Source organism: Triplophysa rosa, linkage group LG8 (assembly GCF_024868665.1).
Source record: "Triplophysa rosa linkage group LG8, Trosa_1v2, whole genome shotgun sequence".
NCBI lineage: Eukaryota > Metazoa > Chordata > Actinopteri > Cypriniformes > Nemacheilidae > Triplophysa > Triplophysa rosa.
Window position 1 is genome coordinate 19,340,207 of NC_079897.1, and position 64,589 is coordinate 19,404,795.

General features: G+C 38.6%; 1 protein-coding gene across 2 annotated transcripts; it reads left to right on the forward strand.

The window, feature by feature from the left end:
* The first annotated feature begins 995 nt into the window (after positions 1-995).
* On the forward strand, positions 996-48,581 carry efna3b (ephrin-A3b). 2 transcript variants are annotated; one of them, XM_057341159.1, is made up of 5 exons: positions 996-1,685; positions 40,312-40,598; positions 40,791-40,856; positions 41,930-42,007; positions 45,426-48,581. In XM_057341159.1, the coding sequence occupies exons 1-5, from the start codon at positions 1,579-1,581 to the stop codon at positions 45,545-45,547; spliced, it is 660 nt and encodes a 219-aa protein (XP_057197142.1). In that variant the 5' UTR covers positions 996-1,578; the 3' UTR covers positions 45,548-48,581. The 2 variants fall into 2 exon arrangements, with proteins under 2 accessions (XP_057197142.1, XP_057197143.1); XM_057341160.1 differs by lacking the exon at positions 996-1,685 and adding an exon at positions 21,699-21,806.
* The last annotated feature ends 16,008 nt before the right edge of the window (positions 48,582-64,589 follow it).

The window sequence follows — 64,589 nt, forward strand, 5'->3', positions numbered from 1 at the left end:
AGATCACGAGAGAGTGAGCGAACAAAAGCAGGACAGAAATAGACTTCGAAAGAGTCAATGTAGCTTGACACAATGGGTGTAGAGTAGAGACAGGAGGAGCTAGCAAATGTGGTCGTGGCGGTGGGGAGGGGAGGGGAGGGGGGGGGTGCTGTGCTTTACAAATGGGCAGAGGGGAAAAGACAGGTGAGATATAGTAAAAAATAAAAAGAGGGAAAAGACAAAAAGACAGAGGGATTCCCCAATGACATCTAATCTCTTCCTCTCTTTCTCACTGTCCTCTCTCTTTCTATTCCCTCCTTTTCTCCCAATAAATCATTTTGACTTCTCCTTAACCAACTCATTCCCTGCAGACGGGAGGCAAACTGCAACTATTCCTTTTGCTCTCTTCTTTCGGCATCTCTCTTTTTTTGCTCACCATTTTTCTCAATAACAAAAAAAAGAAAGAATAAAGTATCACCTAGGTAGTCATGATATCAACTCTAAAATAATACAGTGCACTTTTAATTGTGTACTATTTATTTATCAGTGAAGATCGAGTGTTAGGATGAGCAGATCCCACGAGTGATGGACAGAAATGCAAATGAGCCAATCCATCCATTCATCCCTCTTAGAGAATTTCCCATTATTATTCCACATTAGAAAAGAATGGCAGTGTCGGCTGGGAGTGTGAAGCAGGTGGGATAGGACGGAGGATGCACTGCACTCTAACAGACAGTGCTGATAGGTCATTAAAACTGCACCAGGAGCGCTTTGTTTCCTAATTGTTTTGTAATATTTTACGCTAGAATGAAGGTTTTCTAGTCCGTCGTGTGAGCTACAGTCTAGTAAACCTCCCTAAAGCGCTCCAGAGTGAGAGCCGGAGTTGACGGAGACGCGCTTTTGTCCTGGGCAGGAGGCGGAGCTGAAGACTGAACGAGCACAGCCTACCAAACAGTGTATGTGTGTGTGCGAGAGGGAGAGAGAGCGTGAGTGAAAAGCGTGAGTGAGTAGAGAGAGAGAGAGAGAGAGAGAGAGAGAGAGAGCAGTGAATGTGGCCAGAGAGAGCGAATAAAACTCACTCGCGCACTTGTTCGTCACACATTTGTAGTGTGAAGCATCCCGCCGCAGCGCGAAGGATTCTCCGCGTGCGTCCTACCTGACAAGACCCCGCATTAGAAACAAAAGCAAATATAGCTTTGCATTTACCGAGCACGTGAGAGGTTATTTCTGTTGCTCTCCAGCGAGAGCGGGAAGGACACGCTGCACTATCCCTTATTTAAACTCCAAATTTCCGGCTGCCTGCATCTCTCTGATCCATCAGCACCTGAAGAGCTCCGGTCACACATCAGCTGTATCGGACTGTTGGATTTTGGTTGACGCCATGGGGACAGAGGGAGGGGGTCTTCACCATGGATTGTGACTTTTTAAACACTTAAGTCAATACACCGAACGCCTAAATTGAAGAAGTTCATCGCGCTTTAGGCGCTTTACCGTCCCCACCTTCCTCACAAAACGGGATGGTTCCTGATCGCAATTGCCTGGGGTGAGAAGAGAGAGACTGAAGAAAAAAGAGTGGAGGAACGGAGAGATCGAGGGATTATGGCTCACTTCCCGCTCTGTATCTTTATTCTGACGCTCACCTGTACGAACTTTGACCTGGTGAATGCGGCCAGACATGCGGTGCACTGGAACAGTTCAAACATACTGTGAGTTCCTTTTCATTTCCACACCATTAAACACGCAAACAGGCCTTATTTATCGCAAAACAATACAAATATATAGTGATTTGCTGAATTTCCACAGTAGTTCGTTCTTTGTGTTCAAAAGTGTAGAATATATACCAAATTTCAAGTGCAGCTATCTTATATATGGAACAAATTTTAAGGTCCACCACCAAAGAAAGAGTTTCCCTTAAGGGACAGGTGCCTCTTCTGTAGGCCAGGATAGGAGCTTTGAGAGAATGTATTTATTCGAGTTGTTTATGTATCACTTATGTATTAGAAATCAGAGCAGATTAGCAGTTTGTTTTGGTCATACATTTTCAAAAGGACAACAGGAAGTGATAGATTTCCCAGAACCACCCTTTGATTTGGTAAACAATCACAGATGGTGTCAATCTACTGAAGCTTCTTTTTCGCTCCTAAACAGATGCTTGCTGAATATTAGTGCTTTGCAGTTTACACGTGTGTCATGGTACAAATGGTGTTGTTCAGGTGAAGCTTTTGTTTCATTTGCCTCAAGCATCTAGTAGCAAAACTCTATCCGGCATTATTTGCATTACACTTTTAAGTAATTGACGCAAAGTAGCTTTACCAGAATTCCATGCCTGAAGTCCCAATTAAACTGTCAAAATCAACCAAATTATACACGGCATTAAACATTATCTGGTTATTCAAAGTTTGCAGTTTACAGTTTTGTCCTTATAATACCTCTCTCTCCCTTTCTCACTCTCGCTTTCTACCACTTCTCTGTTGTTTCCTCCACTCATCTCCTACATGTTTCTCCCAGGGTGTTTCCCTCTGTCTCCCCACACCTCTCTTTTCGTTCTCCCTCTTTTAGCATCATACATGGAGTTCAGTCTAGTCCCCTGTTTCTTCTCATTCCATCTGCTGTAATTAGCAGCACTTTTTCATATTGACCTCAATATGCCTGCTTTGTGACATCGCTCAATCTCGGCCTCTTTCTCTATTCACATACACCCATTTGGTCCCTCTCACACGCACACACTTCATTTTTCCTTCTTGTTATAATAGTTGGGGTGTTTAGGTCGTAGAACGTGTGTGAAACTCATCTGCTGTGACTGAAAGGTAAATTAGAGCAACGGCGTGGACGTAGATGAGTGTGTGCTGGTGTTTACCTTAGTTATTATCAGACTCGCAGATTCTAAAAATTATAAAATTCACAGTACCGAATGCGGTAGAATACAGATTTGGCCTAAATTATAATCAAATTGAACGCATGGACTGCAGCTGGGGTAAAACCCAAGCATTTTTATATACTGGTACTAAAATGTCCCTTACTTTCCGTTGTGCAGAGGTTATTTGAAGAGTTTGGTTCCAAAATGAGATAACTCAGTTTTTAAAGCGACCCTAACACACGCGGTTTCTGCCAATCTCATATTAATCTTGAGTACCTATAGAGTAGTATTGCATACTTCGTATCTTCGAAAAGTATTTAGTTTGATCAAATTTATAAAAGATAGATACAGCTGTAAGATTATTTCCGAAAGCATACGGCGCGTGCGGGGAGGGGTAGGCTGAACTAAAGCACATTGCCAACAAACACAGACATCAGTTTCACTCACCGCATGCGGTTCATGTCCGGCATCTTTTAGCGCTGGGACGGCTCCATATATCAGTTTCAAACGATCCCCAAATCCAGCGTTGTATCCACCGTTTATATAACATTCATCACACAAATGCAGTGAACAAACAAACACCTGAACTTCGCGAACATATGCTCTCTCTCTCTCTCTCTCTCTCTCCCTCTCTCTCTCTCTCTCTCTCGCTCTCTCTCCTGCACACAAGTGAAAGTGACGTCTGCGCATGCTCCTTCTCCTGCTCTCCTTGCTGCCGCGTGGGCGTGCCGTGTGCTTTTCCGGGAGAATTGTCCAATAAGGGACAAAGAAATATTGTTACGAAACAGTTTTATATGGTCGAAAAAAACTTTCCGAAACCTGTACGATCGCTGGGGGAGTGTATTGAGCACAGAAATACTACGTAATATGTCCAACTCGTTTTTTGACAAGTTGACCATGTTAAGCATGAGAAGACAGCACGTTTAACATTGTAAAGAAGTCAGAATGCATGACACATCGTTGCAACACCCCTTTAAAAATGTTCAAAAATTATGTTTTTTTTTATTGTGGATTCCAATTAATATCAATCAAACTGCAGTTGGTTTGTTTTGATTTAAGCTGTAATAACAAAAAAATACAGCTAACTAACACAATAAAACACAATAAAAACATGATAACATAATAAGAAACATCATTTTTTATTTTTTTCAAAAATCGAGTTATCTCATTTTGGAACCAAACTCTTCATTTGTGATTATAATAAATAATCTGTTTTAAGGCTAAAAGAAAGTGATCCTTTATAATTCCATATTGTGTTTAGTGTTGATTCAGGAGTGTCTTCATGTCTAGCTTGTGCTTTTATTCACAACGGAGTGCAGTGAAATAAAAAGTGCCTCTTCGGCTCAGCCTAAACGTACAGCAAGAGCATCCTAACTGCATTAGCATCGGTAGCAGCACGGGGCGGATATACTACGTGATAAAACCAAATTAAACTGGATTATTTTCATGGCTTAAGTTTATTAAGACAGCAAATGCTGTAACGCTCTAACGCTCCAGCGCACAGCGTGCTCTCTGCTGAGAACTGGAAAGAATTAGGAAATTAACCCAATTGTTTTGCTATGAGCTCAGTTCTGCTTGTGTCTGGGAGATGTGTTTGATGGAAGATTTACTTTGGGAAAAAGAGTGGAGGATATAAGAAAAGTTATATGTGTTTTATGTACCTCCCTTTCTCTCCATTACTACTCTGCAACACTGATGACACCCTGTTACCTCAGCTTGGCCTAGTTACACACCACAGAGAAAGAGAGAGAGAAAACCATTAGAGCTGTGTGGGGTGATATTTAAGCATTGTATTGCTGAATGTCACTCTGTATTCTTTCAGTATACATGCGCTTATTCTCTGGAGTCAGAGCCTAAATGTAGCACAACAGACTAATAGCGAGCCATGGCTGTGGTCAATGTGGCCATAAATAAACTGCTGATTCCGAGCTGAATTCAGGTTTGTACTACAGCCAGACACCGAAGCTGCACAGTCACTCCGTATCTCATCGCCGTGGACCAGACCAAGCGGGTTGCGCTGGTGAGAAATTCTCTGGGTTGTGTTGTGACTCGAGGGTGTGATGCAGTACAACTTAATGTCTTTGTTTCGAGCAGCACGCATTTGGTGTAAACAGTAAGAGAGGGCCCGTCGGCTATGAAGTAAAAACGAAAACAAAGCAACCACACCACTGGTTCCTCATTCATCTTTTGGAGACTTATAGCTGAGAGTGTACCTTTAGCACACACACACACACACACTGACAATTACTGAGTGCGGAGTGGGCAGTGATCCTAACGGCCCTACACTCTCGCTCCAGTGATGCGAGTCCTGGAAAAATAGCGAACCTTCTCAGATGCATAATTGAGAAACGGGGTTGAATAAATACTTACCGGTTTCTTTGCACACACACAAACACCTGCATGCATCTGAATAGGAAAAGATACAATCTCTTCACACATTCTGGGTTAATGCTTATTAAGAAATGTTTTGTGTTCACATGAGGCAAGTAGTTAGTGCAGTGTTTCATATGAGCGCTGTACGTGTGTTTAATGGTGTGTGTCCATGTGGAGATCTGGGGTGCTCTGCTGCTTCACTGTTAGAAAACAATTACAGGGAAGGAGAGACAAATACAGGCTTTAAACTGAGCAGAATGGAATGATTGTTAATTTAATGTCTTTTTTTTTGTTAAAATGTGAAGTGATTTGATAATTAGCAAATTATACAATACCTTCCATATTTTTGAGGGTCATCTATTGGTCAGCGTTAATGCGCAATCTGTTGAGGTTCATCTCTCCCCAACCAAATCGACTGTTGGCATGCCTAGAACATTTAGTTAAAGACTTTTCTTAAAGACTTTTTAAATATTTACATTAACATTAGTCGTTCAGCAGATGCTTTTATCTGAAGCTGCTTACAAATGAGGAACATCGCTAGCTGTTTATTATACAAGTGCCAACAATACAGCGTGCTCCGCAAATGGCAAGTTTCAGAAGTAATGTAGAGTAGTAATAAAATGTAAAAAAAAGGTAGAAAAATAGTCAAATAGAGACCAATTTTTTATATTTGTTTACAGGTGGAGTGCTTTGATTGTGGTTGTACATTAAAGAGAGGGAAAAAATGAAAATTCTGTCATCATTTACTCACCCTCTTGTCATTTCAAACCTGTAGGACTTTCTTTCTTCTGCAAAACACAATAGACGATTTTTCGAAGAAAATCGATAGCTGAACAACAATGGTCGCCCTTGACTCGCATTAGTTTTGTGTCCATACAATAGAAGTTAATGGGTGCCGTTGTGATACAGGTTTGAAATGACAAGAGGGTGAGTAAAAGATGACGGAGTACAAAAACTAAAACGGTAAAAATAGTAAAGTTGAGACAAAAAATCATGATTTGTTTGTAGGTGAAGTGCCTTGTTATGTTTGCGCTTTAGGTTACGTGCGGATGGAGGAGATGAAGGCTCTGATGGTCTCAGCAGATTCGTTTCACCACACGACACTAAACACTAATTGTTTTATGATTTATTTGTTTTATATGAATCCATAAGAAGTGATATTGACAGTATTTATGTTTTGCCAAGGTTCCATTCAATAACAATCCTTACGAATATTGCTGGTGCGGTCTACTGTTGCTATGGTTACATCAATTTACCGCTAGGTGAAAATGCATGTCCTGACAAGTGACAACTTTCTGTTCTGACTTCCCTTGGGGGTTTAATTGGGGGGTTCAGACCCTCTCATAATTCACACCCTGTCAATGACACTGCTCTGCCAGTATCCTTTATTGAGTGGCAAGTCTGAAAAGTGATTCATGGTGTCATGATTCTCAATTTCCCACAGTAAAGTGGAGTTGGATTTCCGGCAAACTGCTAGAATCAGGATCGGGCACCTATTTATTTACACTAGTGTTTGTTAAATACATGCTTGTGAGGTGGGATTTTTTTCTTCTATTAATTACAGTTTGCAGTTATAGTGCAGACTGAAAACACAAATTAAGAAAAAAAAAGTAATATTGCTTTATGCTATTAAAAACGCATTAAACGCAGACATACAAAATATTTCATTACTTTGGGAATAATAATGTGATAGTTTGGATGCTTGGCCCATTAGCAGTGCTTGCGTGCGCAAGAGGAAACACTGGTATATCCAGGTGTTGTGCAGATGGTTTTCAATCGTACAGGTTTAGTTTAGATGGTGTGCTGATTTCACATAGCGTGTGGGTTAAAGTCACTGGGATACGATTCTAAACTTACTATTCCCTTTTGGTTATTATTAATGCATAAACAGTGACTTGATTGGCAGGTGGATGGAAAGACTGAACGGCAAAACTCATAAATCAGATAACCGTCTGAGGTTTGCATATGCAAATTGCTCTGTGCATATTCATGAGTAAACGGAAAGATCTATCTAAGTGACAGAGAAGACCTGGTTCTCGTTCATCAACTTTGCGTTATCAGTGAGTCGACGCGTCACCCGCCCGGTTCGCCCGAGTGTGTTCATGCTTTATGATGTTAGTATCTGTTTGAAGAACAGCAGTCTTAATTAATAACGCCAGTTCAACTGAATCCGATGAATAGGGCGGTTGTGCATAACCACATCCACTTATCACGCAAATCACTTTTGTTTATTTACGCTTCGTCATGGTGAGGGCTTGCGATGAATACAAGAGATGCGACATCAGAGAGCGTTCGGCGCACTTTTCTCTGGGCCACTCATGATCACACCATTGTTTCATGTAATGTTTTTCACACCCTGTCTCACATTTTGTGACCTGCACAGCCCTCTCTTTTCATTTGTCTCCTCTTTTCTCTTTAGTAATTTAATTTCTATTACAGTCCACACCCCTCCATTTATCACCCATCTCCAAACTGTGTGACACTCTCCCAAAGCATCATTGGAGCGCTGAATCCAGCAGTCTCAGCACACTGTAAAACATCCTGCAAATAACTGTCGTGCATTTTGGAATTGGTTTGGTGCAATGTTATGCATTTTATTAGCTTCTTTGACTTGCTCAGCCTTCTATTTAAACCCACGGTTTTTAATCAGGGGTCTATGGGGGTCCCTGAAGGTATTACACAGGTTTAGTGGAGAACAAAAACATATAGAACCCTTGATTTTTAGACTAACATACCTCACAATGTTCATAAAACAAGCCTTTGTATGTTACACACATTTGAGAGCAATTGACTACTGTGTATTTACTTAATGAAGATCGTGCTTGACACCGTGATAAACATTTTTTAAATGTTGGCCCAAGTATCTTAACACTGTTCAGCGGATTGGGCAAACACTTATATTTTGAACAATTATTGACTTATAATGAGTTATTCCCAGCATGCCATACGTTTTAAAATAAACATTCTGTGTTTACGTGTTATTGTTGTTTTAATGTTTGTTTGCTTTATTTATGTGCTGTTGGGTTTATTTTATATTTATTTTGTATATTTTAAATGCTGTTGTTTTTATGGGTATCAAACCTTTAAAACGAACTTTAAAATAGCTGCAGTTTTTAACTCTTGCCTTTATATTGTAATCTCGGATTAAAACAAAAAAATTGCAGGATTACTTTGCCTACTTATATTTACATGTGTTGAAAAAAACACAGACAGCTAAAATGATGAATTATTATTAAAAGCTTACTGATCCGGTAAGGAAACAGTTTTGAACACTAAGTGCTTATGTACTTGCTCAATAACATATTATGTTGTTTATTCTTTACCAAAGTTATAGATTGCAGTTTTAAATATCTTTATTTTGTAACGTTCTCTCCTTTAGAGGTAAGCAGCAGTCTTTGAAAAATGAGCTTGATAGAGAAAAAATCTGTGTTGCTAATTGAACATTTGCTGAACAAGAGATTTCTGTAGTTTCTGCGATAGTAGTTTATTGACTGAAAGAGACAAGTAGCATTTAGTGAACCAACTTCAAACACTGCGCTTCACTTTAAACACATAGAGAGAACCCAAAATATTGTGGCAGCGTGATCCAGAACATTTCAAATTTAATGTTGGTACAAAAAGGTAACCGAACAGCAGCGGTACCCATTGACTTGCCATTGTATGTGTGTCCATAGTAAAAGTGAACAACATGCTTCAAAATATCTTTTTTTGTGTTCTGCGGAAGAAAGAAAGTCATACAGGTATGAAATGACACGAGGGTGAGTAAATGACAGAATTTTCAATTTTGTGTGAACTATTCCTTCAAGGTAAGGAGTACAGTTACAATTATTCAAAGAACTAAAACATTTTGATATCTTGACTTTTTTCTTGAAATATTTTTTCGCTAAGCCAATTTGAAATGCCTTAGATCACGCTGGTTTTCTCAACGTTTCATTGTTTAAAGTGAAGTGCCTCTAGAGGCTTTGTTTCATATTTCTGGGATGATTTTGATATAAATGCAGATGGAAATGATATGTATTTCTGGCCTCTAATTATTCACTTCTAAAGCAGGCCAGATTTGACAGACCTTTCATTACTACGACTCGCGTTGATGAATCGAACAACACGTCTCGCCTCATGCTGCTGTTTTATTATAAATACATGTTTGACACAGAACCAGTCTTCTCTGTGGTCTGCTTTTATATTCATCTGTTTTACTGTCATCTGGCTATAATTCAGTCCTCGTCTGAAAGTTGCTTCTCTCAGTGTAGTAATTTATGCTCATTTCTAATTTGTAACAGCTCAAACTTTCTTAAATATTGCTTTTGTTTTACGTAGCAAGACAATTTTCCCTCATTAAAAAATTGTACCATAAATCACATACATATGCTAATTTCCTCAACAAAGTGTGTGTGTGTGTGTGTGTGTGTGTGCGCGTGTATGCGTGCGTGCTTGTCCTCTGAAGGAGCCAGGGGATGTGATCAGTGTAGATGTGTGTGATTTGAACAGGAAGACCTGTGACTCCTGCTCATTTAACTCCAGCTGGCTGATGGAGGTGAATCGCTCGATAGACGAGTCATCTCATTTTAGTAAATAGAGGAGAAAAAGAGCATTTGAAGTCTCTCTCTCTCTCTCTCTCACACAGATTGAAGTGCCTGGTACTTATGAACACCGTGATTTACAGACACATGACAGCAGGCTGGGGTCTTGCCTTGTGTGTGTTCTGTAAAATGAGTTGGTTTGAAGGCATTCTGCTCTCGTTCCATGTCAACAAAAGACAAAACTGGCTGACGTGATTTATTCTGAACACACACAAGTAGGAGATCGAGTATCAGTAATCCAGAAAGACAAACTCATTTTCGAGGGTAAAAAGCTGAGAATTATAACCAGGTTGATATTCACACTATAACCGTTTGTTATCAGACGCTTCAATAAGAGACGTACAAAGGTTTGTGCATGCAATTATTTATTCACTTAAGAATGTGTTTTTATGATTTAACATGTTTAAGTTTAATATCAGAGATATGATTACAGACATGATGTATCAGGCACTTTAAAAAAAACTTTTGTCAATTAACGTAAAAATGGGCTTTATTTGGTAAAACAAATAAAATTGTCAAATGTATTTGTTGGAATCGATATTATGAAGCTTACATGATGAATGTCAATTCGGGGTCAAATCGGGTAGAAAGCAGCTGCACATTTTTCGTTTTTTACACAGTATTCTCCTGAAGTTAATCACTTAACTTTAGTTTGCTGCCAAGTGCACAACATTAGTTCTCATTTAAGATAATGAAAAATTCCTAGGCCTTTCTCATTCTACAAATTTCCCGTATTCCAATTTTCGATGGAAAATGATGAGCTCTGACTCTTACTTAAGGATGTGTGCGTGTAGAATGGAGGTTTTAATGGGGGTTTTTGGTCATTAAAGTCATCATTAGTCGGGCCAAGAGTGCACCCTGTTCGCCATAATCGTGAACATAATTAGAGAATTACTGGGAGTTGGAGAGTTTGTGTGTATGTGTGTGCGTACATCGTGGATTTTAATGGAGAGATTTTAAATGGACAAGCTAAATTATGACCTTGTATAATGGCCTTTTTTATCAGTCAATGTCAGACTGCGCTTCTGGAACGAGTCTCCTTGCCACACTTGTGAGTGTATGCGTTCTTGTGTACTTGTTTATAATTTGTGTAACTTGCGGCAGGTTTTTCTTTCGAAATCTCATTGCATTTAAATCAATTTATCTCTTACAGCTCTCCCCCCCTCTCTCTCGGGCTGTCTCCCTGTCCATACACATGTAATCTATATGAGAGTCCTACAGAATGTACAAGAGATTTACAGAAATAAACCAGTTTCTGTTAGAGCTGCTGTCAGAAATGTATGTGTGTGTACATAAGTCTTTACTTCTAAATCCTCTTTTCTGTTCGTGGGTGTAGAGAATATCAATGCCCTACTGCAGGTCCATGTGTGTGCAGTTGTTGCAGGCTTATGGTAATAAATGCATTTTCACAGCAGTTAACAGAATTCTGTGTCACATCCCGGGAGAAAGACAGAAAGGAAGGGAGATGTCTAGAGAAGAGGGATTGAGTGGAACACAGGTAGGTATTTATAAAGCGAGAGCAGCAGAGAGGAGAGCGAAAGGGAGAGAATCTTATTCAGAAAGAAAGACTGAACCTCCACCTTGGGTTTACTGACTTACACATGCTCGCACACACACTAATAAAGATAATGCACATACATTCTGCAATAAACTAATGCAAGACAATGCACAACACAGTACCTTTTACACCCCTGGTGACAAAAACAGATTCTGAGACATTTTAAGCTACTGGGTACAGAGTAAAAATTTAATTCAATGAAAAAAGCCAAAAGCATATTTGAGGAAAAAACTCAAATGTAAAAAATGAATCGTGAGCATTTAAGATGTGTGTTTTTTTATTTTTGAATTAACTTGAATAACCAAATTTGTAAAGCTATCTGTTTATTCAGTATTTTGTCAATGGAGTGATTATTCTACAATACTAAAAAAGCAATCAAAACATTGTACAAGTAATTGAACTCCATTACTATATTTAAAAAATATAATAATTTTACGCAGTTGATTTTTTAAAAAGTCCTTTACACCCTTGTGTGTAGCCGACATAAATGCAAGCACAACCACACACATGTATTATCAGCTAGGCTCACACTGTAAAAAAATTAAACAGATAAACAGCAAAGCTATAGAAACGCACACACACTCGCTTCTGTGAAGATAAACTCATTTAAAAGTTCAATATACAGTTTCCTCAGGATTGCAGTTGTCACAGGTCTGAGGAGATACTTCTAACAGCTGTCATGAGTTAAATATAATTGAGAGAGGGAGAGAGCGAGAGAGAGAGCATTCATTAGAGGAGAGGGAGTGGAGAAAGACAGAATGGGGAGATAAAGAATAGATGGGAGAGGAATGAAGACAGAGATGGGTAGAAAGAGAAATGGATAGAGGGATGGCATGTTGTTGCTATGAGATCGGTTCTTATCTGAAGCTCAGAATGACAGCGGGCTGACAACACTCTGCAGAGCTATGACAAGAACTGAGGTTCCTCACACACACAATGATGCACCGAGCAACAAGCTCCCACACGCACGATACGGCTGAAACACATCATTATGCATGTGCTCGCGTACTTTCACTATAAATCACATGCACGTGATATCACGTGCACAATCATGGTTATATACTGTACATGTAATTGTGTGTGTGTGTACACAAACATGCATGCTTATACACACTGGCACAGGACCACTCCCAAGCTTTCATTCACTATACAACTCATATGCATAATTATGCAGACACACACACACTGCTTCTGGAGCCCGGGGTCATTATTTTTGATGTGATGTACAGCAGCTGGAACATGCAGGGGTATTATAGTCTTCCGGTGGGACTGCAGCAGGCCAGCGAGAAGCTGGTGTGCACTGCAATTTACGATACGTGCAGCGCAACAGCTCGGAATAAATAACTTGATCATAACATTTCAGTGTTTTCCTATATTTAATCTACATAATATCCTTCTGCCTTTTCTGCTTTGTTAGATGCATTTGTGAGAGTTTTGTTGGGTGCGAATATCTCACGGCGTGTTGAATGCGGGGGATTATTGTATTGGAATGGGAAAGATAGGGTTCGGACTGTCTGGCCTATTTGAATTTGAATCAAACTTTGGAAGAGTCGAGATGAGAGTGGACAAGGAAAGAAGAGGAGGGTCTGGAGTCAGGACGGGCGAAGAGGGAGAGACAGACCAGACTGCCAATCAATTGTAATTATAATGTGGGTCAATTGTAATTAGATTGAACTCTCATGTGACATTGCCACAGTGATGTACAGCCAACATCACACACCATATGCTTGTCTGCGTGTGTGCCTGTCCGAATGTTTATGAGCGCTCAGTCACTCACATGAAGGTGGTTGGAGACAAAGTAGATTTGAATGCCACTAGCACCGCTGAGTAGTTTGCCCAGTTTTGGGTAGGGCTGTGTATTGGCAAGGGCCTTTCAATACGATACATATCACAATAGATAAGTTACAATACAATATATAGAATACATTTCGATACGATACATAACTGCAATATATTGCAATACTTTTCAAATAAAAAATGTCAAAAGAAAATAGAGCTGAAAATACGTATTTTTTAACATCCCACCAATAGAATCCATCACATACCAGTAGACACCATTATAGTTTCAATTAAAACTAATACAATTTCCATTACAACCATTAAATCTATTAAATTTTCTAATGTGTTTTGGGCAGAGTTCTTTGGTTTTTTTTCAGCAAGGTTGTTTTTGCTGCTCTTCAGTTTGATAGCGTTAATGTCCATTTGTGCATTCTTTAGATTGCATTTTAGGAGACGGAATATTTAATTACTCGCAGTTATTGTTTGACAGCGGAGCACAAGGATAGAGTCACTTTCGCTTTTGCAACCTAATAGTCTTGTGTTACCCGCAGCAACACCCTCATAGTCCGTCAATAAAAAAAAACCTCTGTCTTTGCTCCACATCGCACATGATAATGAACACGTTTCATGCGTACTCTAAACACGCATCATTAAAATCAAAGCGCACCCACGCGTCGGCTCTGGAAGCTGGAGCGCCATGCTCGCTCCCACTTGAGACAATGGGCGTATGTGTACTGTATATGACTTTAAAACGTGATTTTAATAAATGTATCGATACACTATCGTGAACAAAAATATTGAGATAGTTTGCTGTATCAATGTTTTTGCACGGCCCTAGTTTTGGGGTCGGCAGGTTGAAATATTTTACCATGTCAAAAACTGCTTTAGATTTCCCAATGCGGCATTAGAATTAACCACTGGTGTTTGTTTTCTTCATGTACGCTATACTGTATCTCCCTAGTAACAAACTAAAAGTAGCAACAGTACCAATCAAAGCATTTTCAGTAATGTGACAAGGAAGCTGGTTTCAGAAAATCTTATTCTGGGAATAAGATACTTTACCAGCGATGTCACGTTGCACAGTACAGTGCCCTAACTATGCTACATTTGTGTCACATTGTATTGCCCTCATCGACTCACAGCCAAGTGAGCTGAAGCAAAAAGCTCTCTTATATCTAACATTGATATTTTTGGTATTTCTATAGCAAAATATTTAGATAAACACTGCTGTTCATTGTTTTAGATTAATCTCTGTATGTGTAGTCAAGATTTATTAATAGAAAAGCCATAAATTCTTTCAAACTAAAAAGTAAAGTATACCTTTCCAGTCTACTTTATATATCCTTGTCAGAAATGTACTTAAGAGTACACGTAAATATAGTTGACTTATACTGTCAGAAACGTGTATACTTACTGTGTACTCACAAAGTATATTTGGCCTATATTTGTACTTGTATACTTGTAGTCTGTGTTTTTTGATGGAGATATACAGGTAGATATCAAAAAATTTGAATATCATGAAAAAGGTCAATATTTTTTGTCACTCATTTCAGAAAGTGAAACCCATATATTATGTAGATTCATTACACATAGAGTGAAATATATCAAGCCTTTTTTTCTTGAAATAATGATGATTATGGCTTATAGATAATGAAAACCCAAAATTCAGTGTCTCAGAAAATTTGAATATTGTGAAAAAGTTCAATAAAAAAGGATATTTTTATATAGATTTTTTTTTTTTGAGATGTACCTGTACTGTACTTAAAAGCATAATGAAATATTCGAAGCATACTTGGCTTGTAGTTGTGTTCACCATTTTGAAATAATAAACCATGGGCAGTTAAGTTCGCTTAAAGAAAACTTTTAAGTATGCTTGGAGTATAAAAGCTACTACAGTAAACTTGTGGTTTACTGAGAGTACACTTCGAAGTGTACTTTCATAGACTAAAAAATGGGCTACAAGTATTGAACTAGTAAGTTTACTGTTGTAAGTTTGTTGTGGACTCAAAGTGTAGTATTGTTACACTTAAAGGTGTACTTTTATAGACGGTTTCATCGGACGCATGCGGCTGGGCCAAAGTTAACTTCAGGTCTGTTTGGTTATAATATATCATATAAAATTATATTTATTTTATATTAATATTAGCTTGAAATAGTACGCTTAGTACTATAAACTAACCTTACTTAAGTACACTTAATAAAATTAATTTGAAGTATACTTATTTGTGTAAGGGTTGTTTTGGGGCCAGAGAAATACTGCCTAATAAAAAATTCTATAAGAACAGTTATATATTTAAGGCACCATGTAGTTTTTTGTTAGTAGCCTGTTGTGTAGCTAACCACTTGGAAGGGATTTTTAAAATACGTAATTGAACTGCTGTAATGGAGGGGCTCCCCCGACACTGACTGCCCCAGCATCAGAACCAGCCACAATGCCTCGGCGCGTCACCGCCTCTTCTACACACACCTGAGCGCTCACCTGACAAATGAACAGTATTCATTACTAAATTTCCTCATTCATGTGGCTGGTGGAATATGTTTGTTCCAGTCAGATATTTCCAGTATTAATTACCCAGTCCATTTCACAGCTCCAGAAACATATCATAATAAAAGCCCCTCTCAACCATTACCAGTTTCACTTGACTGCCTGCATGATGGCCGTGTGTGTATGTGAGAGAGAGAGTGTGTGTCTTTTAGACAAGTTAACGGAGTGTGGAGCGGCAAGAGCTGTCACTATTAGAGAACTCGGTATGGCTGGGTGGCTGAATGGAGCGTATCGGAGGAGGACTGATTTTTTTGGTTTTGACGTCTGACATAATTATAGCGTACAGCAGCCCGCAGTCAAAGATGCATTAATGTAGGAATGAGGGGTTGGTGGTAGGTGGGCCCAAATCCAGCTTTGTCACTTGTAATTATAGATAATTTTTTCGGAGTCTGGCTGGGCATTGGCGTGTTGTTTTGAAGTTGGAATCAATCAACAGCGTAGTGATGCACCATCGGGATGCAAGTTTACCACTAGTAACTTTGTCATTCGTAATTAGGAGTGAATTTTTAATGTGTTGTTGGGTGTTTGATGCAGATTTTTTCCTCGGCCTGGTAACACCTATCAGATTATCAATAAGAATGCATACCGCTTGATAGCGTTTTAGCAGATGGAATGGTGGAGTGAATGCTGAACCGAGTGAATGCTGAATAGAGTGAAACTGGATGAGCTGAGCAAAAACATCCCTTAAATCAACAGAGAAAGTGCTGGTCACATCGTGCCGCACTGTTCTCTGATTTATATCTGTTCTGGTCAGCATTGCAGCTGTCTTCCATTGGGACAATTAAGACTACACATAGCAGAGCAAAGCTTCTCAAGGCTTTCACAGTACATACCTTAAAGGATAAGTTCAATCAAAAATGAAAGTTCTGCCACACTTGCCCTCATGGAATTCCAAATCCCTGTAACTTTCTAAGTTCTGTGAAACACAAAAGGTGGTGTTTTTTTTATAATAGTGAGGTGGCTGTTTTTAATGCAATTCCAGTGAACTTAAAAAAGGACAGGCTGAAATTTAGGTCATTTTTCACAAAATATCTTCAGCTACAGTCCCTGTAACTGCGAGGAAAAGAGTGAATACTACATTATTTATGGGTTAGAGAGTCGTAAGGGTTCAGAATGGAATGGCATTTAGATAAATAATGAGTAAACAAAAGAGTAAATAATGAAAGATTTTTTTGTGTTGATCTTATTTGATGCTGTTTGACAAATTATTTTACAAAAGACTCAATTTAATTTGATATCTGCAGCACTTTTTCCATTGTGCTATCTATCATGCAAAGCAGCTTTACATTTTATTACATGACAATTATGCAAAAGTATTTTGAACTCTTTCATGCATAGTGGACGGCACTTAAAGGAACAGTTTTCCTCAAAATAAAAATTCTGTCATAATTTACTCACCCTTGAATTGTTCCAAATCTTTATAAATGATTGGCCATGCACCATTGACTACCATAGTAGGAAAAAATACAATGGTAATCAAAAGTGCCCCAGAACTGTTTGCTTTCCTACCTTCTTCAAGGCAGTCAAGGTCTCTTCTGTATGCTTACTGTAAGCATTGGTAAAAATTGGTCAAATAAACACGTCAGCAGTCAGCAGATGATATGAGGCAGGCTTGTTACCCTGTGAAAAGATCCTTAAGTGGTTTTTGTGCTTTCTGTCATCGGCAAACCGCATAACACAAGAGTCTCACAAGGGATTTTTCACCTGTTTGCTATTTATAGCAAGTCCAAGGTCAAAGTATACCAGCTGTGAGCTGTGACTCGAAGCATTTCCCAGCGCATGCTGTCTGCCAGGCTACAGAAGGATACATTGGGTCTAATAACTAGGTAGCAAAGAACTCCTGAAACAACCTCATTACATAAATTTAGACTGAAGGTTCCACCAGATTTGATTGATTTTGCACGCCCGCTTTCGTGTAGTTTTACCAAATTAAGGCTTTGCGTCGTTCATCAAATGCATTTTAGTATTGCTTATTACTTTTTTGAGGCCTTCAAGGTTTACTCTGTAATTTTTTTCTCATTAAAAAACTTTTATCCCTACAGAAACGAATGGTACTTTTGAAAAATATGTGCGCTCACATGAGATGAAGAATCCGGTAATTTGGGGCCTAATAAAATCTGATTTATTTTACACGGAGTGGGCCGGCTCAGGCTGAGATCACATGACTAGGCGAATACTTTATCGAATCACTTTATCTCTGTAACCCCCGAATACAGGGCTCATTTGCTCACAGAATGACTCAGTAGTGGCACCCTTTTAATAAAATTGGTACATGAAAACTTTTGCTTGGTGCTACATATATGTCACGAATCGGGGTGAGAGACACGGAGATACAAGAACAGAGGACCCAAGTGCAGACAGGAGGTAAGGGGTTAACAAGACTTTTTAATAAATAATAAAACACACAAAACAAAAACCCACGAGGGGGAAAACAAGGGTATAATAAGAACAAAGACTAACTACACTAAACAAGACTAAAAATAACATTAACAACATATTACACAGGACTAAGCTACACTTAACAGGACAAGAACTCACCCACACGAAACACGACAGAGTACAATGAACCGACACAAGACAGAGAACACAGGGGCATTAAATAAAGTTACAAATCAAAGGGGAACAGGTGTGGGGCATGAACTAATAAACAACCAGTAACCAGAGATACAAAAGGGCGGGAACACAGAGAGAGTATCGAAGGCCGACAGGGTCAAAATGACTCTCTCCACATAAAACAAGAGGTTCTATCATGGTTCTGCCACTAGGTCAAGAAAAGCAAGACAAGGTGGGGCAGAACCATGACAATATAGGTGTCACTATAAATCAAAGACGACTGTCATATCCATCACATTCAAAAAATGACTAAATGCAGATGTAATACAACACTTTTATTTTTTCAAAACCTTCCTTCCCATTTTATATCTGTGATATCTATGTAAAGATCCACTGGTAACTGCTTGTCAACACACACCTCCGCAATAAATTCTGCGCCTTGAGCCCGGCAAAGATCTAGCCCGGAGCAAAAGTAATGCCACATCCCTTCGGAAGGCTTACAGCCCTCTGAGCGTATTGAAATGCCATGTTCGACAGATCCCTCATTTGTGAAGAAGAAATCGCAGACTAACGGCGCAGAGAAAGATTTACGAATGGGATTTCTCACACTCTAACCTTGTACTACTGGAATTTCAAATGAGATTTTACCACCTGCTAGCGTGCTAGCATATGTGAGGGAATTCACCTGCTGTGTGGGGGCAGGGTTTATCAGCCATTAACCACCTTTCACACAGACACAGTTATTCACGCCACACACTTATCTCCGCTCGCCCACCTGCCTTCCCCTCTGCATCTCTCAGTGAGTCTTAGCTAGCAGATATTTGCTGCACAGCATAGACTCGAAGCTGTGCTAAACCACGCTGCCAAACTCGTATATACATGTCACACTATAATGCTTTATGTGCAGGCTGTGCTATCTCCTGCAGCTCTTCAGATGGTGTCAGATTAGGTGCACATAGCTACGGATATGCTATCCTCAAGATCAGAGGGGTTTATTTATGTTTGTCACAGTGTATTGATATTGTGTCATAATACGCATGCGTCGAAAAAACATTTGGTGGTGTTGGGCTCTAGCCAGTTTCATTACAGTGGTACTGAAGTTTTTATGAGAGTTCAAATAAAGCAGATAATTCTTTATTCTGGATTTACAGTACGCAACTTCCCAGACTTTTCCATGAACTTTCCAGTCATTTAAGATTGCTGGAAATAATTTTAGTGGTCGTTTGTCAGTCTTCTTAATTCTTAAGTGAAGTCACCTCTCTTTTAAATCGAGATGCTCACTAATCCAGACACATTTGAAGATTGAATTTTTGTTTAAACATGATTGCAACCATGTACTGCGCATGTGTAAAACGACACTTCAACATGCGTCATGTCTGTCAGGCCTTTATTTTATTTCACCTCTTTGAAATGTCTTTCTGCTGAGTATTACACAATGAATAGATTTAATTATTCATTATACTCATGTGATGTGAAAATTATTAACTACAATATTAATAATTATTTAATAATTAAGCTAAGCTAAGAAAATTCTTTATTCAGAATTCACTATTGCCACTTCTTTTATTTTACTTTGCAGAAATTTCTGAGGCCTTGAAATGTAAATTGAAAAATGTCTAACTTTTTTGCATGTCTGTGACTGTGGGAACCCTGTTTAATGCTCTATTAAAAATAATCGTTCGAGTCCGATACATATGGGAACCTTATCAAGTTCCAAATAACATTTTATTCAATACTTCATTAGAAAACTATTTATGTACTGGAGCTTCAGTATACCCAGAAACCAAAATTGTAGAATCTGTAGAATCAAAAACGTATAGATTGTTTCAAAGCAACAACATAAAAAAAACTAAACTAAACATGCTAAACTTAACATCCAGTATCCACCTTATTTTTGCCGTAAATGTGGGCGCCGCCATCTTTGAGCTGTTTGTGTTTAGACTTCCGGTGAGCCACTATAGCTAATGGCAGTCGTATTGCGTGTGAGGCGAGTGAGATATTTATTATGGATCCCAAAGGTACACGCTTAATGTGTGCAGTTAGAATTTGCCATAATAGCCGGTACAAATGCAAAAAATGTCTACAAAACATTTGTTTTGACCATAATACACGCACCAGAGCGGAATCTGGATGTCGCGCACCCTATGATCAACATCCATTATTCGTTATTTTAGCCTACTGGATGCCCTTTCTCCTGGACACATTTTTTTTTATTAATAAACGTTCAAAGGCAGGCGTTTATGGGGAGAGTGACACTAAATGTAGAAAAATATGATATTATGTATAAATCAAATTTAACTAAATAAACCGTATGCAAATAGTGGTATAATAATATTAGCAGCAGTTAAAATGTAGCTATAAGCATTTTTATATGTATTTAGCAGTATAAAACTTATTTTTTGTCAAAGCAAACCTTCCTTCCAGAGGATCGCAGCTGCATGACTAACAGTTACAGGACCTTACATTTTCATTAATTTGGTAGACGCTTTTATCCAAAGCACATTTAACATTTTGTCAACACGTAAATTTAAGAAACAACAAATAAATTACATTAGCTAGCAAGTGAAAAGTATGTCTAGCCAGGTTTATTTTGGGTTACCAGTAGAAGTCACTTGGCTGAACTTAAAGTTACACGACCCATTCGACAAATTGTTTATTTAATACAATCATTATACAATGAAATATTAATATAAATTGATAAAAATAAAAGAATATTATATTATTAGCCACTAGCCAGACCGATCAACAAACACAGACCAGAAGTTAACTTCGGGCCAGGTGCGTACATCTGATGAAACCGTATATATAAATATAACCAATTCAATATAACTCATTCAAGAACTCATTCAGTGAGGTCTATTCTATGTAGTAAAATAAGTGTCATTTTTTTGTGCAATTCACGATTGAATAAGCGTTATTTTTAGGGGAATGCGTGTAAGAAACACCCTCTGTTCTTGTATTGTTTGTGTATGTTTGTGTAAGTATATGAGGAACAAGGACTTTGATATTGTCTTACGCCGACTGAGGTATGTAAGGTTTTATATTTAGCCAACATTGCACATGAGTTTCAGAGTGATCGTTTAGTGTAACATTGAGATGTCTACTGTGAGGAATGTGTTGTGATGGCTGACCTTTACGACTTGCAGAAACAAAACACACACACAATTTAAATAAAGCCACGCTTCTGTTCCAAGAAAGATGTTATTGGTAGGTAGATAGGTAAATATCGTCTGTAGCCAGAAAGACAGGAGGGAAGGCATGGAATGCCAGAGGAGAGATGAGTGTTGGATGTCTGAGAGTGTAGTTGACAGCGTGTAGGGGGCTAAAGTAAATCCATGGCTCAGAGGAGCCACGGTGTGAAATAGAACAGCTTACACTCACACTGGGGGACTTCGGGACATCACATTCCTGCTTTCATCCGTCCCTTTCTCTCCCTCTCTCTCAGTTTTGCTCCAGCCAGCCTCTCTCTCTTTTTCTCCGGGGCCATGCTGTGTCTCCTCTGATGCCCCATAAGAAGAGCAGTCACGGTCCATTGAGTTGCGTGGACAGCAATTTGGTTGAGCCGTGCTCAAAGCTCGACCCGTAAGTTTCCTTAGGAATAGTGTGTGTGCGTAGTGAAAAGGTTTTAAGGTTGATGCTGGAATTTCAAACAATTTATTCCAGAGATTTTGTTGTATTTTAATGCTAAATTGCTAAAGCGGTGCGTTTGATACTTCCCGATCTGCCTAAAGAAATCTTTGCGAGGCGGACGTGGCCCCAGGCTAACAGGACCCACCAGCTACGCATTCATATGCATATGTGTGTGTTTGATGCATTTGTCCGTGTGTGTTTGTGAAGTGCGGTCGTATTTTTTCTATGTACGTGTCCGTTTCGGTGGACTGTGCTAGTTTGGTGGATTAGCATGTGAATTTGGCGGATTCTCTCAGCAGCTCGAGTTGGATTCCAACCTTCACTCTGAAATTAATCACAAATCGCTCCCACCGAGAACTTCACAGAGAACCCCACGGTCACAGAGACGGGATAACCCACCATGACTGAAGCTTTGTTTACAAGGCAAAAATTTAATTTACTAAGAGATTTTTCGTCTTTAGTTCCATGGCTTGATCCGTTTTGTCAAAACTGTTCATGTTTCTTTTATCCCAGTTTGCTTTGAAGGATTATTAGAGCATTGCTTGACCTAAAGCTAACATTTACTGCAATTTCCTCAGTGTTTTGACGTTGATCTGGAGTTGTGATTGAATGAAGCCAGAGACAGGGGGAGAGAGAGAGCACGCGCAAAGGTACTTGAGGTTAAGATAAAGGCAAACGGAATTCCATTAAACTTGCAAGGCTTGGATTCACTTCTTTGGTTTATATATTTAGCCACTTAGTGAGTGATCTGATGAGTATTGATTCAGCTGAGTAGAATCATTGCTGCTGGGGCGGACAGCCTGTTCACAAAGCTAATCTTTCCATTTAAATTATACATCTCTTTTAGAGCGCGAGAGGCTATTTCTACCCTCTCCATCTAAGAATTGTGGCCCCTATTTCTATGCATAATAAAAAAAGAGTTGCGACAGAAAAATTGTATTAGGTAATCAAATATTTAGAAAGATGACCTTGAGGTGTGCCTTGAATGTGGCTGCGGTCAATAACGTTCTCTCCCTCCACCTGCCGATCGAGGTGTTGTGTGTGTGCTCACCGACTTAAGTGAGGGTTTTTGCCATTTTTACCGAATGCATTGTAAAAATATAAATATTTAAATCCGACTTTTTAGCGCCTTGAGTTATTTTTCACTCTTCGTTCGCATATGGTTGCTTTCTGCAACTTATGATACACTCCATTGCGAAGCATTCTGGGCATTATTTTTACGCAGCCAAGCCTGTGTTTGGGTTTAATGTTCAATAAATGAGGCATATCCTTGCTTCTAGTTCTCCCTCTCTCTCACCAGTGTTGATTGGCAGTCATTGTGCCGGAGGGTGAAATATGATTCTAATGTGTTTATCTGTAAACCGCGCAGTTCGCGTTATAAAGTACTATTCTCGGTCCGTACGACACGGCTGATTACAGCGGCCTCGCTTCATTTAGCCCTCCAGATATAGAGAAATACGCGGAAGAGCAACAGCTCCATTGCTCTTTTCGGGCCGACGGCAACAAACCGTGTCCGTTCGATCGCTCACTTCGCATAAGCCCAGCGCCGGCTAACTATTTCAGAACGCTTTGACCATTAAGGATGGAGCGCGGCGTCACAATAAAACAATGAAACAATTAAAGTGTGTATACACACGCAGGAATTGCTTTTTAAACAGGTTGCCATGCTTCACCGGACCGGGAGGGTGACTCTAATCCACATGATTGCCGCGAGAATAATCATATTACACGTTAATAGCTCGCACGCGCCATCGCAGAGCATATGCTTGACCAATCAAATTAACAAGTCATCAAAGCAACGATATGAACTTTGAAGTCATTTTCTTTTCTGGTCCGCTAAGTCAGACTCTCTATCTGAGCCACACACACGCGTGCAAATACACAGTGGGACTGAGGGATACACTCCTGGGAGATGGTTGGGATTAGTGCCATCAGTTGCTTGTGGTGTAACACGCACACACACATAAACAGCCTCTCACACATTCATAAGAACCATGCCGCCATGAAAACAGTTCAGGTGTACAGCTATGCAGAACGATGATTTCCCTTGTGTGTGTGTGTGTATTATAAAAGGAATTCTTGTTGGAGTGTTTAAAGCTGGATTTGTGGGTCGCAGAGGTCTAAATGTGCACATCTGTTGAGAATTAGAAATCGAAACCTATTTACAGTTCTTGTGTACGTATACTCAACCTATGTGTCTGACGTGAAATCGAAACCCTTTTTCACTGACAATCTCTTCTCGGCTCCCTGGACTGAAGCCGTACTGAATATGACAAACTCGAACCAGGCAGGAAAGGCCAAGATCAGGAAAGAGGGACGTGTGCAGGGCAGGGTAAAAGAGAGATGGGGGAAGGAAAGATGAAAGGTGGAAAGATGAAAAAAGAGATTGGATATCATGCTCAATGTGTGATTATTCTCTCCATCTCTTTTTACCCCCCCACCACCTCCATGAGTACTGTTCATGATTAGAGTGAAATTGAATTATTACAGGCATAAATTTAACTGGACCCGATGGATGGATGGATGGATGGATGGGGGGATGGATAGATGAGAGGGAGATGGAGAGAGGGATGGATTTCGAGGGAATAAGTTGAGGTTATTGCTTTGGCGATAATGCACTTCGGACTGTCGTCATGACAGTCATATAAATGTGAATTTCAGATTTAATTGAATGGAGAGGTAGGCAGGACAGATATATAGGAGAGATCGTGAGATAGAAAGATGGAAATGCAAAACGAGCTCTCGTATATAAATAGAGTGACCCATAGTATTTGTTTTTTTCTCTCTTCTGTTTGTCTCTCGTGCACATTCTTTCATCTCTGTCTCATCTTGTTTCTAGTTTCTCACCGTTTCTACCTCTCCCTCGCAGAGTCCGCTGTGCTGAGTATTCGTTTTTACAATGAGCGGATTGTATTTATCGGTCTAAACTTTGACCTTTCACAGGTTTTTCCTCCTGTCGTTTTTCATATTTTCTCTCTCACACCAAAGTTCACGCATTTATATTCTTCAACTGCCAGGGCTCAACAATAAGAATATTTCTGCAGGTGCAGATGGGCCCGTAATTCAGATCTTCTCTGGTCCGCTTAAAAACAATACTTTTTTTGCAAATCTACTTAATCAAACATTGAAATATAACATTTATGTAGCTTTATTAAACATTTTCTTTAATTACAAAGAAACATGTGTTTAAAATGTAGGAAAGTCTGGAAATTCATAATTCTAAATTCACTCCTTTTGAAAAGCAAAGGCAAACAGTGATTTATTATTTTCCTCATATTTAGATTCTTACGATTTAAAAAAAGCCTATGTAGATAATGTTACCTGGGTACATTATTAATTCACAGACATGATTATGGCAAACATTTCTTTTGTATGATGGGTGGGTTCAACTCAGGCCTCAACTCAATTTTGTAGTGACTGGTAACATACAACATTTTCAATGTAGATGTAACCAGTCACCACAAAATTTTGAGTTGAGGTCAACTAAATTTTTTTTAATGAACTTATCTTTAATGTATTCCTTCTGATATATGTTTACTAGTATCCCTTTAAAATCGCTTCCATTTAAAACTCATCGAAAACATCCCATCCCACTGTTTGTGTAAATTGTACAATGATAATCTGTATTTTCTTTCTTTCTCTCTATGTATCCTCCCTCTTGTTCTTCTTACGTGCTCTTTGATGTTTGCAATGTTTCTAATGTCTGCTAAAATGAATTCACAACAAGGCCAAATACATTACAGACAAAGTTTACGTTTGCAATAAATGTGAGAAGGAACCACTGACTCAATATTACTGGTTATAAGGCCATCCTTATTGTTGAGCCCTCACTGTGTATCCCCGTAGGATACTTCTCTTTGACCGTAAGTTAATTATAAGCTCATGACATGAGCGAAATTTTCATGCTGAAACAAACATCCTGAGATTTACTGTATATCCATATGCATGCCTTACTGCACTGTAATATGTACCATCAACATCAGCATAAACACACAGGAGAAATTTCCTATTTAAATTTGTCACCTTCATGAATATTTAATTGCATTCTAGAGCATCTCTTAGTTTTCCTCTTGTGAGTATAAATTCAAAGAACTGCACCACTGCATTGGAGCCGGAATGGCTTCGTCTGCATATAACTGTGACTGTAGGATGGAAAGCCAGTGTGCCACGATTCAGGCTTCACTGCTCCTCACTCATTTTTTCTGAGTGGAGAGATAGAGATGGCCCAGCGGTGATGACACTTCCTGCTTCTTGTTGAGCTCATCTAGCACATTACTGTGAAAGCTCCAAGGAACGGATGAGAACCTTGAGTCATAATCACAGAAATGCACACATCATCTTTATGGACCTGCTAATGTTTTGTGAGTTTGTGAGCCTGATGGAATAGAGGCATACACTTTAAAGAGAAGATAATGTCTGCTTGTGCTTACAGTGAAATATTGACCATAAATGATGACGGAATTTATATTTTTGGTTGAACTATCCCTTTAGGTCATGAGGCTTTTACACTTATTAAACCAGGTTTAAAATCCAGGATTAAATTGTATTTGTAACCCCAGATTTCCAATGTACTCAAACTTTTGGACCCAATCAGGGTTTTTCCCTGGCTCAAAATGAGGTGGAGGTGGTGCCACCTTTATCTTGTACACACATGCAGGTGTAGGCCTATACCGTACCTTTAATTGGCTTAACCAAACACTTTACATATTAAAACATACAAATTATTGACAATTATTAAGTTATATAAAACATTACTTTTATTCAACCAAACAGAAATGTTTTCAAACCAAATAAAGCTTTTTATCCTTTTCAACTAACTTTTCAGCCCACAATAGCCAACTAAATTAACCAGTCTTACTAAATTTGCAAAGCTCATTAACATCCTGCGTTCTCTTGTGGTTTACTGAGCTCAAAATGAAATGTGAAATCAAAATTAAAGTTTTTTTCCTTTTTTTAAAAAATAGGTTAGCCTTAAGGACATCAATAAACTGATATGCTATTAAGCGCTGACAAATTTCCCATTTAGAAGATATAGCCGTTCAAAACTGACAGTCTGGCACGTGCGCTCAAACAAATCTAGAAATTCCATGACATTATGCTACACTTCAGCCTCTTGTCAAAGTTCTCGTCCAATCAAATCCGCTTTAGTATCCGAAGAGTCCCGTCCCCTTTACATGAGAGCTGCGGAAGCGGCGCCTCATATCAGCCAGTTGTTCGCACATTTATTATGCCCTACATGGTGAATGACACATAATGCACTAGATGGGAGATAGGGGATGATCCAGACAGTGTAAACATTAACATTAAAGTCTTAATTTCACGTTAGTGTCACGCGAGCATTTGCACGTGAGTGTCTGCTCGCGGAGACACGATAGCATGATAGTCCAGAGACACGATAGCAAAGAGCTGATCATATGCATCGATCATACGCGCTAATCCTCTGAAAAAACAAAACGTATTTGACCCGTTTCAAGTCTACACAGAATGTTGTATGTTAAGGCTCTATGGAAGAGATTGGACATCGCAGCCTTGATGAGTAAAGAAGACAAACGCCAATGTCACTCACCAACGTAAATAACAAGCTTCAAATGACACATCACTGGTATCACTGATCTTCCTATTCTTTTCAATAGACTTTTACACCACTGTGGCTATCACGCTGTTAAATGCAGCTTTGCCAGGCTGACTGTGCCGTAAACGTAACGCTATTGGTTATTGGTAAATGTATTTTAAAAGGGGGAGGGGCCACTCGATATGTCTCGCTCTCTGCATATTTCAGTTGAAATTACATCAACACATCAAATAATGCTGCGCATTCCAAAGTGTTGCACTGGGACTTTAAAACATTATACAATGATGTACGCCACGTTAAAGGTGCAGTTTGTAACAATTTTGCAGTAAAATATCCAAAAACCACTAAGCTAGTGTTATATATTTTGTTCAGCTGAGTACTTACAAAATCTCAAATGTTTCCAACTACTTGTAAATCGAGAGAAAATCGCATTCTAAACAGTGACACGGGGCTGTGCAGTCGCATGTCAATGGCGTCATATCCGCGTTCCCCTTTGTTACCACCATTACTGACGTAGAAACCGCATGACAACAGTGTCGTGGACAAATGCGGAAGTAGTGTCTAGCATCTTGCAAGCCACTGACTTGTTTCGAGCAGTCACTTATTTATGGACCACAATTATTCACAACAATTATAAAACTTTACCTCATCTGCTAACATGATTTCTCGTTCCCATCTGATTGATGGCCATCAGCGGTGGAGTTGAAGACAACAGATCCCATCATTCCACGCTCCTTCACAGCGTCATCAAGATACGGCATTGTTGTTGTTTTGATCGTGCGCCCTCTAGCGGCGTTTTTTTTTACAAACTGCACCTTTAATTTAAGAAACAATATTTACCTGAAAAGCCGTGAAACACAGCTAATACAGTTCCTATTATCTCTTGTACTGCAACTCTTCAGCGCCTCACTGGGCTGATAACGAAACAGCGCTTCCTTTGCGGCGTAATGCAATTACAAATGACAGTCTGTTGACAGAATACACGTAGTGTTTTTTGTGAAGACACCTGACATAATTTTGGCGAGAGACTGAGGCGGCAGAAAATTTGACGGAAGCGGCTGCCTCAAAATTTTCTATGCAGAAAAAACCCTGCCCAATGATACGCACATATAGTACGCCGTTGTATGTAGGTGACAGAGGGGTGGTGAAGAGAAAAGCGAAAGGAATGAAAAATGAAAATAGGAAGATACCCTGACCTTGTTGCAGCTCACCTTCTCCTTTGCTTCACCCATCGAGAGTCCTCGTCTGTTGCAGCAAATGTGTTTATGATAGATTTCAGCGTGGAACTATTTACGACAAAGGAGGTCTGCGCATTTAGAGAGAATCTGTCCTCCAGACACGCTGTAACATTGAGGGCAGTATTCTACCTCGGGAGATAAATGACACTTTAAATGACCACAGGACACACATGCACAGCTGCCCAGAGCGTGCAGATATTCACTTCATCTTTCATTGAAAAGGGACTGAATTGTTAGGGGAGCTATTCTAATTAGAGTTAATTACATCAGTATCTCTCGTCTCTGTGGTAAAGTGAGCAGTCCGTCACGCTGCTCTTAGAGAAACAGGAGACGAGGAGACTGAATGTTTGAAGGGGATTTAGATAATGAGGACTGGGTTTAGTGGTTGAGGTAGGGAATAGAAAATATTAGAATGGTTTGAAACATTGAAAGTCTATGTGATGTCCACATTAATAGTGCGTGATATGATGTCTGAGGTATAGTTTCTAGGTTTGTAACATTTGGACTGGTCTGTCTGGACCATAGACTGTTTAAAACATGGACGCAGTGTCCGTGACATCACCCCTAGGTTTGAGAAGAGCAATTTTGAAGCCCAAAGTGGGTGGAGCCGGCGCGTCACTCCCGGATCATAATAAAAAAGGGCAAAAAGGCGGGACGTGGGTGGAGCTGAGGTGCCTGGTTGATGAAACCACCTGTCACTCAAGTGGCCACGCCTTTGATTATACAGAATCTTAAGGCTGAATATAATTTAAACGGATGAGTAATCAAAAAATTACGCCCCTCACAGTTAGCTAGAACAAAATTAGCTATATAGACCAAAATCATTTTTTGTATCAGGCTAAAAACATGTTTTTCTCTGCTATAAAGTTGGGCATTTTAACATGGGGCCCAGTGAGATTCTGTTCTCTTTTGGAGCCAGTCTATAGCGGCCAGTCAATGAATTGCAGTTGAAGTCACTTCCGTGTTGGTTTCACGAGAGAGACCGGAAGGTTGAGCTCGGTCTGGACACAGGAAGGGAGAGAGAGAGGCATAGAGAGATGAGGGAGCCGAAGGAGATAAGGAGAGAGTTCAATGTGAAATGCATACAAGGGAAACTGATATTTGACATATGGCCAGGGATAGCACAGACACCAGACAATAAAGAGAGAACAAACTGGAGAAAAAAATGTGAAGATTCAATCAACAAAGAAAGAGTTAGAATGTCTGACCTGCTATACCTTTGTTTATTGATTTAATGTTTATCCATATAAATTTATTTAATAAAGCATTATGTCATGAAAGGTTGTGCATTCCAGTGATTTTACGACGACACTGGAGTTCTTAGACACCACCCAATATTTTCTATAACACTGCGGCAACAGGACTATAAACGGCACCAATTTTACATATTAACTATTTATTTCCTATATTTAGTAACAGTGCATTATCCTAGCTATAAAATGTTTGCTGTTATTGTATTTATCTTCTATATAATGTGACCTTGCCTGTGAAAATCAGTCTAAAGTTGATCTAATTATGCGATAATGCACCAAAGTCTGATTTTATCCCTCTAATTTCACCATGATTTTAATCTTTGACATGACCTTACTCAGTCAAAAAAGGTTTTTTTGTTTCATAATGTTATCTGCATTATGTGGGATGATTTTATATAGAAAACAGTAATTGACAAAAAAAGGCTTTAACTGGGATTTCACAGGCAGGGTCACATATATTATGGTTCAGCAAACATTGTAATGATATCTACAATAAGTGTGTTGAGAGTGATTAAGAAAATGTAATTATGAGATGAGTACTTTATACCCGAGGTGTGAAAACAAACTGACGATTTAGTTGGCACACACAGACGTGTTTGTCTCTGTTATAACTCTGTTATACCGCCCTATCTCACTACCTCATCCTCACAAGACGTCAGTTCACAAGACTGTTGCTCTCTCTCTCTCTCTCTCTCTCTCTCTCTCTCTCGTTACCATTTGGAATGTGAACTTATTCAAGTTGTACAGGGAGAGGATGAGATTTTATTTGGTGAATGGACTGGTCTATAAAAGGGACCCTGAAAAGACTCTCTCCCTTGCTCTCTCTCTCTCTTTCTTTCTCTCATGATATTAAATTTTCATCCCCTGTAGCTGAGAGAAAGAGGAAAGCTGGCAGATGACAAAGGGAGGTGAGGAAAATAAATAGAGAGGGGGCACTGTATGTGCATGGGTGCACGCTTTCAATATTTTTATGAATAAGCAATGTTTTTTGGTATTTTAGACTTCATTATCTGCACGAGTCATAAATCATATTCGAGTTACAGATGTAATAAGCTTCTGTTAATAAATGGTCGATTCAGAGAGAAAAAATAATAAAAGGGAAGAACAGAAATGATGGAAAGGAAGTAAAAGAAAACAAGGGAAAACTAAAAAAAAATTAACGGTAAAAGCATTACCTGAATAATACAATACAGATTGATTTTCCATTGCAAAAATATAATGCATTTAAAAACTTTTAGAGTTTTTAAATGATTTTGAACAAAGACAATAGGTTGTTGAACATAGTTCATTTTAAACCTTATTTTGTTTTAAGTGCAAAATAAATACATTTCACAGTCATTATCATAATTGGTAATTCATTATTATTGTTTAAATATAAAAAAAGACGCTTTTTGGACTTTCAAATGCCCATTCCTAAATTAATCGATTGCGAAACCTCACAGGGCATGGGAATTTTTTGGTTGGCCACCTGTCTCTTGGAACCAGCGAGTTGGCTATACTATAGAGATCCTCAGTGGGTCCCCCCATTATAGGTCCCGGGACAATGTTTTCGGGTGTCCCCCCTGCTAGTGAAGACCAAAAAGAGAGAAAGGGAGAAAGAAAGAGAAGGAAACCGAGGTCAAAGAAACAAAGAATCGTGGCTTGTTTGACAAAATGAGCTTCTCGTTGGGGGCAAAATACCATTTAAAATATTTATCAGTAAGACAAACAGATACACACACAAACACATACACATCGCTCCTCATTTTGTTTTGGTGTACACTTTCACATCTATCATGTCAGGAGATGGCAACATTAGACGTGTGGGAGGAGAGAGAGGGCGGAGGGTTAATGGAAAAACACAGACACATTTACAAACTTAGTTCTTCGTGCCATTTCTCAGTCTCGCGTGTCTTTGGGACTCATTCAAGAGATCATGATATACACACTATGACATAGTTAACTAGACCTCACTGCGTGCCGCTCACATCCGCCTCCTGTTTGCTCAGAGCAGTCCATGGATGTGGTACAGACTGAGACCTGACTGTGTAAACAGACCCATTAACCCTCAGTGTGAGTGCGAGTTTAAATGTGGTTTAATGACGATCCTGCGAGTGTGTGCGCGGGCTCGGGTTCAGAGAAAGCGCTTTTAGAGTGAGTACTTGAGACCATTATACTGCTCCAATCTGCTCCGCTCTTAACCGCTGTATTGATTCTCCATAAGGGCCTCCAAACTACCAATATCCAGGGCTGTAAACATGCCACACAATGTGCGCGTACATGTGATGAGGTACTAGGGATCCGTCTGGATCGATGTGAAGGTCAAAGGGTAATGTAACTCAATTAAAGTGTGCAGCCTTGCTGTTTTACTAGAGACTAGAAAATTAAGAGCAGTGGAGCCTCTGAAGTTCAAGATGTCTCTATTAACTCTGTTTACCTTCAATTTGTCAGCTTCCCCCTCCAGCACCAAGAAAACACAGATGCAATGGTCATGTGATTATACTTAATCCTCATTTAAGTCCGGCTTCTTGTCAGTATTCCCAATACAACTGTTTTGAATGTGCACCACAGAGATTAGTCGTCTACGGTCGATCAGAAAACGCTCAGAATGCAACGCACGCTTGTGTTGTGCAACGAACAACATGAAGTCAGCTGTCATATACTGTAAGTGTTTGCATTCATGTAGTTGTTGTATGGCAGAATGTTTCAGGTCTAAGCCTGAAGCCTGATGGACGTGTCCTCGTTCTCCTGTTTACCGAAGCGTCCCGTTTCACCTTGTCCATCTTGGCCAACTTCTGTTCCTGTAGTCCATGTCTTCATTTGCATTTCTCCTCCTCCTCATCCCTTCATTCCTCTCCTTCGCTTCTCTATAAATGTGTTCATCCATCTCTGTCATCTATCATCCATCTCTGCGCACACACGCAGTCAATGCTAATTCCGTTTTAATTCATGACACATGGCCTGCGCTGAAGCCAAAGCTTTTAGAATGGAACCCCCGGCTCAGATCACTGCTTCACACTCTTTGTCCTCTCTCTCTTACTCTCGTCCCTTCGGTCTTTATCATCTAACAGGTTTTGCTGTGTTCCATTTAAAGCTCCAGAGTAGTAGTGCAAGAAACAAATTGCTAATTAAACACAAGAATGAAGTGAAATGTTGTGGCACAAAGGTTGCTTTTTCATAACATTAATATGTTTTATTAATGTCTCCTATAATTCTTCTAAAACTCTTTGGAGAAATAAAAATTGATGAAGCTGTATAATAGAGCTATAAAATAAATGTGGATACCATAGCTCAGATAATGTGATCATGGAGGACTTGTGTGTACAGTTTTGCATATTGTTGAGCTTTGAAAGAGACACATGCGATATTCCTGGGGTCTTTCTCTTGGGTGAAAAATCTGAAGAATCAATGAATTTCAGGAAGAATCCTTATATTTTCGCTGTTGATGTTTAGGAGAAATTAAAGAGATCTACTTTGGGAATTTCTTCCTTATGGGAATTAGAGAGAGAGACAAAATAGAAATGTAGTTTATAATGCTTCCGATTTGAATATATTACAAAAGTCTTACCTCACCTTACCACCAGGTTACAGGGGGCAATAAATGTAATGCATTTATTTACTATAATTTTTTATAGAAAAATATGCAGTTATGAATGTTGAACTGTGCATAAATCCTGTAATGCCATTTATATGAACAGTTCACCAAGAAATGAACATTCTGTCTTCATTTACTCACCCTCAAGTTGTTCCAAATCTGTATAAATTTCTTGGTTCTGATGAACACAGAAAAAAAGATTTATGGAAGAATGCTTCCAACCAAACAGTTCTTGGCCTGCATTGACTACCATAGTAGGAAAAATGGCTTTATACGTTTCTTTGTTCTGTTAAACACAAAATAAGGTATTTTGAAGAATGTTTGAAAGCAAACAGTTCTGGTGACACTTTTGACTCCCATTGTTTGGTTACAAGCATTCTTCCAAATATCTTTCTCTGTGTTCAACCAAACAAAGAAATTCATACAGCTTTGGAACAAGTTGAGGGTGAGTAAAGGATGACAGAATTTTTATATTTGGGTGAACTGTCCCTTTAATGCTTCACACGGATTCAGCAATGCCTTAATATCTCAATCTTTTTTTATTGAAATATAGATTTTCCAGCAATTTGTCTAGCTATAAAATAACCCTAATAATAACATGTAGACCTATAATAATCCACAGGCCATAACTCAGTTGTGCCCACACACACCAAGAAACGAGGCCCAACAGACACGTACATTGTTCCTTTCTTCATAGCTCAGAGGGGAGCTGTGTTCTGTAAACTCACTTGCAGCGAAGAAAGCCAGGGACTGATAAAAGATGCAGAGGAGAGAAAGTGAGGGTCAGTACTGTATGTGTGTTGCTGTTTCATCTGTGTAGAGGTGACTGAGAAGAAAATCGAAAAAGGCTAGACTGAATTGATATATCGTAGGAGATGAAATATTGTGTATTAAAAACCTTCTGCTTAATAAACAAACTCTCCCGGGTTAAGGTAAAACTTTATGTACTATCGACAAGAGCCAGAAAGCAGCAATGTGTATGTTGGTGAGTTCATGTGAATTTACCTGTAGAATTAGTGCAGTTCAAAGGGCAAAACTCACAAAGAGAGCTGTGACATTGACCAACTGCATCGATAGTGAGAGAGCAGAATAAAGTGTGATGTGCAAGGCGAGAAGGAAGACGATAGAGAAAGATCGGTTGGTTTCTAATTGCCTGTGGCAAATGGTCTTTGAAACGATGGGAATTGAGTGAAGGTGTGTGTGATTTACGCTCGCACATACACTGCCAATGTGAGTTGAGCAGTGATGAGATCGGCCTTGAGAACAGGTAACAGCAGCACCTGACCGCACCTCCACCAACACATATCAATTCTTTAGATTTAAGACCAAACCCACACAGCAGTCTCTCTCTCTCTCTCTCTCTCTCTCTCTCTCTCTCTCTCTCTCTCTCTCTCTCTCGGCTAAAGCACACACACAGATGCTAGATTCTGAGAAAGTCTGATTGATTAAAAACCTGTGAACTTGAGGATCAGTGAATTGTAAACATCTGTTTGGCAGCACAGAAAAACATTTGTCAAAACAGTGTATGTCAATGTGGAGTGAACTTGTGCACACTAAATGTGCATGTAAGCTTTTATATTGTGTGTCTGAATTAAATAACATTTAAATCATTTACCACTGAAATGGATGGAAAAAGAAGAGTGAACGAAAAAGATCAAGAGGGACAGAGAATAGTGGAAATAAACGAAATAATTGAGCATGGGGAGCAGTCATACGACTTTCAAGCTATAGGAATGTAAGTAAACAAATTAATCTTACTGCGAGCGCAGGAGAACGCCAATGTTAATCCCAGAATCCATCTCTGAGATTTGTAAAAGCACTTGTGCACCTTTGCGTAAAGGTCCAGTGTGTAATCTTTTAAAGTATCTACAGAAATGCAATATAATGTTACTATACTATAACGTTATAATATAACGAATACTATGTCTTCAGAGTACGGCTGCAACAACTAATCGATAATGAAAATAGTTGTCAACGAATTTCATTATCGATTAGTTGGTCACTTGCGAGCTGGGCAGTTTAAATCAAGCGCTTCGTCTTCCCTTTTAAAATGACCATTTTGGACATGTCTCTCCGTGCAGCATGAGCTGCGCAGTTTTAAAGTCAGACGTGTCTCTCGGTCTCTCATGCGTCTCTCCGTGCAGCGCGAGGTGCGCAGTTTTTAAGTCAGACGTGGTTTGCATGCATCTCTTCAAGCTGCGCAGTTTTAAAGTTTAAAGGGGAGAGGTATATTAAATGACAAAATTAAAGATTATATTAGTAAAACCCAATTTGTGGCGTTTGCACTTTGCAAAGTACACAATAGGCTAAATAAGATGATTTGGGGGTTTGGGAAGTAACGAAGTACATTAACTTGAGTACTGTACTTAAGTATAGTACAGATACTCAAAAAGTGTACTTGAGTATTATTTTTTCTGGATACTTTTTACTGTACTTAACTACATTTGAATGACAAATATCTCACTTTTCATGCTACACATTTTTTTTTTCCTTGGCCGACCGTCCCCTCCCTCCCATGTTTGGGACAGTCTATTGTCGGCTGCTTCTAATATGACACACCTGAATCAACTCATCAGCCTAAGTGTGTTAATTAGGGAGACATCCACAACATTTTGGGAGAAGGCTAATGAGTTCAGTCGTGCATACTTTTCCCATCTCTGATTTAGTTATTATAAGCAAAATATCAAAATAAACGTTTTATCTGATTAATCGATTAATCAAAAAATAATCGTCCAACTAATCGATTATCAAAATAATCGTTAGTTGCAGCCCTACTTCAGAGGTGTATAAAGACCTTACGTAATGAAGCATTAAGTTTTTATTACCTTAGAAGGAGCTATTTCTATTTACATGCCCCTGCATGGAATTTGTCATGTTGTTTCTACAGTAGCCCTAAACGGACAAACTGCTCTACAGAGTGTGTTTCGTAAATACGTTATCTCCTTCGGCAAAGAAGTGAAAACGCGAAGACATCTAAGCCTTGTGTCAGCCACCATAGCGCTTAGAAAGGAAGGGGTGGAGTAAGCCATTGCTTGCAATTCACAACCTCACCACTAGATGCCGCTAAATTTCAAACACCGGACCTTTAAAAGAATAGTTTACCCCAAAATAAAAATTCCGTCATGATTTATTTACAAATATGTTAAAATGTATTCACCTTTATATTTAACATGAGATATGATGACTCAGAGAAGAGAGACAGAAAGAGAGACAGCATCATTTAGATTTCTCAGTTTAAAGAGTGGATCTGCAGGTGTATTTTGTAGAATGCAGTGCTTGTTTGTGTGTTAATGCACACATTGCATGTGTTTTGTCAACTGTTCACAGGACAGATGCTCTCCTTTAATTAAACGGATTGATGGGGTTAATTAGAAGAACAGAACAGCAAGAGAAGAGAAGAGAGACGCTGTTTTTCCTGTGGTGCTGATTCAGCGTTGCTCTCTCTCTCTCTCTCATTACAGATCTGCTCTGTAGGCACAATCATTCTGCACATATGTAACTACCAGGAATGTGAGTCTTACTCAAGTTTTACATGGAGACCATTTAATTAATGTGTCTAAAAAAGAGAAATACTGTTGGGAACATTGGAATATTGGGATTTCACACTATACTTGCGACTTTTGATTAATGAAGTAACCTAAAATGCTTATGTGAGCAGTGAAATGTGAGATTGTATTATTGCTTTCTTGGCTTTTCTTTATGTTTGCTTGTAAAGCTTGGCCTCTGTATCTTTGATAGTGATATTGATCAACGTCTTGATCTTGCTCCAGTGCAGTGTTCCTAAATCCCACGCTGCCCAGCTCAGCGGCTTGTGTCCTGGACATTCAATGCAGTTTACACACATGCACACAGACATACAAGCATGTAGACTAATGAATCTCACAAACACTTTGTATCTATCTGTTCTTTTAAATGCACGTTGGATTCTTTAAGTGATTTGCTTTTGAAAAGGGGTCAGAGGATAAAATGTCCCCCTGTCTGTTTTAAAATGCTCCAAATTCATTTTTTAACGATTTTAAATCACCCACAGTGGTTGACTTTTATCTCTTCGTCGCCTCCTAGTGGACATAAAAACAACTTCAGATTTTTACATCAGTCTTCCTTCCAAGTATCTTCCACCCTCAAGCTTGTTTAGCAGAAGACAAAGAAGAGAGAATGTTTTAGTTTATTTTAGAACTCATTTAGGTTGCTTTATATTGCATTTTATAATTAAAAAACTAGATATAGATATAAATAGGGAAATCTAACTGGCACCTTATTCAAGTGGCATTTTATTCTGTCATTTTTGTAAGGTTAGGTTTAGGGTAGATTATAGTAAATATCATCTTGGTTTGGATAACATTGCTTAAAGAGACAGTTCATCCCCCCCCCAAAAAAAATCTGTCAATATTTATTCACCCTCATGACATTCAAAACGTGTATGTGACTCTTCTTCTGTGGAACACAAAAGAAGACATTTTGAGAAATGTCTTTCGTATCCATACAATGGAAGTCAATAGGGGCCAATGTCGTTTGGGTAGGCACATTATAAGTTAAATTAGGTGTGTGTGTGTGTGTGTGTGTGTGTGTGCGTGCGTGCGTGCGTGTGCGTTGAGGGGCGTCACGTTACGTGATTCCAAGACAAGCAGGCAAACATTTTAGCATCTTTACACACCTTCATTAGCATAAAAGCCACTAGTGAGATTAAGAGGAACAGAGTGAGTCTCGAGTGAGGATCAGAGAGGATTGTGAAGAGGGAGAGGCGTTAAAGCAGCGTTTTTGATCTTCATTTAATAATTGAATAATAATCTCCCAGGAGAAGTGACCTAGAACCGAGAGAGAAATTGATATTCATTTTCACATCTACATAGACACCTACTGGCCGGCCAGTGTTACTACAGCACAGACAAGAGGGTCTCCCTCAGCGTTTCACTCGATCCTCTGTGTTTTGCCTCTCTTTCATTGGCAAGACATTGACAAACGAGCGAAGTGAAGATGGGGTTCGAATTGTGACACTTGGAGTGAAACTTTTCTAGCCGCAGTCTGACATGTCTCGAGAGAGAGAGCCCGCGTCCACTCACCGCAAACCATCCTGGTGTTTTCTATACATTATCCAGCAGACGTTACGCACATTTCTCTCAGACGCTGTGGTGAAATGTTAAGACGCATTGTCATACAGCTGTGCACTGGTGCGATGGAACAATATATTACTGCAGGTCTCAACATAGTCCTCTCTCGGTTTTTTTATCTTCATGCTCACCTTCATTCCCTCTCTCAAGCCCGAGGGAGCTTCCGCTAAATGCAAATGACCGATGCAAGCTTGTACGGTTTCCTCCTGAACCAAACAGCGTAAAGATTCATTGTCAAGTGAAAACTTATTTGTGCTCCCTTAACCTGGAGGATGGAGATGGAAAGAACTGCTTGTGTTTGTGTGAAAATGGTTTGATACACTCCACCTTTGTAATGGTTATACTGTAAGTGTAGATTAAAGAGCAAGTAAGCTTCATTTGGATCTGTGGAATTACTGGATGATTTCCTCTAAGCGTGTAAGTGAGGTCAGAGGGGGTCTTTTTGGAGGAATGGGGAATCACTTGCACAAGACCTTTTGCCATTTTAAATAAGATTTGCTTGACTGGTCTTAAACGTGAGGGCATTTTTATTTGCTCACAGCTTGGCTGTTGAAGAGAGTAAAAGATTGTTCTACTCAATTGTGTCCTGTTCTTTGGTTTCACTGGACATTTATTTAAATGTATGTTACTCACTGTTTGTTTAGTTGACATGAAGCAAAGAATGTTGTCACAGAAGTGTGACATTTAGTACTTAATGTAAACCTATTAAAACAATGAATAGTCATGTTAATTGTTAATTAAAGGATTTAGGAATTAAATGTGTGTGTGTGTGTTAAACGTGTGTGTGTGTGTGTTTTGATTGTAATGTTGTCGTGTACAGAAATCCATTTAATTTCATTTAAATTGTAGAAAAGCTAAAGGTTAAACACATGCAGTAAATATAAAGAACCAGAAATATTCCATTTCATTATACATTACCTATACATTAGATAAAATTATATACATTTCATAGAAATTTCAACCTAAGACTGATGCTGATGCTTGTCTTTGTTATATTTATTTGTTGGAACATAACTGATGTTTTTGCAGGTGTTTATGTATATTAATATGTTTAGATGTGTGTTTGTTTTATATTCAGAAACTTTGACCGAAATGTTTCTAATCATCTTAAAAATCAATGTCAAGGTGTATACTTAAAGGTCTGTAATAACTTATTTTTAAACAAAAAATATATTGATCTATTTGATATATTTATTTAAATATATTTGTGCCAACATATTACTTTCTTTCATTAGAAAATAAAAAAAAGTATTGAAATGCTTTGTTGAATTGTTTAAATATGTTTCATAACTGTTCATTTATATTTGTATTTGTATTATTAAACCAACTGTATTATACACCACTTCGAAAGATGTAAACAAAGCGTATTCAACGCTGGTCCAAAAGAACTTCTGTTTCAGTTTTTTAATCCTACAAATGTTTAAACAAATACAACTAACAGAGCATTTATAACCTAATCAAAATATTTGAGTATTTTATAAAAAATCTAGTATTTTTATGATTTTACCATATATATACGAATTAAAAAATGATTTAACTTTTTTTTTATAATAAAATGTAAAAATGAAACCAGAGGTTCTGTTGGACCAGTGTTTACATCTTGTGAAGGGCTCTATAGAAACATTTTTCCAGATTTCTCCAGAAGTTTTTTTAGAGATCTCTTAGGAGTAACTGGCCATTGCATTTGTTTGTCTGTCTCTCTTAATCATTAGACTTCGTAAGGAGGGCTACACAGTGCAGGTGAATGTGAACGACTATCTGGACATCTACTGTCCTCACTACAACAGCAGTCAGAGGGGCGTGGCCGAGCAGTACGTCCTCTACATGGTCAGTTATCGAGGTTACCGTACCTGTGACCCACAGCTGGGCTTTAAACGCTGGGAGTGTAACCGCCCCCATGCCCCCCATGCACCAATCAAATTCTCAGAGAAATTCCAGCGCTACAGCGCCTTCTCCCTCGGCTATGAGTTCCATGTAGGACAGGAGTATTATTACATCTGTGAGTATTCAAACTATATCCACTTATAATTTGGAATTTTTATTAGTAATGTATGCATGCTAGTGTAACATTCATATACAGTATGAGCTGAACAAGTTATAACGGTTATTGGAATAATATAATTATAAAATAAATAAAATAGCATTACAGTTGAGATGAACGGATGACTGACATGCATTTGTTTTGTTTTAGCCACGCCCACGCATCACCACGGCCGCAGCTGCCTGAGACTGAGAGTGTATGTTTGCTGCTCAACAGGTATTGACTTCTATTCTCCATCCATCAATCTACCATCCTGTCCGTCATTCCATCATACACCCATCCATCAACTCATCATTTCATCCATCCATCCATCCAACCATCTTATTTCTCAGTCAATTGATCCACCTGTCAGCCCATTTATAAAGTGCTCTCACTCCACGTTTCATAACTATACTATCTGTCTTTCTGTGGATTAAATCAATGCATATGTTTGATTACAGAAAGCACACCGTCTCCTTCTCCTCCCCCTCCAGGTTTCGTTCACCATAAACATAATCCAAACAAGTGCTTGACAGCGACACTTCTGGGTTCCTCAGGCACCCCGGAAAGAGCTGCCTTGGGTTAAAGCTGAAAATTAAACGTGACCACGTCCTATTTTTAAAAGATTTATGAACAAACAAACTCAAGGGTGTGACTCAGATTATGATAATTGATACTAATGACAATGACTGTTGTTGGGTTTTTTATTACTAAGGCAACAAGAGGACAAATATAACGCTAAATACATGACCATCGATGATGTTGCCAGCACCATTGCTCATACTGGCTCTTTGTGCAAGGATATGCAAATAAAAAAATTAAAAATAATTTCCCTATTTCTCCCCATTCTCCGTCCTCCAGGTGCTGTCAAGATCCATGTTCTCTAAAATTTAGCTGGCACTGAGAGTTATCTTAACCCTTCACCTTCATTATTTCTCACTCTCTCTCTCTCTCTCTCTGTCAGAGCTCATGTTCATTAAAATTAATCCGGTCCAGTGTATGTATGTGTGTGCATGAGTGCATGAGAGAGACAGAGAGAGAGAGAACATGCTGTGTGCTATCTTAACCTCTGCCCTCTCTCTTGGAGTCTCTGAGTTCTTATGTCAAGATGAATCTTGTAGTTCTGCTCAGTCGGGTCTGAACTCCACTGCCTTGAGTTGCCAGTGCTGCTCCATGTAGTCTGAACTGAACTAGAAACAGTATCTGCCACCCAACCCCCCCAACTCTTCATGACATGGAGAAGCTTACAAATGAATACACAATGACTGTGTATGTGTGTGTGTTCTAATTCTCATCTCATGTGTTTCTAGCATCTGATTCAGATGATGAGCCCCAGCCCACGGAGCCAGACTACACTCTGCGACCCAACATGAAAATCGATGACCTCGGTGAGTTGTAATCAGACAGCCCACACACATACGTACAGTCACACGGACAGTTATACATACGCATATTAATCACTGTCTACGTTGACATTTACGCCCAACGTTTCTGAGCCCACAACTCGGGCTTCCGCTCGGCTCGACCGTGGTTAAGCGGAAAGCTCATTAATCATGTGTGTCTGTGTATGAGTGTATATATGTTGTCATGCAATCAAATTTGGTTTTGCAGTTAAGACTGTTTAAGGTCATGTCATTTAAACGTGGAATAAAACGAGATCGCATATCATTTCCTGAAAAGACCCGGCTGATGAACACAACAGTTAACATGCGTCTTACGGTCAGTGATTGGCACTAATGAAGCCACGAGCTAAAAGGCCAACGAAGCGTGAGGTACGCGACTAGAGTTAGCGCAAATGCTAGTCTTAGCGTTGATCACATGTGACAGAACTATCCCTCCAGTTCCCCGTGCTTCTCCACACCGCCACAGTAACCCGACTCAAGGACGACGGCGACCGCACCATTTAAATGAGAGAAAAGAAATTGATTGGACTTCAAGTGTTTTTAAGGAATAAAGAGGCATCGATTTGCGCATGTTTTTTCCGAGCGTGTGTTTTGAGACAGATGGATGTGGATGTGTTTTGGGTCGTCTCTGGGTCGGTGCCACCCAACGATTTCCGATAAAGGAATCCGAGAACCAGCTTTCTCCCACTCGCTCCGATCGGAGGTTCAGTTTTCAAAGGGGCCAGAGAGGGGAAGAAACCGACCGCAGGAGGCCAGCCGGGTCTCGGGAAGCCACACGTCTCAGTATTGTTCCATACATCTCTGTCCAATCGACAGAAGAAGAAGAAAAAACGCCCTTGTCCTTGCTCAGCGCTTACTGTTATCCCATTAGTGTTGACCACTGTATGTGTATACACAGAAGTCCTCCAAACAAATCAAGAGATGCCCACAAAACTGCCACATCGGTTGAATTGTGAAACTCTAGAATGCTGCAATGTAGTTTTATGGAAGAAGAGAGACACCCTCAAGGTGCTTAAATACAACCGGGTTCGAAAACATAAATGTTTTCTTCGGATTCTTAATGTCAATTCTATAAATTTACTGGGGCATTGAGCTTCATCAATGGCAGTGTGTTTCATGAAGTTTGTCTTCGCACAAACACACAAGGGATAAAAAACAATTCAATGCACGCAAATGCAAATTAGATTTGGCCCTCGGGAATAATAATACAGATGCATTAAAAAGATGAACAAGAGAAAGATTTGTGTGCCATCCTGCTCATACCATTCTGTTGATGTGGTTTTCTTACAAGTAAAGAAAAACAAACAATTTCCGGCTTGGGTGAAGCAATGTTATCAAATACAAAGATCTGCTTGTACTGTAATGTAAGATTTGACTTCCCGTTCAGGTCACATACAGGACAAGCTCATCAAATATCTTAATAATTCAGTATTAAAATAAGCCCAACTTGTCACAACAGCATTATTTGTAACAGTTTGGTCTGATCAGCTGACTGAGATGATACAGCAGTTTTAATTCAAGCAGGTTGACAAGCTGTAGCCTTATACTCTTCTGGCAGGTCATGTGAGTGTCTGGCCTGAGTTGTGTATATTGGCACGGAGTGGTAAATTCCAACATGTACACACCGCGTTCCAGAACATCCCACACAGCTCCTCTCTCCTGCCTGGCATTCAAGGCATCCTGTCAATCAAACATGGTCTAAAAAATTATGAATAATATTAGTATTATATATTTGATCAGTTATTATAAATACAGGTAACTGTTTATTAAAAGTAAGATTGGTAACACTTTACAATAATGTTGTATTTGTTAACAGTTAGTTAATGCATTAGCTCACATGAACAATAGTTTAATACTTGAACAAAACAGCATTCTGTATTTTCTTAATTTTGAAAATCAAACGCTGAAACTGTTAACATTAGTTAATGCAGCAACATGAATAGTTTTATTGACATGAACTAACATAGTAAGAAAATTCTGAAAATCTATATTGCTTATTATCAGTGTGCATTATAGCTAATGCATTTACTACTGTTGACAAATACAACATTATTGTAAAGTGTTACAGATTATATACCGATTATATATAAGACAAAATAAATATTATTGACAAAATATTGTAAAAATAGTCACACATGAACCATAAAAATATTTAAACCAGGGCTGTCAAACGATTAATCACAATTAATCGCATCCTGAATAAAACTTTGTGTTTACGTAATATATGTCTGTTTACTGTGCATATTATTTTGTATTAATAAACACATACATGTTTATATTTAAGAAAAATATAAAAAATAAACATTAATATATCATTTAAATGACTGGTAAATATAAATAAATACATGTAAATATTTCCTATGTGTTTATAAATACCAAATTAAAGTGATAGCTCACCCAAAAATAAGAATTCTGTCATCATTTACTCGCCCTTTTGGGATTTCAAACCTGTATGACTTCCTTCCTTCCGGAGAAGAAGGAGATATTTTGAGGAATGTTTTAACTGGCCCCCATTCACTTGCATTGTGTCCATACAATAGAAGAGAATGGGGGCCAGTGCTGTTCAGTCACCAACTTTCTTAAAAATATCTTCTTTTGTGTTCTGCGGAAGAAAGTAAGTCATAGGTTTAAAATGACAAGAGGGTGAATAAATGAGGACAGAATTTACATTTTTGTTCAAATCATTTGTAAATCCATTCGAAACAACACATATTGGTGGCAATGGTGTCTGGGTCAAATGGTGGGTGAAAATATCACCCCAGACGTGTCCTTCGACATCACATTACTCAACAAAAACACATACTTTGCGTGTCTTTCTCTGTTTCTTGTTAGCCAATTTGCGTCACACACTGTTTTCTTGAGACCTGTATGTCAAGATGCGTGTTTTTGAACTTGTCTGTCACAGAGTTCATGAAGTGAAAGACACATGCTCACACACACAGACTTGGACACAAACTGGTTTTGTTAGATTGTTGTCCATCTAATGATGAAACAGAAATCTGTAGATTTTTCAGACACTATATTTATAGATAAAGTAGTACTTTGATCTTAGTTCATCCGACATGCCGACTCTGAATCCTGTGTACTAACTTCTGATTTACAGCCAGTGATGTAGCTATGAATCCTGGGCCTCCTAACCCTGCGCACTTCTAGAATCATCCGCACCTTACTAGCCATAGCCCTCCCCTCAGCACACAACAACAATTAAGCCCAGACACCTACAACGCATACCTGACTGAGTCACTGCTTTTATTTTGAACTACTTCCCTCAGGCCACCAGTTGGTCAGAGGTCTTTCTCTCCCGAGTTTATGACTTACCGACTTCAGCGAGTCACGGCAATAATAGCGTCTAGACCTCAGCCGTTAATTGTTTTTCTGTCTGTCTCATTCTCTCTCTCTGTAGATGACTATGATAATCCCGAGGTTCCTAAATTGGAGAAGAGCATAAGCGGTAGCAGCCCATCCAGGGATCGACTTCTCTTGACCGTGGCATCACTTTTCCTCATTGCCCTCTCCGTCTCCTAGCATCCACTTTTCGACCGTCGCCACACCAACGAGGCCTTGGGGAGAATGGATGGGTCCAGGGCCGATGGGTTTGCGAATAGACTAGGGAGGAACGCTTTAAAAGCAACGGACGGATGTTTGGAAAGATGCCGCAGCAGCTTGTTGAGTGTTGAGCACCAGCCCACAATTCAGTGGTTTTCATGTCTTACAATAGCGACACACCTCGTGTCACCCAGACAATACTATTATGACTTTGAACACTATAATGAGAACCGTGCCATTTTGGTTACAATAGCGAGGGTGTGTTTCGTTCGTGCGCGCGTATGTGTTGTTGTGTGTTAAGCGTTTGTGTGGGCTTGTTGGGTGGGGCATTATCAATTGGCAGGTGAAAAGTTTACGAGCTTCTCCGATTGTTTGATGACATCTGGAATGAAAGCAAAACGTTACGTTAACAGTTGAGGAGCTCAGATTACTCCTCACCCAAACCTGGCAATAACACACCACTTAATATATAAACTAATAGTTTTTCCGTGTTTGTTTTGTTACCGGAGAAACATACAAATCACTGATGGAGCAATCGCCTTAAGGGACGGAGCGGCGATATTAGTCTTAACATGTCTACAACAGGAACAGAAAGTGAAAATCTCAAGTAAACTACAAAAGAAAACTGCATCGGCAAGGCTGCAATTCACAAAGCGTTAACATGCAATTACATCAGATTCTTATTTGAACTTATTGTGATCGCACATGAAAGCGGGGCCGGGTGTTTTGTTCGGCGACGCAGAAAATCGAGAGAGATGTGATTTTGCAAACACGAACGCCGACACAAACGCATTAAACACATCGAGACAAAAGCCAAATAGCTTTTTTGTTGTTGCTTTTCCCCTTCTCTCTTTTGATAAAAGGTGCTTGTGTGTGAGCGATTGAGTGGGATTGAGTGAGCGCGTGAACGTGTGCATTAGCAAAGTGATGCTGGAATAATTTCCCCCGGATAAGACTTTATGGACTAACACCTTGATGGAGACACCTACACAGACACTGTACATAAAACGAAACACATGCATATTTTTATGTGTTTGAAACTAATGGACGGCCATGTGTTTGGTTATGGATGGCCTTGTGTCAACTCATTAGTTAGGATCATGCTGATTCTCGCTGGATTCGGAGAACGGATGCCAAACCAACTTCGGCCGGTTCGTTCCGGTTCAAACCAATTCCACTTGTCGGCTGCTTGACTTCTTTTGGTGGTGATCAGCAAGACCAAATGGAAATTGAGGGGTCCAGTGGTTATAATCTGTTTCTATGGCAACAGTTATTCAGGGGTGTGTTTTTCTAGAATCCACACACACCTAAAGGGAGATCAGCTGGAAATTGGAACAACATGCAAAAAAACGGAAATAATTGCATTACAGACAACAGTACTGGTGACACTTTTGCCAAGCGTAATAAAAGCAAACAAATGCTTCGGGGAAGGTAGTTATTGTGTCGATATGAGCTTTTCAATGGCAAAACAGCAACATGTATCATTTTACAACAAGGTTCAAAATGAAGGTTCTAACTGTTTTTACATAGACTAGCAGCTTATCATGACGGTAACCCAACCATACCACAGCCCACGATAGCAACCAGCGCCGCTTCTTGCCATGCAAATGCTGCTTAAACTAGCAATGGCATGTGGTTTAGGAGAAATGATTTGTGGTAGAGGTTTTCTAACTTAGATTCACAGAAGCGTTTGATACGGACACCTTCTGTCACACCTACAGGCTGTCTTTATATAGATAAAGGCATTTATTTGTATCATTCCGATTTTGCTCTGAAAATAATTTCAGTTTATGTGGATCATTATGTCTGCTTTATATTCCATTACTATGACTGCTGTGGTATCACTGTTCTAAAACAATGAATGGAACCTCGAATGACATGATGTGTAAGCATTTTACAGACTTGAAATCTACTTTTGATTTGTTTCATGACCTTCATGTTGTGTCTTTTTTGAGCATTAGTAAGTTTTGTGTTTAGAAAGGATGTGCTTGTTCATTTTTGTGATGGAATAATGTAATGTTTCAGAGGAGGTGTTAATGTAAAGGAAGTGTAAATGTCACTCTTCAAATGTTGCACTTACAAAATCGAACACGAGAATTGTGTGCGTGTATGTGTGAGCGTTCATTTCTGTTTGAGGCGGAGAGAATGCAATTGCTAGACGTCATTTGTCTTTAATGAAAACTAGCCTAAATAAACGTTTCATCTTTTATGCGTGTATGAATGAGAGATCAAGCGGGAATAAACAGAGCGCAGAGTGTGTGTGTATGCGTGTATTGTTTTTCATTGTTTAGTCTAAGCTATATTCTGTACGAGGGGGTGAGAGTCCGATCAATTGGATTGTTTTGGGGAAACAACGAAAGCATTTATTAGTGTTGGAAACAACCAATTACAATCATGTTAACCTTCAACTGGAATGAATTAAAAGAACTTGGAAAAATAAACTGTTAATTGAACACACCATTACAGAGCCTATAATAATAACAGTGAAAACATTGCGCTTTTGATTCATATTTGTTATAAACGCACAATTTATGAACTCATGTGTCAAATGTTCATCTGAATTTGATCACTCTCAAAAAAAAAATGAGTAGTATACAAACGCTACCTACTCACATATTCATCTTCACCCATCTGACTTTACAGCTACATAATTCAGTTTTCATTTGGGTTGCTTTCACAATCCAAATTGCTCTTTTAAGTATTTTGTTAATTGCAGAATAAGTAATATGTGTGAGAAGTGCACCTTCCAAAGATGAAACCCATCCACAATCAATTTTTACATTTCGTTTGCAGCTTGAATTCTTGGTGTGTCATATTTGGGAGGAAGTGTTAAAGGAATAATTGAGCCAGAAATAATATTTCACCCTCATGTTAATCTTATTGGTTCTTATGTGTCTGTTGACTGATATTTTGTCACGAGACCTGCAAGAGCCATTGAGAGCCAAGTTTCTGATGTTCTGCCATATTTTAATATAGCGCTGATATGCATTTGTTCTGGTTTTAATTTCACTAAATAAACTTGTAATATTAAACGTTCTTTCTCACAACCCTTTTTTCCCACTTTGGGAACAAGTTTGAGCTTTTTGGGGCGTCAGTATTTTTATTTCCGTAGAAAAAATAGAGGTGTAAAGAGTACCTTGAAAGTACAGATACCTTGCAGTGAAAATTATTCCATTACAAGTTACAAGTCACAAATTCCAAAACAACTTAAGTCTTAGAGTATCTGATTTTAAAAGTATTTGAATATTTTACGCATACTGAATGTAGGCTCAAAGCAGCACTAGTCAGTGAAAAACAAGAAACAATGAGAGCAATCGCATCAAACTGAACACCTCAAAACTGCAACAAATCATGGTCGACACCATAGCCTACGTCTATTACAAACACCCGAGTCTCAGTAAAGCTCAAGTGCTCATAAAGAAACCAATATCCTTCAAAAAGGTCTCTTCAGTGAAACGGATAAATAACATAATGTTACAAATTACAAAAGTCAAAGCCTTTTTGCACTGGACATGCTGGTTTTGGCCTTATCGCCGGCTGCAGTCATGTCCTCTCCTCACATAAAACACCAGCGATGTCAACTGCCCGATAAAGCACCCACATTTGCATAAAGAAGCCATGTTGCCAAGTTTCAGTAAGTAAGGGCAAAAATTCACAAGATTTAGTACCTTCAATGCCCTGTAAATGGCAATATTGCTTCTGTAGCAGAAATAAACTGCTGCAGAAAAAGTTAGGTGCCATGCAAAATGTAATGTGTAATTGCATTAGTCATTACAAATGTAGTGGAGTACATATATTTATTCAAAAATGTAGTCAAGTAGAGAGTAAAAGTTGCTAATATCTTTAATACGCAGTAAAACTACAAAGTAGCCAAAAAGATACTTAAAAGTCCCTGTGAAATAAAAAATTACAATGCCTATTTTTTCATGAAATATTGCAGCGTATTATTGTAAATAATTTATCAGTGGGCCATTCTCTTTTTAAAATTTTAAAATTAAAATCTTTCTGTTTTTCCTGTAATGACTATCCATCTTAAATGACGTGTGTTAGACGGCTTGGGCGGAGCATCCGTTAACACCTCCCCTTCAACTGTCAGTCTGCTGCCATTTCCATTTAAAAATGCAACAGCTGTTTTTATACATCCAATCAAATCGGAGAGAAAGACTAATGCCACGCCCACTTTTTTGTCATTAGAAATGAAGCTTCAGCGCTAGTTCTGCCGGTGTTCTGCCAATTTATGCTACCCATAAATTTGTGCTACCCTCGTGTTGTGATTGGGTTGGGGGAGGGGTTATTTAGGTGTAAGGGTTGGGTTGGGGGAGGGGTTAGTCCTGTTTTGTATGGAGGTAGCAAAATTTGATAGGGATGCATAAATTGGCAGAACACCGGCAAGACTCAATCTTACGTCACTTACTACGTATAGACCACCTAACCAATCATCATCTAACACTTGGAGTATAAAAGATCACCACTTACCCTTCGTTTGCGTTCGCAGTTGAAGCAGCTGATATTCACCCCCATCCTCCCCACCAACACCAGGATGGTCCCTGTCCATTAACCCCAGGGGGGTTGGCTGCGCCCCTGCCTTCATCATCAGGCAGGAAGTGCAGGAATTCTTGACCCTCTGGATGCGAGTTATGGACCAGGCCTACGCCAAAGAACTATATATTTGACCATATTCGCACCTTGTCCCTGATCAGTTGTCTAATAAATGTTCATTATCAAGTTTTCTTGCCTCCCTAGTCTTTCTGGTAGAAATTCCATTTCACTCGGAAATGTGTCAAAATACGAAAGTAAAAACGATTGCATATTACGGCTCACGGGGACTTAAAGTACAGTAACTAATTACATTAACTCCAATACTTTACACCACTGGAAAAAAATAACATGACATTTTAATATAAACTCATTTGTGTTCAACGGAAGAAGTTAAATAATATGGGAGTAATCTGAGATTGCATTAGGGTAAATAATCAAATTACCCGTGACATCACAAAGTGAAGTTTTGAGTTTTCCAGACTGTGCAGGCTGTACAAATGACAATACATATTATAGACAACACAAATATAGCCTATCCGGGGTACAAAATGTAAACATAAAACGCATTATACAATTAATTAGAGGATGTTCATTGTTGGGTCGTGCGATCGCTATAGGAGCATTAATACACTCTAAAATCTCTCTGTTAGTTGTTGTGAAAAACAAGGCAGAACAAATGTTTCTGAATTGAATTATCATTTGATTTCTCTCATCTCATTAGAGTGCAACGTGTCGAGACACACAAACTCCTCATCATGACTGAATTTCCACTAAATGCTCAAAACCAGGGCGCGTGAGTAAACTGTCTGAACACGACGCGATAGATCCTCCCAGACACCGACTGACTGCCTTCTGCTACCGGCCATACCGAGCAGACGCTGACTTCATCTGCTGTGGGAAAAAGACAAAGACGCATAGAGAATAAAATGTTCCGTGCTTCACAAAGCAGACCAGTCAGGCCCAACATCCACACTCTGATGTTCATGTACTGTAAATTACAAAACGTCCTTTACAATAAATATAGGTTCCTCAAAAGTTTATTTATTGTAAAAACAAAGATTTCCCTGCTGAAAAACCTGCCCAAAACACAATAGAAAATGTAATGGATTTAATGGTTATAATGGGAATTGTTTTGGTTTTAATGGAATCCGGTGTCTACTGGTATGTGATGGGTTCTATTGGTGGGGTGTAATCTGTCAGATTGGAATAATGCCCAAAACACACAACAAAAATGAATTTTGTAATGGTAAAAGCTCATGGTTCCTAATGTTTTTAAATGGAAACCATTAGAATTTCTGTGATGGTTTGGGTTTTTCAGCAGGGTAATTTAAAGACATTTGTCAAATCTGTGTACTGTATTTTACAATTTATGTATTTATTTTATTTATTCCAACACTTATTACATAATGTTATTTGTACTTTTAGATATGTACTTTTAGTGGTATATCAAGTTGGCACATCCTAGTAATTATGGTATTTGGACAAAAAGGTGCCATGGTAAACTTTTTAAATGACGCTCAGAGAGGGGGATCTATGACAACATAATTTGCCTCATTGAGATTTAAAAGAAGGGATTAGATTACAAAAAAAACTCTACGTACTGTGATCCGGTGGTTTAATACGGTTACATCATTTAATCAGCTGGGCACGAGAGAGATGATCTTAAACACCCCTTGTAATGAAAATCCATTTTACATTTCAGTATTTTAATTCTCTTTTTATGTTTTACAGTTAAACCTAATCGATTTTTTATTTGTTATGATTGCAACTGAAAAACAATGTTTATTTGCTTTTTATCGACACTTAAATAATGACATTCCTTAATATTGTGGCATATAACTTATCTTGAAGTTTATAGTGTGGGTCTACTCTGTATGAAACAGAATTGTCAGGACATTATTATAAAATTCTTTTCAAATACAAATCTATGTTGTTGTTACAGCACCAGTTATATGTCCATGCCATTTATTGTTAAATCACTAAAAACGCCTCATAAAATTCTCACACACAAGGTGCAGTTTAACTTTACCATCACCAGATGTCTCTGTTTCACTAACCGTCCATTCAGATTAATAACAGTGTACCATTTTTACCTAATCAATAGACTAAATAAATCCAATCCTTGCTGTTGTGTAAAAGGGCTGTAGGCGTCTGGGATTACACCATCTGGATTAAATCTAGTGCATGTAGTTATGATATGATCTCAATGTGAAACAGGCACAGTGATGGTTTAACACGTATACGTGTTTACAGACGTGTCTCCGGCGTGATCCAGGCGCATCAAATATCCAGTTTAATGATGATTATGAGAAATTATGAGAGACGACTTCATATTGTGTGTTTAAGAGGGGCTTTTTTTGGTCCGTTTGCAAGATGTCAATCCCAATGCACAGGAATCTTTAGAAAAAGATGTTTTTTATTCACTAGATATTCCCGACCTCTGCTGAACTTTCAGAGGAAGCCTCTCCACCCACTTCCTATTGCTCAGTGCTATAACTGTTGGTTTCTCGTGTCACCAGGATTGCGATGGTTTCCGTCTTGACTCAGTGAAATGAGGGGAATCTGTTATGAGAATTTCAAGTGTGTGAATAGGACCTGCCCCCTCATCCATATGGCCCAATCAGAAATGATCTTTGAGCGTAACTATATTAGCATAAATTAGCATTAGCTCACCCGGAATGATTAGTCATAAAGGCAACATGCCGCGTGAGACTTAAAATACCTCTCAGAAAGTGATGACTTTATCCTACTCTGAGTATAATGAATCCTGCATGCTCATTACCGCGTTCAGTAGCCTCATTATTCTGTGTAAACTCTTCCCCAAAGCCCCAAATCGTGTCATATTTCACACCGAAAATTAACCTTGCCTTTTCACCCTGCACCAAATGATTGAGTTTTTCTTGTAATTTGCAAAATGAGCATAAACACTAGACAGTAAATGTGTCATTACTGGGGGCAGATGAGATTAGCGGTGTAATGCTTTGCAATTGGCGAGAGAGGAATTGAAGTGGGGGAAAACCAAATTGCTAATCTGGCACTAATGATATTAATAACTGTCCAATCACGTTCATCGTCAGTGGCGAATTCATATTTCGGAGGGACATCATCGCCATTCTTGTCCCCTCTATTCCAGGCGAGCATGTGAGCTGTCAGTCGTATGGCTGGTCTATATACAGCAAAGAGTGTTTCATTAATCATGATGTATCGAGGCAAAAATTACAAAATCTTTCACTCACCACCTGTTGAAAAGATGACTGAGAAGTCACCCGCCCCCTTTTTACCCCCGTTTTCTGTTTTTAACCCTATAGTCATGAAAGCAGAACCAGACACTCTCCCACTTTCTCTTTCTTTATTTCTGTATTTATTTACCCATAATCCTGGATCCTTACAGCTCTCAACAGATGGTTGTTATATATAGACGCTGGCTCTGTCAAATGTCATGGTAAGCTTTTATTTACACACAGTACAATACTCAAATGATTGACCTAGATGTAATAATCTCAAAAGATCACCTTTATGACATTGGGGTTAAAGCAAACAAGCATTTTGTTGTTGTTTTGCTGATATACTGTTATAATAGCCGCATTCTTTCATTCTTGTATAGAAACTTGCCGCCACTTGATGCCTGTTTGTTTTCATAACTAAATACAGCATTAGCACATTATGCAAGCACATATATGCTCTTAAAACTGAAATGAACTACTGAACTAAACCATTAACTTATAATAGTTTACTTCTGAGAATACATTTATGGCATTTCCTGTCATTTATGATTATTTATCATATATTTAGTTTTTCTGATGGAAGTTTAGTAGAACTGGAAATCTCAAAATCTGTTTTTAAGAATAGGGATTATACATAGATTATGGATAGATTCATACGTTCAAAGTCACTTTTATTTCATTTCCATTTACTCAATTTAAGAGAATTACATAAAGCAAAAAGGAATATCCTCAGGTTTTTGAATTTGCGATTTGTACATTTTGTGATTTCGAATAATCATCATTCTTTATTAATGAATGCGTTCTGTTCATATTTTGGGTAAATTATTCAATTGAAATTTTTAGAAAATAAAATAATAAAAAGTCACATTTTCCTCATGATCATAATGTCAGAGGCAATGTTTCATCAAAACACAGACTTCACCCAAGGCACCTGCTTTCCACATGGTCTTTAAGATATATCTAAAACCAACGCTTACAGTCTCTTGAATTTATAGGAAACTTAATATCATATTCAAAAATGTATTGGATTTGCTATCATATGCAATGTGATGCAGCAGCTGAGCTTGTTTGTGTTTACGTGTGTTTACATGTGTTTATGAACAGCTCAGTTGACTCAGTGCTGTCGTCACGGTGACGAAGCCCCGCAAAGCAGGATATGAGCTGAGTTCTACCTGAGCTCTTAAGACTATACTAATGAAATAACACTGTCCTTTGACTGGACAATAGCAGTGTTTCATCAATTAATGTCACCTCTCGTGAATGACCAGGGAACAATGTGGATTACAGTTTCCAGCATGCAGCTTTCCATTTGTCAACGTCATGTAGTGACATTTACTGTAGATGAAAATACCATTAACAAATGAAACAATCAAATTAAACTTCTTTGCTTGAAAACACCACTGCAATCTAATAAGAGCTAAATGTATGTTTATCTATATTTTGATATATATATATATACAGTATATATATATATATATATATATACTTTTTGCATTTAACACTTATGTACAAGTACATCTAGGCATGTATGTCTCTAATAACAAATTATGTAATCCACAAATGTGTATTCACTACCTCACTGGTATTTGTCTAAATCTATATCAATATCGCTATCTATATCTATATTGAGTCTGCACCTTCAGCACTTTCAGAACAATAAAGATAATTGTGGTCCAATGAGTTCATATAAGAGCAGGTATTTTTTTAGTTCAAATTTTCAATTTTAACTTTGCATGAAGACTGCATCCACTTGAACAAACACGATGTACGTCACAGCATGCATGACTGGAAAGCAGGTATGTTCATGCTAAATGTTACACCAAGGCACTTCAAGTTGCCACTTCAAATCTGTCATCACTTACACATACCGTCCATATGTTCTGCATTCATGTGATTTCTGTACGTACTGATTTTGATTTGCGTTGGGTCAAAAAGGGATGAACAGAACTGTTGGGTTTTAAATGAACCAATGCTGGGTTGTTTTAACCCATTGTTGGGTCAAATATTAGTTTTAAATCATAAAAAATGTTTAAATTTGTGCCTTTTTGACGCAATGCTGTGTTAAATATAACCTAGCATTTTAGAGTGTGTTATTTGATAATAGCTTTTTGAAAACATTTAAATTCATCTTTAAATTGTAAATACTATAGTCAAATTGTACTATAGTATTTATGCTTTATTGGAGTGATGCACACCATTCCAAATCTGTCACCTATGAGGATTCATTTTAATATTACAATGCCACATCAGAATCCAGACTTGTAAGTTTACAGATGATGAAACATATCCTCTGATTCGTACTCAGGGCCGTGAACGTTCTTCTTTTCCTGACCATTTTTCAACAAGTCCCTTCTCACTTTATAAGATCCAATGTGGACATCTGGAAATAATTACACACTCTTTATTCAAATCAGTGAGATTGCTGTGGCTTCCAAAAAATACCTCGATAAATATCCAACTTCACATTATTATCTCCTGATTTCGCCCTCCACCAAATGACGTAAACATTCAAAACGGCAATTTTCTCCAAAGCTCGAAAGCACATGCACACAAAAATCAATGACTGATTGATTTTGTCCCAGCATGTATTCGGAACAGTAAATGATGGCTTTGATTGTTAACATTTGGTGGCTTAAGGGTTATTTTGGGTATCGCAGTATTTCTGCAGGTTCCTTCACGGTCAGGTCAGGACAAACGTGATGTCCTAGCTTTGCTGAAAATAAAAGGACATCCATTACACAACCATTTAAAGCCAACATAGAGCGTTACAGATTTAAAGCTGGTGTGTCTTGTTCTCTTTGTATGTGTGAGTGTGTGTATTTATAAACTTTCAGTCAATCACTTTATAAGGCCCTAATTCTTTTAGTAAACTCCATTACCATTACAATCTGATCTGCCCGGTAATCTCCTAAAGGGCAGAAAAGCAGCTCAATGAACTGGTCAGGCTGTCCTTACGTGACACTGAATGGCCAAAGCCTTTCGGGTATCCCTGGACATTGCCCAGCATCTTGTCAATCTGTGTAATGAATGATGCTGATGTTGGTTTGCATGATTGGGGCCGAACAAGGTCTTTGTCAGCGGTGCACCTTCTGAAGTCTTTTGCGGAAAGATTAAACCCTGGCATTTTGTGGGCAGAATGTCAATCCGGTGACCTTTTGCATCAGATCTTGTCGCTAAATGACCCTGAGATACATCTATGGAACACTGATTGCTAACCTGATCCTCCACATTAGTAAATTCTGAAAAAAGGTTCTGCCAGTGGGTGTAACTTAAAAGTCTCTACTTTGCATCCCAAGTCACATAAGTACAGCAGAAGGAAAACCGAAAAACAAATGCGTCTCACACTTGCCAACGCATGAACAAAAGATAAGAATAACAATTATCTCACAAAACATTGTTCCTGTGAAACTAGCTCGGAAAATCTGTGCTTATTTTCATTATGAAAAAGAATCCATCTGACAGCTAGAGGCTTCCTAAAAACACATTTATCAAAGGATTCAGAATGAGGGCTTGATGTCTTGTTTAAGAATACTGCAGGTAATGAGCATGCATGCACACAAACACAAAATCATTCTCGAGCTGCCAGAATGACATATTTAATGCAACTAAATGTTTAATGTTGTTTTACGCTAATATGGAGGTTATAAAATATAACGTGAAGTTTTATTTTCTTCAGCACCAAAAAAGCGTTATTTTGCTTTGTATGTCCCCAAATGGGTCCCTCATTTAAACACTGAGGAAAAATCCATTTTACCAGTAAATGGAGAAATACTTGTTTATAAATCTAAATCTGATGTCCTTGCAGTTTACCACTAGATCTTAAATCTTATGGAATAACATTTGATGAGACGTGCAGAGCAAAAACAGCACTTATATAACGTCGACTTAAAAGAGTGCATTCAATTCATTCGGATAGGAGACAGAGCGCCTTACAGTGATGGACAAATAAACAGAGAAAGACAAGGTCACGGTTCAGTTCACAGGTTCTTAAGTTAAGGAAATAAATGATCTATTAACAAAAGTTCACGGGTATTAGAAGCTCTTCTAGATGAGTTTTAATTCTGAGTTGTAAGGCACATTTTTTATTTCCTTGATCTTTTATTTTCTATTTTCGACAAGCTTTTTTTGAAAAACTACGTACATGTAAAATATCGTTGCTGTCCTTGGATGTCCAAATTCACAGTTTTTCATGATGAAATACTGTGTTATCAAAGTTGACAAGCCCTTTTTAATACTTTTTATTGGTTAGATATTTGCTTTCCAAAACCCAGGGTGGCTAATAATAATGATTTATGGCAAAAAATAAAATCCCAAAATATGGAGATACGATGTTTCAGAAGAACAGCAGCAATAAATCAAATCTGCTCTGCAAATGATAGAAAATGAAAATTGAAAAGTCTATTCATTTCATACACTCTTTGTTTATCAGTCTTTCCATTACACTTTTATTCAAGAATATGACATTACATTAAATTAATAGCAGGGGGTCACATACACAAAACGAGAGAAAGAACAGGCCAATAGAGCCGGTAAGAGATAAATGCTCCCAGTCTCTGAATAGTCAGACCCCCTCTCACATACAAACATAGTCGAACTAGGGCAAGTTACTTCCTTTAATCAATTTAGGATTATTCACATTTTCTCAAAGAGACCGAAGCACTTGTTCACCCTGACAGCTGTTTTTTTTCTTTCAAAGCCCCTCCTCCCATTCATCCGTGAAACATCTCCCCTGTTTTGCCCTTGAGTTCTCACAGTCACAGAGGCTGTTTGTCCGATTGTTAAACACACACACACACACACACACACACAGTCCTCTGCAGTGTCAGTGATGTCAAATCCCGAAGAGTTCACAAACATCACACCATCCTTCAAAAGACTCTGAGAAACAGAGAAACTACTGTGTGGATACCGAGAGAGAGAGAGGGGGAGGGAGGGAGATGATGACATTTGTAGGACGTTGAACATAAATAAAAGTTTTATTTGCTTTTAACAAGCTTTCTTCTAGGAAGCGATACAAAGTGGAGACACAATTGGTTTGTGAATAATAACTCGTGTCTATGGAACATACATTTGAGAAGCTTTGCAGTCAACACCAATCGATTGTAACCGATGAGTCAGTCATGGAATTTGACAAAACAGCCCACACCTGGTAAACAATGAAGACTTATATGTGTTCTCCTCTGTTTAACGCATGTGTTTGTGTTCATGAGCACGTGATGGAGGGAATGAGAGACGTACTTGCCATGAAAACAAACAGTTCAAAGTGACAAACACTTCTGAGGAATTTCATTGCACATTGACCGATAGAAAGGACTCTGCGTTTCTGTAGAAATCATTGAACTTGTGATGTGATAGTTTATCCAGAAATGAAAATTCTGTCATCATTTACTTACACTCTTGTCATTTAAAACCTGTACGGCTATATTTTGAAGAATGTTGATAATCGAACTCCACATTTTGATCCCCATTGACTTCTATTGTACGGACACAAAACCAATGCAAGTCAATGGGTACCACCATTGTTCTGTTACCAACATTCTTCCAAATATCTTTTTTGTGTTCTTCAGAAGAAAGAAAGTCATACAGGTTTGAAATGGCAAGAGGGTAAGTTAATGATGATAGAATGATCATTTTCACTTTAAGGTTAAGTGAAGACAGGTTAGGTACACTCCCATGTTGAAAATATTATGGTGCTGTAGTGTATTGGTTGTATTAAGGGCATTCCCTTATAGTACTTAGTCACTAGTGACTATTTATAGATGGTATTACAATGTTTACTCACTCTATTTACACAGGTTGTCACTGTTAATGAGAAAGATAAGAAAGTTGTCTATTTAAATGTATTATGATGTGTTATGAGGTGTATAGGTGGAAAAAGCATACGTGACTGACCTGTGTCATTGAATGTTATTGATGATGTCATTGCTCTAAGGTGTAACCGTAAAGTGCTTACATCACAGTTTCTTTACGACTGTGTATTGATAGTGTACAAACTTGACACTTATTCATAGTGACAACACTGACAACAGTTATATCTGTATACTTATTCTCGTCATACGTTTTCTTTTTGGATTTCCTGGTCTTGCTTTACCTCCTCTCAGTTTTTCCACTGGTTTCTAATTTATACCCAATGGCATGAGTTAATATATTTACTGTCTGGTTTTAATTTGAAAGTCCTTTTGTTTAACATCGCACAAAACTATGACCAAAACCCACAAAACAAATTCAATGACATCACTTGCCATGTGTGCATGCATGCAAAAGAGACAACAAGCATAAACATATATTTATCATTGTAAAGACTTATATTCAAACAGATTCTTTGTTTTAGAGACGACGAGGAACAAAGAGCTGTGTGTATACGCTGCATATTTATATAATGAATTGCAATGAACAGGAAGTGAGATGCTGTGAAACTGTTACATGCTGTGAGACTGAAGCAGTTCGCTTATCAAATCACCCACCTCCACCCTTCTCATTTCTCACGTATATCATTTTAAACTTCGCTCCTCACCACACTATAGCCACACATCTTATCAAACCCCAGTGCCTGGCAAATCTTTTGCAAAAGTCATTTTCTTCCATGCAATCCTAAATGCCGCTATTTGCATACATTTCCAGATACTAATTAGTCTTCAAATGTCACGCTGAAACAGAGATGCTCTGAAAATCATCAATCTTACTAAAGTGATGCTGATAAACAAAAAGTTCAATGAGAAAGTTTACGAACATTAACAGTCGAACAGATGATCATGACTTTTATCCTGTGCTAAATTATGTGTGAAAAACTGTTTACGGAAAATTACAATAAATAGCAGTCCACCAGGGCAAGAGGATGTATGGAGGAATAAGCACAGATTTATGAGATATCGTAACACCCTTCCTGGAGTTTATAGTTTTTAAAGAGTAACACCCTGCACTCAACTAATTTAAAGGGCAGGCTCACTAAAAAAACTAAAATATTCCTCTTCAAATTCACTTTGTGCAGCTATCCCTGAATTAATAAAAAAGACTGAAGACATCAGGGGCACCGACAGTAAAAACATCGTCCCAGGCTGTCGGACAGGGGCACCCCGCCATGACCGATAAAATAAAAAGGGGGCCCCAAAACCCCCATACGGGTCCTTTCGGCCTCACTTCATTATCAAATGTGTAAGAACAGCTATGGGTGAGGATGATTGACTCTGATGCAAAATGGCTGTTTATGGTTGGCTTTGGCTCTCAGCTCCCTGCAGGTGCTCTCAAGAGTTTTACAGTGGGGTTAAAGTCCTTCCTGTGTAAATACTAAAGTGCACCTCGGGCTATAAACACATGGAATACATCATTGTATTAAGATAAGGAATCACGCTGAAATATTTTTCTCAGTCAGTTACTCTTATCGCAGCGGAGAGCGTGCTCACCAGCACACACACGCTAAGGGTTCACCAAAGACACGTAGGCGATGAAATCTGAATAGGATATTGATCATGCTGTCGTAGGTGACTGTATTGTCTTCTTGATGAATAAATAAGAATGAAGACCTGCAGTGGTGCCAACGCAAACGCATCAAGAATACTTATTTGGCATATTTGGATTTGTGCTTCTGTTGACTTGTAATAAAGCAAAAGGGTTGGTATTCCCTAATATGACCCAGCTGTTGCGGATTTGTCGCAGCAAACCAGACTGCCAGGAGCCGGTAACTAGCTGGACTTAATTAATACCCAACACCCTGTGGCCTGAACCTCGACCTGTTACGTCTCTCTTTCAGTTTGTCTCATGCTGAGCGTTCTCCACATGCAGTAGAATAATGAATGTGAGAATGAGAGCGGTGGAGTTTTTAATGCGAATCTTTAAATTAACTCTTTACAAATGATCTTTAGAATGATCTTTCCAAACCAAATAGCACACAAAAACTTTGGGTATGCATGTCTATGTTTTAATTTAATAAAAAACATGCTTTATGTAATGGTTAGGTTTAGGAGTAGACTGAATATACAGTTTGTACAGTATTAAAGTCTGTGTGTGTGTGGACTTGGTTTTTATATGTTAGTGGGGACCTAAACCTGAATGCACACAAACTCATGGGGACCCGTGTCATGGGAACCAAAATTGAGGTCCCCACGGGCACAAAAGCTTAGAAATTGTACAGAACGATAATTTTTGAAAATCTAAAAATGCAAAAAGTTTTCTACGATCTTTAGGTTTAGGGGTTGGGTTAGGGGTAGGGGATAGAATATACAATTTGTACAGTATAAAAGTCTGTGTGTGTGTGGACTTGGTTTTTATATGTTAGTGGGGACCTAAACCTGAATGCACACAAACTCATGGGGACCCGTGTCATGGGAACCAAAACTGAGGTCCCCACAGGCACAAAAGCTTAGAAATTGTACAGAACGATAATTTTTGAAAATCTAAAAATGCAAAAAGTTTTCTACGATCTTTAGGTTTAGGGGTTGGGTTAGGGGTAGGGGATAGAATATACAATTTGTACAGTATAAAAAACATTACGCCTATGGACTGTCCCCACGGAGATAGTAAACCAGACACGTGTACGTGTGTGTGCGTGTGCGTGCGTGTGTGTCTACGTGATTGCGTTTAATGCTTAGAGAATGTCATAATTCTAAAGGGATTGGGTGGTGATCTGGGTTGGACTGACAGAAGGACAGACTGATTCATTTCTGGATGAGACTGTGAAAACAGGGCCAGTGTTTGTGATGTTTGATTTGTGAATTCAGGCCAGAATAGGGTGTGCTGGACATTTGGCTGGGCAGACACGGGATTACGCACAGAGGATCGAAGCATTTCTCAATAAAAAGCTCATGTTAGGGTCAGAAGCGTGTTTCTGATGAAACGTGGCATGGCTTAAGGGAGGTGCTGTTTGCTGTACATCGTGCGGTCTCGGTAGATATCGAGGCTAAATGTCACACCAGGGCAACATGTGCTGTGTACAAGTCGAGCCTGCCTAGAACAGAGACTTGGGTCACGTGATGTTGATTAAGCTCCTACAGAAGTGTTATTCTTAAGAGTGTTTGATCCGTGTGCCTGTGTGTCAGTCAGTCGGTCAGTTAAACAGTTGCAGCGTGTGACCTAGTTCAGTTGCTCCAGACATATTAAGCTATAATGAACTCTGATTTAGTGTTCACATAATCTGCAGATATACCGGATACACAGCATACGCTTCTACATGGAACATATGTTATTTAATTCTTCTCACATTATCTTTTCTTTCTTTGGTTTGGCTTGCGTGTATGTATAACTCAAAGACCTACAGTGCACTGTACTTATAAATGACTTGGGTGTCTAATGGCATCATCTACTTGAATTGATGTAAAATTCTTTGATGAAATTACTTTCTCAGAGAACTAGACATTAGCAAAACTTGATTTATTTTTCAGTGTAACTAAAGAAAGTGGCACTTTATATGCAAAAGATGGTAACACCAGGCTGTGGTGATATGTGGTTGCTATGGTGGCTGAGGTTTTATACCTTTATAGGGAATTCACACTGATCCAACAAATGGCAGTAACTCCAACAAAAATAAAGGTGCTTAAAAGGTTGTTTCACAGCGATGCTGTATTAGAAGAACCATTTTTGGTTCCACAAAGAAAAATTTAGTCAAAGGAGAACCATCTCTTTCTTACCTTTTTATAATCTGAAGAACCTTCTTTCACCACAAAGAACCTTTTGAAAAGTTCTTTGGATGTTAAAGGTTCTTTATGGAACCATTTAGACAAAAAAGGTTCTTCTATGGCATCGAGAAGCACCTTTATTTTTAAGAGTCAGCATTCTAAATTCTCATTAAAATTAATTCAACAAACACCAACAGGGGTTTCACACGTTTGTTGATGTTTTGTTGGAGTTGGATGAGTGTAAACTAACCTTTATACTAAATGTAAAAGAAATGTTCTCATAGCAATAAATTGAAATGTATTATTTAGAATTAATAAAAACATTTAACTGAAATAAAAATATTATAAAGTTATATAAAACAAGAAAAATAATAAAATGACAAAAGCACATAACAAAATGGTTAAATATGAAATTAAAATTAAATCTAAAATAATATAATAAAATAAAATTTAAAATATTGTAAATACAATTTTAAATAAAAAATAATAAGACTACAAAAAACAAAGCTTTACTAACCCTTATGGCGAATATAGCTTTCTGTATTTATATGCTTTAAAGCCCACGGTGAAAAACACGTTTATAATGCTGTTTATATGTCTATGTGGTGTTTTAATTATGTACCTATAATCAATGGTCCAAGCTCACGCGATGCAATGGAGGCAGGGACTAATTTGCATACTCGTGAATCCGCCTATACTAAATAAATCAAGGGTGTAGAATTACCTCCAAGTCATTTTAAGGCATGAAAAAATTAGCATCATAGGAAAAAAACTTGTAAATATGGTATTTTAATGCTTAAAGATGAGTTTTAGAAGATGAGTGATTAGAGTTTAAAGATGAGTGATAGAAGCATTGAATGCAGTGGGACTTTAAATGAGGTATCATTCACACTTTTACAACAAACGATGTGGGATTAAGCATGCAAAAATCGTAGTTTGTTTAGATCTCTTAGTTTGAGCAATACTGCAACCGAGCATTTGGGTCAGTCCTAAACAAATGTGTACACAATTCTCAACGTAAACGGGGTCTCCATCCATTCCATTCCAGGTGCTGAGTTATGCAGGGGCTGCTGACTCTCATTAACAAACCGATAACTGTAATACATGCCCAGAATAAACAGGAGCAGCTGTGAGAACAGCAAATGTCTGTTAATGTCAGATTGATGTGGGTGGAAAGGGTGCTGAAACACAACAAACTCAATGTAGGAGAGAGAGAGGAACGGAAATCAATTTTGGTAGCAGAAGAGAATGTGAATGAATGTAAATTAGAAAAGCAGAGGAGTGACATAATGAAAGGTTAGGAGAGAGAGGGAGAGAGCATGCGAGTGGGTGAGTCAGTCAGGCCGATTGAGAGGCCTCTCAGTTCTGCCACAAAGTCCAGCCACACATAGAAGAACTGTAATTAGGACCGTCCCAGAATAGAGGAAACACCGAAGGGAGAGATATCGGAGAAAAATAAAGCAAAAACATGTCACAGTACATCCCCAGCATCACGCTATAACTATAACCTGGAAAACAAACAAGAAACGTCTTGCTTTGTGTGACATCCGCACATCACATTTATCATGCAAATTGATGCTTTATGAAGCTTGATGCTATACTGGTGTCTCAAAGTATTGGAATAGCATTTTGTAAAATAGCATTCATGTA

Coding starts and splice junctions, on each gene's coding strand:
- efna3b (XM_057341159.1), top strand. CDS start 1,579: ATGGCTCACTTCCCGCTCTGTATCTTTATTCTGACGCTCACCTGTACG. Junction 40,599..40,790: donor ACAGGAGTATTATTACATCT/GTGAGTATTCAA, acceptor GTTTTGTTTTAG/CCACGCCCACGCATCACCAC. Junction 40,857..41,929: donor GTATGTTTGCTGCTCAACAG/GTATTGACTTCT, acceptor ATGTGTTTCTAG/CATCTGATTCAGATGATGAG.